Raw genomic sequence first — 72,089 nt, forward strand, 5'->3', positions numbered from 1 at the left:
CATCGTCCATTTTTCTTTTGAGATGCGATCAATCCATGTTGCTATGGCTGGACTCACTTCACGAAATTTTTCTAAATTTTGATCAAAAATGTGCTTGCAAGGAGTGTAGGCTGCATAAAATTAGTTATGAATAACAATTTAAAGTATAAATGAAAGTAAAATAAACGTGACCATCAAATATGAAATTTTACCTAATTTCTTCAACATTTCTTTTTGTTTGGCATTATTGAATTTTCGATTGAAGTTGCTTGCTATGTGTCGCACGCAGTAGACATGATAACCGTGGGGAGGTTGCCAGCCAAGTGCTTCGTTAGCGACAACGGACTTTATACTCGCGTGTCGATCAGATATCAGACAAATACCATTTTTATCAGTGACATGTTCACGCAAGTGTGCCAAAAATCATGACCACGCTGTCAACGTCTCACCTTCCACCACCGCGAATGCTAGAGGAAGGACACCACCATTTCCATCTTGGGATGTGGCCATCAAGAGGGTCCCACGGTATTTTCCGTACAAATGTGTGCCGTCAACTTGTATGATTGGCTTACAGTACTTGAAAGCCTCTTTACATTGGCCAAAAGTCCAGAAAACTCTATGAAATTGGCGGTGTTCGCGACTAACCGTATTTCCAACGATAAAATCGTCATGTAGTATTTGAAAATACGATCCAGGAGAATGATTTTGCATGTGTGTTAGCCACGACGAAAGTTTCGCATATGACTCATCCCAATCGCCATATTCAATAGCAATGGCTTTCTGTTTCGCCAACCAAGCTTTTTTGTACGACACCTTGTACGCAAATTGACTGTTAATCCTCTCTTGAATCAATGAAATTTTTATCGATGGATCTTCTCTGATCATGCCTGTCAATAGAATAACAAAATTTAAATCACAATTAAGGCTAAACAATAACATAATATGAACATAAAATACGTACCTACTACACAAGTGGCAATTAAATCTGAATCAAGTTTCTCATGATCTTGGGTCATGGTCATATTGAGACATGTGTGTGGTCCACCCCATTGAGTGACTTTCCATGAATCAGTCTTTTTAGATAGAATTGCCCTCATGTAGAAAGGGCAAGGACAATCTGCATTTCTATTCAAGCAACAAACCACATACTTGTCCCATTTGCTTTCAACCACTTTGAAACTTTGATGCACCCTCATAACATATTGTTTGACCGCATTCTTGACCGCATCTTTACTATCAAATTCCATGCCAACATATAATTCTTGGCCAACATTAAAAGTGGATGGCATCTCCAAACCACAAATGTCCTCCTCATCAGGATGGCTCCAGTTGATATTATTATAATGCAAAGCATCATTCCAGAATGGATTCTGAATTCCTTGTACACCTTACAGTCCAAAAAAAATTCAAATCATACTTATTTGGCATTAAATACAATTGTCGTGAAATAATAAATGTATTGAGTGAAGTATTTTTTAAGAGGAAATCATACCTTCTGTTGGGTGAACAATTCTTACTGGTGGAATCATCTCGGGGACTTCATTGTCTGTATCTGATATACCGTCAACACTGTCATCTTCGTCTAACGAGTCTTCAACGTATGAGTTAGACACAAGATAATCATGATCATCATCTTCGTCAAGATTTAAATTGCTCATATTTGTTGGCGGTTGTGTGTAATCATTAGATACATAATTTCCACATGATGTAAGGGAATTTGCAGAATGAAACATTGAACCACCAGCCACATCCTTTTCTATGTACAATTCTAGAACTGACATTTCTTGTTGTTGTTTAAAACTTTCCAGCATCGTTTCAACGTCTTCGTCATCGCAAATTTGTAAGGCAATATATTTTCCTGACACTAAAAATCTACAACTGATAGCAGAAATAATTTCATTATTTTCTAACTTTACCTTGTCTCCAATTTTTTTCTTCAAAGCATTGAAACTAATTCCACGTTTAATTTGAATCGCTTTTTTACTGCCTTCAAATATTACACCATCATTATCTTCATATACCCTTCCATTGAAATACAACACTGTTATAACCGAATTCATCGTGTACCTACAAAAACAATATTTTAATTAATTAATCATAAAAAATTCAAAATAGTAAAATCTAATGACAAAAGTCCATGAAGCAAATTTGAACCTTATGCGCACAAATTAAAATGTCAAGAACGCTCACACTTTTTTAAAGCTGAAATGTAGTTTTTAATATACACCAACACTGAAGAAATTTAATTAAAAATTTGATGACAACTGAAAACTACTTTTAATTAAAAATTACTTAAATAAATTATAATACAAATTATTTTACTGGAAACTAATAAATAAAATAAATTACTTTAAAAAAATTCTAATACAAATTAATTTACTGGAAACTAAGAAATAAAAAAATTACTTAAAAAAAATTACTTGAAAGCTAAAATCTACTTTTAATTAAAAATTACTTAAAAAAATATCAGAATACAAGTTATTTTACTGGAAACTAACAAATAAAAAAAATTACTTCAAAAAAATTACTTCAAAGCTAAAATCTAGTTTTACTTAAAAATTAATTTAAAAAATTATAATATAAATTATTTTACTAGAAACTAACAAATAAAAGTGTCACATTTAAGGATATAAAAGTCTCATATTTTACTACAAAATGAGAATATTTTCTTTCAAAACTTAAGGCTTTTTTGAGAATAAGGCTTTTTTGAACCGAAATATTTTTATTTTTATTGTGAGTAAAATATAATGTTTTAATTAGTAATTTTTAATAAAAAGGTTTAAAACAATTTAATTTACTTAAGTTTTTTAAGATTCTGAATAAAAGTAGCAATTTAAGAATTTTAAATAATAATTAAATAATTAATTTATTTTATTATAAAAGACAAATAAATTAATTAAAATAACAAATTTCACAAACTAAAACAACACTGAATTTAAATGAGCAAAATATGACTAAACCTAGTTAGCAAAAAAAAAAAGACTAAACCTAGTATTTATTATAATTTGAGAAAAGAACTCATAGATGAATCATGCATCATAAATTTATTGCCTTTTATAATAAATATTCTAAAAGTTATAACAATAATAATTTTTAATTGATTCATCATGTAAATTTTTTGTTTTTTACATTTCTGACCATTAAATTTTTATTACATTGCCTTATGTTTGTGGCATGAGTAACAAAATGCTATATATTTTTTTGTTACAACTACAAGTTCAAGCTTTTAACGTATCATACTTTTCATTAAATTGTAATTTTCATTTCCTCATTTCTTTAATTGTAGAATTCCACTCACAATTTTTAAAAAAAAAATTATAACAGCTCAAATCTGAGTAAAATATAGATTGAAGAAACAAATACAAAACCTTATGCGGATAAATCTGAACAAAATCTCAACAAACACAGCTCAACAAGAACATGCTTAAAAAAAAAATTATAACTTTGAAATTACAAACCTGATATATAGATTGAAGAAAGACAAACGAAAACCGCAGCTCAAATCTGAGTACACTCTCACAATTTTTTCAAAACTAAAATCTGAGTACACATGCAATTACGGTGAGTATATAAAGCCCTTAAATCGCCAGAGGGAGTTGCAACTTGCACTCAAATCGCCAGTGGCAGTTGCAACTCCCCTTTCTCTAAAAAAAAAAAAAAAGCAGCCTGTAGGCTTCTGAAAAGCCTGTGCAACGCCTGAAAATGCAGTAGCCAACCCGCCAGTCAAACTGGCGGTTTCCAAACAAGAATCGCTGGTGGTGGTGGCGATTTCAAGTTGCCACGTGGGAGTTGCAGACCAAACTCGCCACTGGTTCTGGCGAGTTGGTCATGCATGCATGCTATTCACGTAAAGAACAGCCCCATCTTGCAAAATCTTTCAAAAGGACCCCATCTGGGAAAATAGTTTATAAAACTACCCTAGATGGGGAAATTTGCCTATCAACTTGTATCAAGGACAAGACGTGTTGGTCTGTTCATGACCCCGTAATGGTGATATTTATTTTTAAAATAATAACATAATATAAAATTTAATAGATATCGCATTATGTAATTTTGACGAAAAAATACTATTCGAATTTCGAAATAACTAGTATTTTTTCATTATATATATATATATATATATATATATATATATATTAAAGCCAAGTTTGATGGCGATACCTAATTGTCAATTGATTTGATTAATCTTAAGAGTTGATTTTCGCTCCAAATTTATTTAACAACCATCAAGTTTCCCAAATTAATGAATTCATTCTATTTTCTTTTATTAGAAATTAAGGGCATCAGTGTGTAAGTTCCTTGATTGTGTGTACCATCGGGAGAGAAGATGACCAATGTACAAATTACGTATTTATTGATTCTCACGTTAAAAGAAACATACATACAAATGGGTATACTTACGATGGGAGACAACTTTTTGTATGGAGAACTGAATTACGTGTTAATATTGGAAGTAATTGGATTATTTGCTTTTTTTTTTAATATGTAGGAATTAAATATATTATTAAAGGATTTATAATAATTTATACATTTTTATTTAATTAAATGAGTAGATCTTGTTGACGTTATTTGATATTTATTGATTCTCATGTAATAAATAACTTGTAATCAAGTGGTTAGACTTTGTAATAAACAATTGTTTTGGCATTTCTGGTGCCATATATAAATATATCTTCTTTGTCTTTTTTTTAAAAAAAAATATATGTATTTAGTTTTCGTTGGTAATGAATCTTATAGAAACACGTTAAAATATTAAACTATTCTTAGTTATAATTTTAGTTTTCGTTGGTAATGAATCTTATAGAATAAATTGAATCTGTTGATTGTTGAACACTTGTAAATAACAAGCTCTGTGCTGTGCAGCATTAGTTGTATCGGTGATGCAATTAGTTCCTCCTCTGATCGGCCAAACTTATACGTGTGTTTTTATATCTGTTCGATTTGTGGAGTTATTCCTTCCATGGTATTTCTGAGTATTGATTCAAATATGGCTCGTCAATTGTTAGAACACCAGTCCCACAACTGCTTCTGCCATAATTCTCAAGACTTCAGGAGACTTTGTTTTACAGAATTGTCCTGTATTTTCAAGAATACCAAGGTAAGAATGTTTATTCTCTATTTGTTTGAAGGTTAATAGAAAATATTTTTGGATATCTTTTATTCTGATATGATCAGGGAGAAACTAGAAATTTTTTTTGGGAGATGAGATATTTAATACATGGATCAAAATCAACAATGATCTACAATTAAAACAAATGTTAACCAATGTCTCCTTAAGACAAAGGTATAAAAAGTAAAATAGAAAAGTTTCAAATAAATGCATAAAAATATGTGCTTTTATGATTTTTAAATGTACTCGTATAATTTCTACTAAAACCTTTCCCTTTTTAGTAAAGGTTTTTTTCTTTTAAATTCTTTAACCAAAGGTACTAATTAACAAGATTCTATCATTAAAATTAAATTTTCTCTTATAAATTAATTCATCAATCAAATAAAAAATAATTTAAAAACCTAACATATATATAAGAAAATCTAAAGCAATAAACGTATTTGAAATTATACCCAAAAAATTACACAACTAAAAGCAATTAAATACAGGGGGGTGTCATGGCCCCTGTGAGGAGACACATGGAGAATTGGAGATGGACCTTTAGACGCCAACGGAGCCGAATCTTCAAGGCCCATTCGCATCAAGAGCTCCACGCTGGTTGGATAATTACAAGAGGAAGTGAAGACGAGTGATTTTAATGCTTTTCATCAACTGATATTTAAATGTAAGGTAATCTTTTAAAAATATTTTGTTTCAAATGATTCCAAATTTTCTTTTTAAAATAAGAAAAATATAGGATAAATATTTTCCTGAGTCAGTACTCTACCATACCGAGATTCTTTCTATCAGAAAGTTGATGCGTAAAATATTGTAACACAAGGATATGTATATTGGTAATAATATAGTGAACCCAAAAGTTCGGAATAATCGTACCTTAGAAATTAGGTGTGTTTTTAAATAATTCAAATTATATAAATTAAATAATTTTGGGGGGTTTTAACTTGTGTTGAAAGTATTTTACCAATTATAACAAGAAATATAAATTAAGTTAAGCAACAGTTTTTGAGAAAGAGATGTATGATTAAGGACAAGTTTGGATTATCAATTCACATGTACATGTTTTTTCTCAATTCCAATTTTAATTAAGAATCCTACGTTAATGATTAATCGTTGATTGCCTCTAAAGTTAATCGATAGCCTATGGTTAAGGTTTGAAAATACTTTTTTCCTTAAATTAATTTTCAATTGGTCATTTGAGATTTAATTTAGGGTTAAGGATGAATAAAAGAGAGGTTTATAGAAAGGAGATTCATGTCACCAGTTTGATCATGTGAGTTTTATGAACCCTATTGTTTTATAAGTCAGTTAATTATGAGTAGATGATCAATAACACATAATTAACTATCAATTAGAGTGCTTAATTCCAATGTAAAAGAGAAAATAGTAAACCAACATGATTAACTGAATAACATCGAAGAACTCAATTAAAATATGGAATTAGAGTACATGAGTATAACTACATCATAATCCGAGCTCCACGGGTTTAGCTAACCATGGTCACAATATAGCCAAACATCATAAAAAATAGCATTGAAAATGAAAAAAGATCAAATTTTTTTACAGATTAGGACCCTAATTGTTTACAGTGCAACTCTAGACCTCAAAAAATCTTTGATGTTCAAAAATAAGTAAAATTTTACCTAAAAATGCCTCTCCCCTTTCTATTTATACTAATGATAATTAAACAACAATGCAGAGGTAGCATGGGCCACGCTAAATTAGCATGGCCGGTTGAGGACAACATAATCGTGCTCAAATGTGTGACATTGATTCTGATTTTTGGCTTTGGAACAACATGGGTCATGCTATTGTCAGTAGCACAACCATGCTCAAATGTGTGACACTGATGAGGAATTTTCTAGAAAAAAAAAACAGCATGGCTTGTAGGTACAACACAGAATGTGCTGCAATCAACACGAGCCACGTGCTCCTTGAAGATGCTCAAGACTTGTTCTTTTCTACTCTTTTTTAGGCTCTTTTCTCAATTTATTGGCTTCCCTGCTCAGCTGTTCACACTTAACCCATAAGCTTTGATAACAAAATGAAGTCAAAACAAGATAAAATGGGACAAAAATTAGGGTTCAAAAACAACCAAATGATGGTTTATTAAAAGTCTTCAATTTCATAAGCCATTGTTTGTCATGCTTAATTGCGCTTCTCAATTTGGTTTTCCCCGTAATGAAGAATATTTTGTTCTTAAATAAATTTTTTTTACTTTGATATTTTCTCACATTGAAAGTTCAATAGGTCTACGACGCTAGTCTAACACTGCAAAAATTTAGGACATGTAGAGTCCTTTGTCTTTTTCGTCAAGCATTCTCAAAACCGGGCACACAATCATCTATTTTGAATATTTGTTGTCTATAAACAACAATATGCTTGCACAACGTTCTTCACGCAAAACTTTCATTCTCTTCCTCTTGCTATCTGATTTTTATTAGTTAGTGCGTATTTCATTTCGATTTTTTGGTAAACAATGAGTTTAAAATGGTTGTTAACACTATTTTTTTTTCTCTTACAAAGGTACCAATTGAGTCTTGAAATGTATGATGGTAACGCTTCTGCCATCTTTGATCTATTTGATGGTGATATGGAAAAATTGATGGGCATGTCATGTAGAACTTTGTTGAATAAATTCTAGGTTTGATTATATGCTCTAATCTAAATTCATGTGTTGCACATATATTAGATTTTCAAAGAAAAAGCTTTTGATGTGTATACACTTTTTCCAGGATCCATATAGTCAAGAGTTTCCTCCAATTTTCATGACAATAATTGGAAAGCGTCTTGTATAAAAAAATTGAAAAGGATGAAAAGTTTATGTTCTATAGCAGGGTATATTGGATTTGGATCTAATTGATTTTAACAATATCTTCATGTGGGATGCATAAGTATTTTACTTGACATTGATATTACTAACTAATGAAATTTTGTGCGGATAAAAGATGTAACTGGATTTGACTTCATGCCTTTGGTGAATCCCAGGGAGATACAAGGGATAATGATACAGGGGATAATATAACTTATGTCGTTCACAATCAAGTTAGGGGTAGTGGTAGGATTATCAGGGAGGCAATTGTTGTGTTGGGAGCTTCCTTAAGTGGTGTTTCTAATGGAAGTGCGATATGTAAAATATGTTGCACAAGGGAAAGTGTACCCTACACAATAGTATCGTGGACTCAAAACTCCAAATATTGTACCCTAGAGATCGATTGTGTTCTTAAATGACTCGATTTTCACAAACTAAATAATTTTTGTAGTTTTTATCCTGTATTTGAGATTGTTTCACCAGTTGTATTGAAAAGAGTAAATCAAACTAAGCAAATAGTTTTTGAGAAAGAAGTGTATGCATGAAAACAAGTTCGGATTATGATTTTGCATGTATCCCGTTTTCCCTTGATTCTACCTATAACTAAGAATCCTAAATTAATGATTAATTGCCAATTGTCTCTTAAGTTAATTATCAAACTATGGTCAAGTTTTGAAAATTTAACTTAATTTAGAGACAATTGGGATTTAATTTAGGGTTAAGGATGACTTATAGAAGAGGTTCATAAAAAGGGGATTCATGTTACTAGTTTGACCATGTAAGTTTTATGAACCTTATCGTTCTACAAATCAATTAATTATGAGAAGATGGTCACTAACATGCAATCAAACTAGAGTGACCACACTACTATACATGTGACCTTTAGAAACATTTTTTTTGTCTAACACTTAGTAAAAATGTTGCTAAAAACTTTTGGAAACATTTAAAAAAAGTTGTCAAATATAAAAAAAAATTATCAAATATGAATAAATGTTACTAATATATTTTTGTGACATTTTATAAAATGTTGTTAAAGGTTTCAGTAACATGGACTAGACATAACATTTGATAAATGTAACCAAAAGTTTTTAGCAACATTTTTACTTAATGTTACACAACATTTTTTGGATGAGTCTTGACTATTTATTCTATAAAGCAAACTTGTTATGCAGCATATTATTGATGTATTGTCCATATTTTACCAAAAACAAGTCATTTATGGATTTTATTAGGAAAAATCATACAAGTATGGTTCAATTTTTTTTTCAATCCGAAAAGATCAAAGATCAAATGAACATTCATTATCTTTCTACTAGAGAAAGAGATATTTGTAACCTTTTAGAAAGTAATAATAAAGTAAGACAATTTTTTTCGTTTCAATCCTTTTGATAAAAAAAGAAAGAAGGATTTCAGATTATTCAATATTTAATCAAATCATATCTATAGATCATTTTCATTTTACACATCCTAAAAACTTGTTTAGATAAATTGTTTGGATGAATCTTGATTATAAATTCTATAAAACAAACTTGTCCACTATTAGGAAAATTTGCATCAATATACTAAAGTTTTAACAGATAATTTTTTTTTTGTTGTAAAAACAAATATAGGAACTAAAAAAATACTTAAATCATTGATTGGTTTAGCGATACATTTATTAAATTAGTCACTGAATTACATTATTAAATTCAATCTTCAAATCCTTAATTTGGTGAATGAATTAATCACTGATTAATAGTTGCTGAACCAGTCTCTGAAAATATGTCATCGAACTAGTCTCTAAAAAGCGATTGTTGAAAATCATTCACTAAACCAGTATTTGATTGGTAATTTTTCATAAAATAAAATCTTCATTCATCTTCATTATAAAAAGGACAATAGTTGGCACTCAAGGTCACTCGTTAGTCGTTACGATCTTTCATATTTCACAAAATACTATTCATTTTTCATCTTCACATTTTTCTTACGGTCTTCCCAGTATGTTACTTATTTAATGTTAGATATTGTAAATTATTTACATTTTGAATAATAAGTTACATTTTTATTTAGTCATAGATAGTTAGTGAAGAACCCATAATAAGAGATAATGTTAACAATTTTAGTGATGAGGACCAAGAGCACGATGTTCACGAAAATGGAGAACCAAACAATCAAAGTTAGAGTGAGTCATCTACATATTTTAAAACTATTAATAGACAACTTTCAGAAGATCTGCAATACTCAAATTCTTATCAGAACATAGAGAGTGGCAGTACGAATGACCTTTATGAAGACATGATGTTTGAATCAAAACAAGTAGTTGTGAATGCCATTAATCAATTTAATTGTCTACATTCATTTAATTTTGATGTTGTAGAGAATAAGAGTGACAAGTATGTTGTTAAGTGTAATCAATATGGTTATGAATGTTACTGAAGGGTAAGAGCATCCTTCAACAAAATACGTAGGAGGTGGAAAAGAAAGAAAATAATTGATATTCACACTTGCACAACTTCACTTATATCACAAGATAATGTTAGGTTAGACTCATATGTAATTGCTCATAATATTGTTCAATTAGTGAAAACAAATCCTGGTATCCAAATATAAACCTTGATTGCAGACATGCTACAACACTTTGGTTATACTATTTCATACAAAAAGGCGTGGACAACTAAATATAAAACACTTGAAATTGCATTTGAAAGTTGGGAAGAATCATATAGTTATATGCCTGTATGGATGATAACTGCTCAATACTTTGTACTAAGTACAATTGTTAGATACAAAACATCCACTTCAATGGAGGATGGTGATGATGAATCTTCTAAGCTGATTCTTAATCGTGTATTTTGGACTTTTAAGCCATGCATTGAAGGCTTTCAATATTGCAAACCAATTGTGCAAGTAGATGGGACATTTTTAATGGGAAAATATCGTGGTACTCTGTTGACTGTCATTGGACAAGATGGTAGTAGAAATAATTTTCCACTTGTTTTTGCAATTGTTGAGAGCAGGAGCAGAGAAGCTTGAATGTGGTTCTTGCCTTATTTTAGGAGATATGTTATACCTCAACCAAATTTGTGTATTATATCAAACAGGGGAACCAGTTTGCTAGCAACTTTGCAATCAGAACGAGTTGGGTGAACTAGAACGGATGTATCTTTTGTGTATTGCATTCGCCACATTGCATCAAATCTTAACAAACAATTTAAAAATGTTGACTTAAAAACACAAGTCATCAAGATGGGTAAGCTTCTACCCATTCTATGCATCAAATTCTTGCTTTATTACGTGTTCACCATATTTATTACTCATTGTTTTTTCTTTTGCCATAAAATGAGATGAGGAAATTGCGATTTGAGGCAAAATTGCTCGCAATGCGATTAGAGTTTCCACGAGCATCAAATTGGTTGAACCAAATTATCAAAAGTAAATGGACTCAGGCCTATGATGAAGGAAAACGATATGGTCATATGACTATCAACCTTGTCGAATATATGAATTATGTTTTGAAAGGAGCCCGAGTATTGCCTATTATTGCCTTAGTCAATGAAACATTTAATAAAATAAATGACTCATTCATTACTAATGGCTTGAAAATCATGAATATGATAAAGGCAAGACATTGGTACTCTAAAGAGATATATGTGATGATGCAAGAAAATCAACACATTGTTATCTCGCATTATGTTCGGGAAATATGGGAGTTTGAGATTCAATAAATTGCAAACATGCAACTTGGGCGACGAGCAATGACATGCATTGTCAAATTAAACGAATGGTTGTGATTGTGGAGAATTTCAAACACTTTGAATTCCTTGCTCGCATGCAATTGCAGTGTGTGTTTCTTACAATTTAAATTACGATGACTTTGTTGACCTTGTATACAAGTTGAAAAATATTTACAATGTTTATGAGCATCGTTTTCATTCCCTTGGAAGTGAAGATAAATGACTTCAATAGTTGGATCCATATTTTATGTCTGATCCTTCGAAACGATGAGAGACATCGGGAAGGTCAGCCACCACTGGTACACATAATGAGATAGACGAATCAATTCCAAATTAGGTCTAAGAAATGCTCATTGTGTAGAAGTGAAGGACATAATCGTAGTAACTGTCAATACAAACAAGTAGATGACTAATATCGTTTCTATTTTTTATGCTTTTCTTTAATTTGTATTGTTTATTTTACATTAATGTATTATATTGTTTTTATTTTAACAACTACTTTTATAATTAAATTATTTTTTAATATTAAAATAATTTATACAATAAAATTAATAAATACTATTGTATGAATTTATTAATTTACTTAATAATAATTATAAAAAATAAACATTTTTTTTAAAAAATTAATATTATTTAATAAATTATAGGTTAATATTAGTAACAAAACATATATTTTAATATTTTCATTTAAATTTAAGTCTTTTGCATTATTTTTTTTAGTTTACAAAACAAATAAATTTTTTTAACATTAGTAAAAAAATATAGAAAATATATTAAATAAAACAGTATAAAAAACATAGATTATATGAAAAAAAATTAAACATAGAGAATATATTAAATAAAATAACATACGAAAATTTTAAATAAATATAGAAAATATATTAAATAAATATAGAAAATATATTAAATAAAAATATATGAAATATATTAAATAAAACAGTATTAAAAATATATAAAATATTAAATAAAATCATATACAAAATATTAAATAAAACTAAAAAAGTAAAAATAAACATTTATTTATTAAATATTTAAATTAAAAAATTGTTTACAATTTTTTAAGAAAATATACGTAAAACAAAAATAAATTAAAAATCATAAATAAATTTACGACTTCTATATAAAAAACCTCAACGATTTTAAAGTACTAAAAAGTATAACAAAAAAAACCCAAACAATTTTAAAGTTGTAAAAGCAAAAGCAAAAAAAAAAGACTATAACTTAGAAGTCGTAAATTTTTCTTAAAAATATAATTAAAGTCCTAAAAAAAATTATGACTTCAATTTTAAAAAAAAATTACAACATCATTTAAGATTTTTAACTCACAAGTGGTAAGATATGTTATGACTTATTCTAAATAATAATTCAAAATCAACCTCAATTAATAATTAAGAAAAAAAATTACACCCAATTGGTCAATTGGCCCCAAATGTAGATTGTCTATTGGGTCTTTATTGGATCATGAAATATTCCGCAGTAGATGGTTTTCACTCATAATGATTAAACTTAAAAACTTGTTAAAATCACATACGAGGTTTAGTCATTTCACAAAGCTTTGATGTAGCTCTTTAGGTATTTTTGGTATAGTTCTTGAATCAAAATTACAGTTTTATATTGCTAATCCACCTAATAATTGAAACTCCAATTCTAATTTATAAACAACACCAAAAACACTCGTATGTAAGTTTTGTGCTTAATCATTTTCAGGACAAATCATGTTCTTTCATTATTCAATAGTCATTACAGTCATCTGATACTAATTGAGCATAGTCAGATATAAGTCTAAGTTTAATCACACACAAAATGCCAAGAAAAAAAAAAAAAGAATCAATCAGAAAACCTCAATGCACTAGTTAGAACCTTAGTGATCTGCTGAAGTTTTTCCAAGAGAGTGGATTCCTAGGATCCGGGGCATGCTTCCTCTCTCCACCACTACTCTTCCTTCCAAGAATTGGTCTAAGCAATTTCTTCAGAACCTTATTGAACCCTGACACACGACAACGCCTTTGCTTCCCTTGATTATTCAAGAGGGGTATTGTTGTTGGGGTCACATTAACGTGCCTTGGCTGTGACACTCGTCTTGGGAACCCTGGCTCTGATAGGCTCCTTTGTAGCATGGCCTTGTTGAGGTGAGTCTCAAAGGAGAGTCTCTCAAACTGGTCCAAGAGAGTGCTCTGCTCGTCACCAAACCTCTTCCGAATCTTTGCCACTTCATCCATTGCTTGCTGCTTCTGAAATTGTTGCTGCAATATCATTTTCTTTATACATGGAAATGTGGCATTGGAGGCTTAAAGGGGTGGTGGGGTTTCTTTTATATTGTGTGTTTATCTTAGCTTTTGAAGGGGTGGTTGGGTTGTATGTGCAAAATGCTTTGACTCCTTGTCAAAGCAAGGTATCGGATCCATATTAGAGACCATGACAAAGTGAAAATGGTGCTAAATGGTAATTTAACTATTCGTTTTTCAACCCAAAATAATTGATTTGGAACTTGTCATTATCCTTGGAATTATGTACTATAGTGTCACGTTAAAGACTCACATTATTTGTAACTTATAAGTAGAACCAGCTAACTTCGCTAGTAGTGACCAACACTACACAAAAAATTTGTGTAGCTATCTACAAGTTGAATAACATGTTAAAGAGTTTTGAGATTGTCATGATGTTAATTGACCAGTCACTGGATAACTTCCTTATTCATGTCATTCTTCTGCTATATATACATGCGTGTCAGTTAGACATGACAATGGGGCGGGTCGGGTACGGGTATTGTCTTCTCAATCCCTTACCTCGACTCCTAAACATATCCTCATACCCGTACCCGATATCCGACGGGTTTGAGTTTATTGTCTCATCCCCGTACTCGTCGGGTACCCATCGGGTATCGGATATCCCCAACCCCGTTCCACACACCATTTAGAAAAATATTTTTTTTTGTTAAAAAATATTAAAAATTTGATTTTAGATAAAAATAAATTGATTGTTAAACATTTATTTTTAACTATTTATATATCAATAAATTTATTATAACGCGTGTGTCTACATAAATAGTTAAGAAAATAATATTAAATTATGTAAAAATTCTAAAATAAAATTAACTAGTAATAAAAATTATATGTCTTTTGATTAAATTATGCAAAAATTCTAAAGATTTTAAGTGGCAGGCGGGTTCGGGGTCGGGACGGGTCTAGTAATCCCATACCTGTACCCGTACCCGACTTTTGGTTATTGAAGAAAATCCAAACCAGAACCCATACCCGATCAACTCAAGTATTACTCGTCAAAGTCGAGACGGATTCAGATGGGTATGAGTTTTCTTGCCATGTCTAGTTTCAGTGTGTATTTTTTCAATTACATCCTTGGTGACGCAAATGTGGTCATGTGGAGATCATTTATAATAAAGCAGCCTCGTCAAATTTGTCCGATCGATTTTGAAAACAATGAAAAAGGTTAATATTTTTTCTTTTTTACTTATTACTCGTATTAAAATTTAAACTTAGAGCAGTGACAGACTAATCATAAATCAGGTATGTTGATAAAAACCTTTCTTTCTCCTTGTAGCATAATGCTTTTATTAAAACATTTATTTTTAATCGTCGGGAATCATAAATGTGTTATCCGGCCGGAAGCTATATTATACAAAGCGTTATTCTTGCTTGAAAATTTATGTTCCATCTTCACATTCTATCCTCTTAAGTGGTAACAGCATTTGTAATGCTGAGTTGCTTAGGTTGTTTAATAAAAAAATATTATTTTAATATGTTATATGTGATTTTAAATTGTTTAAAATTAGTAAAAATACCTTATACAAATAATTATTGTTCATGAGTTCTTTAGCTTTGTATTAAATATAGGAGAAAGTAATTTAATATTTATGAGTTAAATAACTTGTTAATACAAATACTCATTAAAGAGAAAATTAATTAAATTACTTAAAATTAAAGTGACATAAATTAAATTACTTATATGAATACCATTACGGATACTTTGATAAGGTTAATGTGAGAAGAAGTTGAAAACAAAAATATTATAATTATAATGATTGATTTGATTGTATATTCCTTGTTTAATACTAAGGTTTATTTTCTGCCTTTTTAAGAAAGTAGAAGCATGGAAGCCGAAGCTTTGTCTTTGATAGCCTTAATTAGTGCCTACCATACAGGTCAGAAATGCGAGTCAAATATCGACCTTTCCCAACTACTAACTAGCAATGTTTAGCTCCATGAAAACAAAAGGCGAGTATCTTTATGTTGGGCTAGCAGATCAAATCAGTCCTAAATGCAAAATAAATAAAAAGTAAATTTAAATATGTTTAATATGAAAAATTATAATAAATATATAAATATTGAGAAAAAATTTATGCATTAGTGTAAAAAAATTTTGCATTATTATTCTATCAAATATCACCGTTTAAGATAAGTTTGCTGTCTTTAATCAAATTATTTTAAAAATTATATTAATTGTCATTTGTGATTAACGATAATGTAAACTTATTTTACACCCTCGTTGTTAAACTAATAAATATAAAATTAAGCATGATTGGATCAGGTGAAATAGCTGATTGTTATTTTATGGCTATTGCTATTTGCACTTTTCATTTCTTCTATACACTCCCCTCTTAATTGCACGGAATCGTCATGTTCCCTTTAACCAGTTTGAGTTCACCATGGTTGGCTTCATTCTATGCATCCTTCAATCTGATCTCGCCAATTCGGTCAAAAACAAAGACTCATTCCACAGCAAAACCGACACTAATCAATACAACCTCCTCTTCACCTCCAATGTCAAACCATTAAACCCAACACAAAATTCAATAGCAACCCTGACCAAGCTAGCAATCATTCACCCGTTTCAAGATGTTGTGTGCGTGTGGGCAAGCTTGTGGAGAAGGAATGGGGAATTGAAGATTGATTTTTCAATTCTCATATATGGATAAGCTTCTCAATTGTGTCTCCCTTGAGCTACTTTTTGTTTGATTTCCTGTATCCATTTGCCACTTGTGTGAGTTATGTACGTGTATATTTTCCATTTTCTTCTTTTGATCAGTACTTTTATAAACCATTTTAGCTTTTTAGTGGGAGACTCTCATGCCCGTCAAAGCTTGGCTTGGCCAAGATTCTTTCCACCCCTACTGTCCAAAATGTGTTATACGTTTAGAAAGTAATTTCCAGAAGTTGGGAGAAGGATATTGGCACTAGAAAATAGAAATATAACATGGGAGGTGCAATTAGTAATTATTGAGCTGTACTTAGTAATTATCTATACACAATTGAGCACAGGCCCATGAATGGACATTGCCATTGAAAATTTGGAAACACTCCTTGAAATAAAGTACTCACAATTGTGTATTGAACATTAAAAGAACATATTTATCTGAAGACCCAAAAATAATTACTATTTCACATTAACCCCTTAATTTATTTTAACTATGTTTTCTTTGAAAACAAAAAGTAAAAAGAAATTGAAAATCTTGTTTTTTTAGGATGACGGAAAAGGAAGCTCTTTGGATGGGAGCTAGGAATGTGTCACAAATTTTATTAGATTAGCGTGTATTTGATCGACCAACAGGGTTCAATATAATTAGTAAATAGTTAAATTTTTAATCAAGTTGCTAGGAGTTTGATTCTTAACAATGTGTGTGAAGAAGATTTTCTTAGAAGAAACAACTCAACTTTGATAATTTTTATGTCTAAAAAATAATTAGTTTTTACCTATTGATGAGAGAATACCTTGGTTAAAAGGAACAAAAAAAGAGAGAAAAAAACATGCATTTGATCGCGAGACTAATTTCGTTTTGCAAATACTCCCATAACATCGATCCAATGAATAAATACAAAGTTGTGTATTTTCTTTACATTGTTTTAGGTTATATTAAACGTGAGGGACCCCTTTTATCTAACTTGAAATTTGAAAGCATGAGATAGGTACGGGGACATCACGTCTGAAGTGGCATGATGTGTATTAATCGTGTTAGTGTTTGCTTATTGAGTTGTTTGTTATGCTTCTTTGTTTTCTTTTATTGTGCGCACAAAAAAATTTATTCCCCTTTAGTATTATTCAAGCTATAAGGACAATCATATAAAGTTCATAAGTAGGTCTCATATGTGCTGAAGTACTTTTCTCGTTGTAAATGAGTAGTATTATTAGGTTTTTGAAACTCCATGCCCCCAGCTATGCAAATGCATTGCTATAAATTGCTGAAAAAATTTGAAGGAAAATTAAGATTTTTCTGGTCGATAGAAAATCATATTCATAAATCATTTGATAGCTCATGCACATGTGTCCCTCTTTGACTTCTTTCTCTCACATATGCGTGGGCTTGCCAAGAGCATATATATATATATAGGCACCCAAGAATATTTAATTCGGTTCCATAGCATCGGAATAATTCTAGCATGATGAACATAATACTTATTAAGTATATATAGTTAATAAAAAAATCAACATAATTTTATTTTATATAAAAAAAATCAAGATAAGTTAAATCAACAATTTAAAATACACCATTTTTAAAATTATTTAAGTATTATATATTTTTCTTAAATTATGTCTAATAAACAAGCATGCGTGCTAGAATTGGTTGATGTAGGATATTCTTCTAAAGGCCAAGGCTGGCTTTCATCAATTTTTTTATACACTATATAGTTCGTACTTATTAAGGGTATGGGTTGAGTATCATTGTGTCTCCACGAAGAAACCAAAAGGTGAAAGGTCTGCGGGTAGGATCAAACTCACATTTTATTGCAATAATTTGATTATCTGGCTATAGAAACTTTTTGCATCATACTTCATATTATTTATTTCTTTCCTAAGAACTAATTAACAGAACCCAAACAGTACTTTCATTGAACAAAATTCAAAAAATTAGGCACGTTTATTTGAACATTTAGACTTAGTTAATTAGTTATATTCATCAAGTATCAGGTATGTTAGATAAAGAGGAGATAGTCTCTCTTCTTATTGCTTAAGGTAAAGATTATATAGAAGTTGTGAAATTCTAAGCATTTCAAATGGAGGCACTTTTTAGTTCAGTGCTAATAATGTTATTATGGTCTTCTATTTTTGGTCGTTTACGTATATATGCATATCATCATCTTAGCTAGATTATGATAGCGTAAATCTAAATCAATATATGCTGAACTGAACATTATATCTGATTATTATACTGTGTGCACTCTTCAATTAGAAAGCAATCAGAAACAGTGCACCCTGTTTGGAGCATGCCCATGATTACCAAGCAGTGCACAAAATGTCGCCATTTGAAAAAGCTAGTTAGTTGGTGGTACTTTTAAGGACTCTTTGTGACTCGTGCTTTGACGATGTCGAAGAAGCATATTTTATAAGGTTGTGTCGTAGTTATAGGAATCTCTTGAAAAAAGAATTTGTGTGGTTCTTTCTATAACACTCTTTTCAAATTATTCATTCCATTAATTTTTTTTTACGGAAATAACTTGAATTGTTCATACCAGGCAATAGTTAATAATATATTGTTTCCGTCGTTTCGAAATATATTTGAAAAAAGAATTTGTCCTAAAATGAAAATCATATTTAGTTTTTAATATAATATTAATTATTTTTTTCCACTAATAATCATATTAAATATCACTTTAGTTTTTTCATATGATATCAATGCTTAAATTAGTTTTATAAAATTATTATTCTCTTTTATCTATTTATTAATTGTTCTCATATATATAAAATAATCTAGCATGACACTTATTATGAAATAGATAAGAAATAAACAATAAATATGATAAATAATTTTTTTGAATTTTTTTCTCACAAGAATCAAATAGCTAAGGAAAAATTATTAGCAAATAATCTTTCTTGCGATTCTCTCTTTCCATATAATGTAATAAAAAGTCATTATTCAACTGAAGATACATTAACTAATTAATTAAGTAGAAAATTTAAGAAAATCATGTCCAAGTAACTTTAAAGATAATTCTAAAAATATAATATAAATTATTAACAAATTTAATATTACTAATTAAATTCTTTAATTTTTATAAAGTTGTTAAAGGGGTGGTCATATAAATTAAACTAGATAGTAATAGTTTTACAAGTCTTGTCAATTTTATAATTTTATTAGTTAAAAAATATTAAATATATCGTGTTAAATATTTTTATTTTAAATAAACAGTAAGGCTTATTTATGATTAAAAATATTCTATTTATATTTTCTTAACTAATGTAGAATATTAAATTATCATCCATCTATATTATATGTAGAAATAAAAAATAAGTATTAGAGAATTTATGATTCACCTATTTTAATTTCGCATCCAAACGATTATTATTAAATTAACTAGCAAAAACTGACATGCCAGCAAGGCAATTAAGTAAATAATTACTACTATGTTTTATTTAACAATGAGGAACCAAAAATTCTAGTCCTAGCTTTAACTCTTTAATTGTTAATAAAGCAAGCGAGTGCTTTTTCCCTTTACTTTATCTTTTTCTTTCACATTCCCTCTCTTCCCCACTATTTTTTGTAGTCGTGGCATATATGTTGATCTTGTTAGTTGTTACTCTGCGCTGTAAGTTGCTTTGTTCCCCATTTCATTTGGTTTTTCCTAAATCTCCATGTTCTTAGTTTCACGTGGAAAGAAAAAGCATGCTATATATCTTTTTTTCCCCTACCCCGTGTCCCATATTCATGTTAGACAGAACAAATAAGCACATAGTTTAACTATTATTTTTAAAAAATAATTACTTATTTTTTAGTGTAAATATTAATGTTTGTTTAAACTAAAAAAATAATTTTAAAAAAGTGTTTTTTATATAAGATTTTTTTTAAGAAGTAGATAAAATTTACTTCTTTAAAAAAGCAAAAAACTGATTATTTTAAGTAAAAATAATTTAGATAAACATATTAGAAATCATAAAATTGTTTATTTTATTTTAAAAACACTTATTTTAGGAAAAATAATCACTTGTTTTTAAAATCTTTTAAAAAATTTGACAAAAACAAGCAAATATTTTTAAAAATATAGTCAAATACACACTATCTATTTCTTAGGAGAATTTTAAATAATAAACAACTATTTTTCTAAATTTAAGCAATGCCCAACATGTATTAGTTATTAGATCATTAGATGCAATGCTAATTAATGATTTATGGTTTTTTTCCTATATTTTAATAATTGATATAAATACCACATGTATATAGTGAATGTGTATTAAACCTGAAATATACATTAGAATTCACTTCTAAATCAAGAATATATAATTGACTGAGACTTTTCTTACAGTAAGAAATAGTTGCCTGCATGTTGTTTAGTAGGGTGCATTAATTAGTTGTGTGGGCTTCGTACCAACATGAAGCTCAGTTTGTCCCAGAAGAACATAAACCAACAAAAATGCCACGAATATTCATGTATGTTTAGAAAATGCAATTCCTGCTTTGTAGGAAGAAAAAAAAAGTACGATTGAAACACCATTGTATTAGCTTCCAAACTGGTGAAGAAAAATCCAGTAGTACAACTTGAAATGATCAAAAGTAAAAAGAAAAAGGAAAAAAAAAATAGTGAAAACTCACAACAACTGAAACAACAAACAAAAGTTGTGAAAGAAATTGACTGAATATTCTTTGCATGGTTTATACTATTGTATAGCATTAAAGCAATCAAACTGGATTGTTCTTCACCAGGTATTGCAAAATATGTGTTATGTCTCAATCTCGATAACTTAAAATTCATTGTAATTCCTCTGAAGGACATTGGATCAGCTCTAATATGTTGATTACCTCAGCCATATCAGGACGGTTTGAGGGCACTTGTGATGCACAAACCAACCCCAATTTTATCACAGGAATTGCTTCCTCTGCAGCAAAATTACCCTTAAGCTTCTCATCAACACATTGCTCCACTTTGCCATCATCCAATGCACTCCTCACCTTGTCACAAAGAACAACCACATCATCCTCCATGTATTCCACAGGTCTTTTTCCTGTCACCACCTCCAAAATCAAAATTCCAAAACTATAAATGTCACACTTCTCGGTTATCTTGACCGTGCGGCAAGCGAACTCAGGAGCCATGTATCCAAGTGCACTTTGAATTTTGCTACTCAAAACACAATGGTCTAGCATTGGCAATAGCCTTACCAAGCCAAAGTCTCCTATCTTTGGTTCATCAGAACAATCTATGAAAACATTGGTTGATTTTAGATTATAGTGAATTAACTCCATTTGGTGCAAATAGGCCAACCCTTTTGCCATTCCAAGAATGATCTTGAACCTTTGTCTCCAAGAAAGCAAATTTTTGCTGCTATCATCATCGTGTAGAAGCTTTTGCAAACTCCCTCTGGCTAGGTACTCATAAATTAGGAGCTGCAAGGATGGAGTCCAATAATAACCTTCAAGTGCCACAAGATTTTGATGCTTGATCTTCCCAAGCATTTTAACTTCCCTCTCAAAGTCTTCTTGAGACTTGGTCAAAGTGGACACTGTAAGCTTCTTGATTGCAACACAATGACCATCTCTAAGGACAGTGCAATAAACAACTCCAAATCCTCCACGGCCTATTTCACTGTCTTTGTTAAGAATATTATGAGCACCATCAACAAATTCAGCATCGCCGGAAAACATCACAAGCTTGCCATAGTTTGGATCATTCGCGGGTGAACCGCTATAGTCCTCACCACCAGAGAACACAAATGGAGCAGCAGAAGATAACATTGAAGACCTTGCATGGATATTTAGGACAGTAACAACCACCACACCAATGACAATAAAAATAGCAGCACCAATGGCAATAATGACAGAGATGCTGAGCATCATCTTATGATGATTGTTTTGTAAGGAAGAGCCAGAGTTGGAGTAAGAAGAGTTGGGGTTTAGGACAATAGGCTTTGGATGAACAGAAGGGCAAGAGTGATTAACAACTGAACCACATAACAATGGATTACCAGAGACAGATAAAGGAGAGATTGTATTGAAGAAACCACCCACTGGTAGCTCACCTTGAAGGCGGTTGTATGAAACATTAAATGAGAAAAGGTTGGAAAGATTTGTCAGCTCCTTTGGTAAGCTTCCAGAGAGTTCATTCCATGAGAAATCTGCATACTGAAGATTGGTTAGGTTTGCAATGGCCGAAGGGATTGAACCAATAAGCTTGTTGTGAGAAAGATTCCTGTACCATTCCATTGAAATGCACAAAGAAAACAAATAATTAGAAAGTTAAATGTAGACTCTTAAACACTATGAGATTTCACTACTAAAATAGAACCAAGGAAATTTTTTTCAAACAAATTATGTTATGAAGAATAAAGCATGAAAGATGTCAGCTATGGGAGAGGAGCTTACAGAAATGTTAGCTCTGAACACTTCTCAATTTGGGCTGGAATTCTCCCTCCTAAAAAGTTCTTTTGTAGCCTCATTTCACTGAGTGAAATTGCCCCTTCTACTTCAGAAGGAATGCTTCCATTAAGCTTGTTGTCACTCAAATCAAGAATGTACAATGATTTAAGTTCTCCAATACTCATAGGAATAGACCCTGAGATATTATTGGTGGACAAATTCAAGACTTGCAAGCTACTAAGACCTCCAATTCCAGATGGAAGTTGGCCAAAAAATGCATTTGATGACAAATCCAAAACCTGGAGGCCATGAAAAGATACAGGAATGGAAGTAAGTGAGGGATAATTGCTCTCACTAAACCTATTTCCTGAAAGAGAGACACTTTGTAAGCCCATCCTGAATATCCATGAAGGAAGATGGCCTGCCAAGTGATTGTGGCTGATGTCAAGAGTCAAAAGCTTAATGCAGTTTACCATTAACTCTGGCAGGTTTCCTGTGATCTGATTCCTTGACAGATTCAACCTACTCAGCAAGTCAAGATTTCCAATTGACTTTGGAATCCAACCAGAAAATCTGTTTGCAGAAAGATCCAATACCTCTAGACTTTTCATTTCTCCAATCCAGTGTGGAATGCCACCAGTGAATGAATTTCCTTGCAAGCTAAGGAATGTGCATGAGGTGAGTTTTTGCATTGACTCAGGAAGTCTCCCAGAAATAGAATTATCACTGAAATCAACCAACTTCAAGAGCAAGCAGTCTCCAATATGCTCAGGAACCCTACCAGTGAAGTGGTTACTCCCTAGCCTCAACTCCCTCAAATCAATCAGATTCTGAATTCCTTCAGGAATCTCTCCCTCCAGAAAGTTGTTTGAAAGATCAATTGACTGTAGCCCCCTCAAAAACCACATTCCAGATGGCAATTCCCCATGTAGCTGGTTAGAGGAAAAGTTCACAACTGCCAATGAATAGCATGAGCTCAAAGAATCAGGAATCTTACCTGTGAGGTTGTTGTTGGCAAATGAAACTACTCTTAGAGACCAACATTGCTGGAAAATCCCATCAGGGATTGGTCCATAGAGGTTGTTCTCACTCAAATCAACAACTTGTAAATCACCAATGCTGAGAAGATCAGGAGCTATGGTCCCTGTGAAGTTGTTCCTTGAGAGAGACAGAATCTGAAGAAACTGCAGTCTCAAAAGGCCCCTATCAATGTGGCCAGAAAGAGAAAATCCATCAAGAACAAGAGAAGATACCCTATTGTTTGCAAGGTCACATTTGACACCAACCCAATTGCAAGGACTATAATCATCTTCATTCCACGTAGAGAGTTTTCCTTTTGGGTCTTCTAGGCCAGCCTTGAACACAATCAACCCCAACACATCATCGTTGAAAGAAGAAAGGTCTATTGAGATCACTAGGATTGGACCCAAAAGAACAAGAGACACTGATAGGAGTAGGATGAGTTGCACTTGCTTCATCAGAGTATATCTAGAATGTAGAAATGCATTCAGTGGAGCTCTTCATGAATTTTGGAAAAAAAGTTACTATTTTTCTTACAAGAACACTGAAATTCCATTTGCTTACATACGGTAGAAAAAGGTTGGCGGGTCCCAACAAAGCATAGTGCATAAACCAAAAGGAAAACAAACAACCACCTTGTCACGCACCACAAGTATAAGAAAGTTTCAAATGCAAGAAAATATAATGAGAGAGAGAGAGAGAGCGTCACAAAGGTGCTAGTGTTCTCATGCTACTGCTACAGTAGCAGTGTAGAAAGAAAGGACATAAAAAAGTGAGAGGAGTAACAATCAAATCCTCGGTGGATATAAACAAAAAGAGCAGTAAAAAACAAACAAAGGAATAGACTAGACAGTAGTAACCATGTGAGGGTGAAATAAAAAAGAGAAAGAGAACAAAACAAAGTAAAGCAACTTCAGCAAACTCACTTTCTGCTTTTCAAACTTCAGAATTTCCAAGGCTGAATGGTGATCATTGCACTCACAGAGGAGCAGAAGAAGCTTTGAATATTTATTCAAGTGGGGTGACACCACTGTTTTTAGAAAGGGGGAAAAAAGAGCTAGTAGTTTGGAGAAGAAGTGCATGCACTGAAATTACACAAGCAAATCAGAAACAAAAGACCATACTGTACTCTGTGATATGGTGAAGGAAAAACGTGGAAGCCTTCTTGAGAGTGCAAGATCCGTGTGATATGAATAAAACAGTGGTTCAGGCCTTGAGGGTGTGGTTGAGACTTGTGAACTAAAGTTGGAACATAAAAGAATTTGTTTTTGACTGTGGTTTATAGAAGATGCTAAAAAAAGAACATGGATAAGGAACAGAACTAAGAGTAAGGAACTGAGAGAAGCCAGAGAGTTTGAAAGAGAAAATGAGTATAAAAAATCATGGTTTAGTTCTTGTTCAACTACCACTTCTTCGTGTTCTTCTTGTTGTGGTTCTGAAAAAGAGAGTAAAGTGAGAGATTTTAAAGGGAAAAGAGAGAAAGAGAGAGAGAGAGAGAGGGTGACAGAAGAGAAGCTTTTTTGCTATTGTGTGCTTTGGCATGGCCTATGGGGAGAGTTGCTATGGTGTGCATGGCGTGGCAAATGGCTCTGTGGGTCAAACCGGAATCATGGGTGTGAACAAGATTGTTGCGCTTTTGTGACAACTTTTTCATCTGACGTGGTTAGGACGCATGATTATGATCCACCTTGTTCAAAACATTTTGCAAGAGGGGGTAAGGAGAAAGTTAAATTAAAGAAAAGAAAAAAATTGAAAGCATCTCCAACAGTGAACATTGGTGCAAGTTGTTAACTCTTTTTTTCTTTAGTACTACAATGTTACATCAATTTAAAGAATTTTAGCAACTTTTCAATTCAATTGTACAACTTTTTAAGAACTAAAATGAGTCTTACAATACCTCTATAATGGGTTCTAAAGAATTGTTATTTATCTTCTTTCAATCATCAACTCAGTTATTTAAGAAGCTCTACGAGAATTAGTTATATTAAGTAAATAATTAAAAATTCAATAAAATATAAAATAAATTCACATAATACTACCAAACGATTTGATTAGTTAACTATAATTTTTTCAACTTAAACAATGATGCTAAATTCAAACTTAAATATGAAGTTGTTGTAACTAAGAATTAATTTTATTGAATAAAAAAGTTAAAACATTCAATTGAAATATAAATTTCATTTGTGCAATACATGTGAATTAGTCTAACCAAACATGGATTTAGCTACACATGAATGTTCTAACATAACTAATACACTTCAGTTTGAGCCTAAAAATATTTTATCTTAATCAATAATCTTGAGTTTGAGCTCAGATATACAATTGTGTTGAAAACTTGAAATTAAAAATTTGTTACTCATAATAATCTCTTGAGAATGGTTATTTTTCATAAAAGATACATGTGATTTTTACCAAAATAATATTAAATTTAAGGAATAAATATTATAATTTTACTTATTTAAAATAACAATGATATTTTTATTTTTAACTTCTCACATTGAGAAATACTAAAACGTTCAAAACACTATGAACGAATTAAATAAGAATGATGCACTGTGTATTTCTTCAAAGACTCTTGTAGGATGTTTTTAATTCGTTACAACTCTTTACTTTTAGAAACTATGCAAGGAAGAGTTTTTGTCTGTCAACATTTATTTATCATAATTTGAGAAACTTTTATGATGAGTTCGTTGTAGTCTCTTAAGCTATTGATGGTAGCAACAAGTACTGATATTCAGAGTATGGATTCAAGGGAACTGTATCTATCAAAGTGTGTACAGTTACGGCATAATACTACTGAAGATGTTCACAAGAAGGAAACCAACAAACGAAAGTGGTTCAATGGAATCAATGCGTCATGCAATAAAGTGATAGATTCCAGATTATTGAAAGGAGGCAACCCATTGAAGGTATAAAAACAAGAGTGCAGTCTGTTGAGGTTGACCTTGAATTGTAGGTAAGATTTATCTGACGCTGAATTAGTAATAGATGGCTTTGGATCGCTAAACAAAATGAAATTTTTGCATATGCAAAAAAATGATAATAGAAGAACAATGAACAAATGATAGATGTGATAGAAAATGAAGAGAAAGATGTTTAAGATGCCAACTAAATTTATATCAGTATTTTGAAATTATGACAAATTTCCATGTTTATTTCATTACTCACTGCCACATGCATGCCATGAGTTTACAAGTTGCTTTTGCTTAGTCAGAATCTTGGGCTCTGTTCTGAGCATTAAATAAGAAATAACAAGGAAATTACGCTCCTCGTTGATTCGTGTACACGAGGAACACCTTCAGCCCTAGAGCTAGAAGAAAAGGTTGGTAAAAGCTAGTAATTCAGTTCAGCTATGCATTGATCTTGTACAAATCAAAGGAGAACAAAATATAAAAGTCAATCTGGTCGGCATATATAGTTTTTTCAAGGTCAAAAATCAATATTCCTGAAAACTAAAACTATGAATCCTAATTATTATGAGTCTCAAAAATAAATAAAATTTATTTAGTTAATCATTATAATGTTAAGATAAATTTTCTAAAAATAAAAAAATTACACAATATTTATACCACATTAAACAATTTACTCTTATACTACATTAAGCAATTTACTCCCTTGATTCCTAATTATAAAAACCTTTCAACTAATTGATATCTCTTAATGTATGTAAAAATTAGAAAAAAATTCTTATAAAAAGAAACAAATAAATCTCTAAAGAAGGTCTTATAATTAGAAACAAAGGAATTAATAGAGTAAAATATTTTACTACAGTAAAAAAAATTAATCAAAAAAATAAGATTCATACCTCTCTTAAGTTTTCTTGAAAAATTGAATAAAAAATATTTTTAGTAAACATCATTTCCTAGTTATGTAAAATCATGTTTCTTAGGAATAAATACGGTTTGTTTAATTGACTAATAGAAAATTTTAGATAAGTTTCCTAAATATAAGAGTTCCATATATTTTTAGTGATTATTTTAATTATATTTAACACTATAATTTATTAAAGAATAACATAATATTTTTACTAAAAGAAAAATTAAACTTAAAAAATAAGATTTTCAACTTACCCATGAAAAAGTTTTCATGAAAAACAAATTAAAAAATATTTTCAAAAAACATAAATCCTTTCCCATGAATGTTATTTTTTTAAAATAAATATCATAAAAATTTTCACGAATGTTATTTTTTTAAAATACACATATCATAAAAGTTTCCTAAACTATGATTCTAGAAAACCAAAAATTTCTCTTCTACCAAAATTGCCCTGTTTTCACCTTTAAGTTAAGGTACTAAAGGAAACTAAAACATATTTCACCAAGTGCAACGACAAGAGGATGCAACAGAAAGATATTTTTCAACTGTTTAACTTAAAAAAAATAGCAGAGGATTGTACCGAAAAACAAAAGCAAAGGAAGGGTTGGTTCCAGCAGCAGAAAATCTAAATTTCATATCAGAGACTGTGTATTGAAAATCCAAAAATGGACCTAACATCTTGATCTATTTCCTAAGCCTCCCTACGCACAAAGTACAGCTTGCCCATCACATGAAGGATGGCAACAAATGCTATAAAGCCAATGCTCATTACAAGAACCACATTTGGGGAGATCTTGAGTCCAGGGGCATCATCAGTGTAAAATTGGAGCATAGTTCCAGCTGCTCCTCCAGAGGCCGCACCACCGGTTGTTCTCCTTCTCCTCATGCTGGCAGTAGCTGCTGCACTTCCTCTCGGGGGAGCTGTTCCACCTAAAGCCATTTTCTGAAACACACATTTCATACATTAAGAATCTTAAATCAACACCAACATAAAAAACATCAACAGTTCAACACTACATTACACATCACCCTTCCAGAAGATAACTGGAAGGAAAAGCTCAAGTACTAAACTCTCAAATGAATGAAATAGCAATGCATAATATAGACTCATGAACAAAAGAAATCAAGAGTTGGCATGTATACATTTGATTGTAATATCTTATCCTTTTCTCTTCAAGTTCATTAATTTAAAAAAGGGAAAAACTTAGACACAATTCCATAAGTGTTTTTGGTGTTGTTCTCCAATCATAATTGGAGTTTCTATTAACAAAACAAAGGTTCGCATGAAAGGTCAACAGAGATTACTGAGGTGAAACTCCAACTCTGATTGAAAAACAGCACTACAAGCACCTATGGAACTGCATCTAAGTTTTATCCTTTAAGAAACTCCATCCATTCAGCCCCATTACATCTTCTATGAATGAATTAATGAACAAGTGCATATGCAAATCCAACCAAAACTACGGATCATGAACCTAATTACTTAACATTATCAACAAAAATTAAAATCCACGATCTGGAAACCCTAGTCTTCTCTACAGCACAACCCTACCTAGATCCAAAAACAAACAATCAATTTTGCCTAATCGGTGCACCCCTCTATTAAACAATCAAAAACCTAAAAACAAACATTTCAACTGCAACGATAGAGAAAACCTCAAGCAATAAAAAAAAAGTAAAACAAAAATTGGATCCACAACATCATAGTTCAATTACAACAAAAGCTAGCGGGATCATTCAGGATCGAAACACGGAAACCAAAATTCAAAATAAATCCAAGCAATTTAACAGAAGGAACAATTCAAATCGTAGAAACACCAAAATCACATTTCAAAAATTCAATCACATGCAAAAGAAATCATCGAAGAAAGATCGTGTATACAAATCTTCAGTTTCAGAACCCTAAAATTTTAGGGAAAAACATCAGATCTGTGATCAGCAGTTATAATAATCTAAGGCAATGAGAAGAAAGAACCTGAATGCGAAGTTCCGCTTAGTGAGATTCGTCGGTGTCGCAGATTCGAGAGAGGGAAACTCGCCGGAAATTTAGAACTCCGTTTAAACGTGTACAACTTGTTTCTTCTTATTATCGCTTTTTTATATATAATCGATAATCGAAGACGAATTTGACTTGCTTTAGTCCACGTGAAAACAACCAATCACGCTTTGCCATGTCATCATAGCTTGCAAATATCATCTTCATGTGTTGAATTGTGGTTTTGGGTCAAGTTGATGGGCCAGTAAAGTTGGATTTTTACTACTATCGTTACTTGTTGTGGCCCAATTATTTCTGCTTAAGCAATGCATTGGGTTATTTCACTCTTCAATTGCAAAGTAGAAATATGGGTGGAAATAGGCTAGGCCGGCCTATAGGGGCTTACGTCCTGGTCTATAAAGTCTGGTCTGACCTGATCTATTTAATTAAAAGGCTAGGACCAAACTTTTTTAAAAGCCTATTAAATTAAATAGACCAGTTTTAGGTTCCTTTTTCTATTCCTATTAGGTTTTCTTTTTCTTTTATTACGTTCATATATTCTAGACCAAATAAAAATCATATCCTATCATATCTTGTTACATTCCTATAAAAAATCATATCCTATTATGTTTCTATACAAAAATCATATCTTTTTTTTTATCAGGTTTCCTTTTTTTTTAACTTTCCTATTACATTCTTAAGCAAACAAAAATTATATCCTTTTCGTTTCCTTTTCCTATTACGTTTTTGTTTTTCTCTCTGTTGAAGTAAAATAGAGAACACAACAAACAAAAACTAGAGAGCAAACAAGAATCGTATCCTTTTCCAAGCTTTGATAAAGGTAAAACTTCAAAACCTTGCCATTTTTTCTTTCATCTTGTTATTTTTTTTTTTGTTGGTAAAAACAACTAGGAATATTAAAGATTTAATGTGAAGAAGGCTTTTAAATAGACTACCAGGTCAGGCTAAGCTTTTAAAAAGGTTAGGTCGAGCCAAAATAAAAGTCTTTGATAGGCTATAGGTCAGGCTCATGTCTCAAAAATTAATCGTAGGCTAGGCTCAGACCTTTTAAAGCTTAGTCTGACCTGGCCTATTCCCACCCCTAAGTAGAAGTAGGAAGTTTCTATATACAGTTCCCATGTTTACTTACGCACTCCCCCTTCCCTTCTATTTTCCTAAACTACCCTCTTAAGCACACTCCCTCTCAAATGTAGCAAGAGCGTCTCGACCTGCAAAACAAAGACGGTTGCATTATCCACAGAGACATCCATGTCTTAAATTCCTTAACACACCATAAATCTCCAATACAATAAAAGAAATTATGGGATGCATAATAATCATCATCAATTCATCATAATGATAAAAGCAAAGGACATAGACATATGATTTGTATTTTGGATCATAGACAGACACAAACAAGTTAAAGACCTATAAGAAAAGAAAGAGGGCAAAGGAAAATTGCAAACAACCCAACCCTTCCCTTCTTTTTGGAAGAAAAATGAACTACACCATCCGAGGCCAAATGCCTTGAAGGGATAGATTCAACATCTTCACCACATGTTGTTGCGTCCATGGATGCATCAAGTAGAGGAACTAGTACGGGATATGTTTACAAGGTGTTTTTATTCGGAAAAATAGACCATGGGAGTGTGTAAAGGAGGGTATTTTAGGAAAATTACAAAAACAGGGGGAAATGGGAGTGTATAAATAAAAAGAGAGTGTAAATAATAACTCCAATTAACTGCATGTTCCCATCATGTTTTTATCCATTAGCATTTTTTTATCCATACAAATCAAAAAAGACAATAGCTAATAGATTTAAAATAACTCATCCATTTTTATTTAACTAACTAAACTAGATCATCTTAATCTCACCTTAGCATGTAACTGCGATAAATAATGATTAACAAGCAACAACTATTTTGTATCTTTGTAAATTCTATACTAGATTAAATGATAAAGTTATTGACACAAGTGATTTAACACTTGAGTTCCTTAACTATGATTTGAGATTTAATTTTCAGCTTGGATATTAAGTTGCAACTAAAAATAGTACTTTACCAAAATGGATGGAAAGATATTAGTTGAATGTCAAATAAAAAACACCATATACTCCCTAGTTATATAAAAAAAGATGTCAATATTATAGTATAATTATTAGTATTTTCTATCTTTTGTAAATAAAAATCAAGCATTTTAATATTTTTGAAAAATATTACATGATGTATGAAAAAATAAAGTTAAATAATTTTGAGTTTCATTTCTGGAAAATATTAATAAATATTGATAAGTTAAAACTTTGAATATAAATATAAATGAAAAATAAAATATAAATATAAATATTCTCATACTTCACTTTTAACTCTTTTTCTTCTTTATTTATTTTCACTTTTCTAATTCACAAATCCAAAAACAAGCTTATGAATGTATACACACCAAACTAGTGAACTACTATGTTTATTTATATAAGAAAAAGTTTAATTTTCATGCAGTGTCTTTATAATATTTTTTATAGTATTAGAAACAATTTTTAACTTGACTTTTAAAGTAACTATTTAAAGTAATAAAGTTATAAAATATGACGATTTATAATTGAATATTACAATATAAAATTAATATAACATTCTAATTTCTAAAACTTAATTTTTATACTTGTGGTAGTATAATAAGTTCTACACTATTATTACATGTATAATTGAATATGACATTGTAAAAATCTAATTTATTCTAAATTAAAATATGCACTTTCACGCCTCTCCAATAATTGTGTCCCAAATAAAAACAAATGGCTCTTATATAATGAAAGCCCATCCTGCAATCATCCTACAAGTCTACAACAACACATCAACGGTTTCCTCACTCCTCTGTATCCCATTCCTCTCCAACACACTAACAAAGCACAACCCCCACCTTCGCCATATACACCACAATCAATTTCTGAAATGAGTCAACGTGTCCCTAACTGCGATGTGGACGACAGCAACATTCCCACAGCATCAAAATTCCCTCTTCCCAATTTCAATTTCATATCCCATGAAGTCCCAATGTAATCAATCTCTCTATTTGTTTCATATATTATTATTCTCTTTTAGAATACACAATTGTTTCACTGTGATATTATAGTTGCTAAGGTGAAGGTTAATTTTTGAAATTTGATCCTTATATACAGGTTGGGCTACCAAGTTGGGGAACTACCATGCAAAAAGGGACAACCTTCGACGTACGAAGGCAGCAACGGGAACCTAACTACATGGGACAAACCTCGTACAAGTGGTGGTACCTTGGAGTCCATAGTTAACCAACATGTCAGCGAAAACTGCTATAAATTGGTTGCTATGGACGCATTAGTGCCCTGTTCGAAACAGGGCACACGCAAGGCAGTGGAGTCGGGAAGGCTTGGTGCGTGCCGAGAAAGTAGTTCCACGCGCGTGGCGTCGCGTGCCAGGGTGGCGGCGCAGGAGGAAGTGGGGAAACGCGCTGGGATGGTGGCGCGTTTGCCTACAACGCTAGAATTGAGTGGCTGCAAGGATTGGAGCGTGAGTGGTAGTGAAACTTGTCGTAGGGAATTGAGTGTGACTTTCAATTCTGCCACCACGGGTTCGCCGGAAAACACCACTAGCGCCGGCAGACAGTGCACCGGGACCACTACCAACGACGACCGTGATTCCATCAGCCACCTTATATCTCAGGTAAGGCTCTTGATATAATTCTACTTTGTATTTGACTTAGTTCATAGTTTGTGAGTAAAAATCATCAATTTAACTTTTAGAATTATAAAAATATCATTTCAATACTAAAATTATACAAAAACAGTTATTTCCATGATTTTATTGATTTAAATGATATTTTTATAATTTCAAATTAGTAGTTTAATTTCACTCAAATCATTACAATTACCGCTTAATGACTTAAATATTTTTTTCATTCATGTAAATGTGTCATTTCTTTTCTTGTAGTTTTTGTGGTTTTTTTTTTAGTTCAAACTTCTCGTTTTGTTTTCCTTCTTCTAATTAGTTAACATTACAAAATTGCTTACATGGGAATCATTTTTTTTAAGGGACAACAACATAAAGGTTTAAATATTGTACATTAAAGATAGTATAATTAAATAAAGCTTCTTTCCTAATAGGTGTTCTTAATATTAAAGCATTAATTAAAAAGAAAAAATATTTATTATGAAAATCATAAAAAATATAAAAAATTATATGAACAGTCTAATTTTACATATCTCAGTGAATTTTTTTTAATTACTTAATCAATATCCTAAATAATTGATTTACAACATAAAAAAAAAACTCATGTATATGTGATAAGATATTCTATATGAATTAGTTATATATAAACCAACCATATTCATATATTATATAAAATAACTAATATTTTATATCTAAAATTGTTCTTCAATAGGGATTAAAAAGTAAGCGTACTTATTAACATTTTTCTTAAATAAACTATTGTATTTGAATGTTATTTTTTTACCTACTTTAATTTATTACCTTTTGAAAAACTATGTTTTTTCAGAATTAATCCGAAAGAATCATACACAACATCGTGAAGATACTTAAAGTAGATTTGTAACAGAATTTAAATGGGTTTTATTCAATGACACTCCTGCATTTTATGCTAATTTAATCTGGTGATTTCTTTTATGTGATGGACATTTTAGAGCGAGGTACCGGATGAGGATTACATGGCAGCAAAAGTTGAAAGATCATCTGGGTCCAACAAAAGAATCAAAGCTAATTCAGTTGTGCACAACCAATCTGAAAGGGTTACGTGACTTGTGCAAGCATCATTTCTATGTATTTTATCAAGAATTTGTAGATCATTGATTCTCTATGTCTTTGCTTTTCAGAGAAGAAGGGATAAGATCAACCAAAGAATGAAGGAATTGCAAAAGCTGGTCCCAAATTCCAGTAAGGTAAAGAAGAATATATAGTTGTAACTGAGCCAGGATTTTGGTACAAAATTATGTTCCCAGTCTTTTTTCAAATTCTCTATTATGTGAGAAATAGTGGCCATACGTAACATGATACGTAACATGATAAAGCTGCAACATTGAGATCCTCCTTAATTTCTTTCCCTGGTCACCAATTAATTAATCTGTAGTGGTCCCTGAGGATACAATGCCATGAACCCCAGATCACATCGCATCTCCTTATAATGTTTCCTTTTGTGTTTAGATAGGATTGAATTGGCCTAGCTTCTCATAAAGCAAACGCCCTTCAGAAATCAAAAGGAATCCTTTTATATCTCTTTGAAGAACTTCTTAAAGGAATATGTGCCTGAAGGAAAAAATTCAGTTTACATCTTTAATTAAGTTTTCGTGAAATAAAAAGGTTTCAATTTTTTTATCAATAAATAAATGTTAATCTGTTAACTTTGTTAAAAATATTAATTGGAGGATTCCAACTTGTGATTTTTTTTCTCTTCTCCCTTTACCCTACTCCAATAATTGGATCAATCTTATATCTCCAAAAAATAATTAGCCTCTATATCTACACTCAGCATTAGAGAGAAATTTTGCCGTCTATAATAATAGTTTTGTTTGACTTGAGTAGGATTATTTTCAACAAAGAATAAACATATGATCTATTAGAATAAAAAAAATTAATTATATATATATGCCATATATATAATTTTACCATATTGATAATGAGAGCTTTTTTATTCTCTTGTTTATGTTGCAGACCGATAAAGCTTCGATGCTAGATGAGGTGATCCAATATATGAAGCAATTGCAAGCCCAAGTGCAAATGATGAATTGGATGAAAATGTACACCACCATGATGCTGCCAATTACCATGCAGCAACAACAACAACAACTTAAAATGTCTATGATGATGGCTCAGATGGGCATGGGCATGGGGATGGGCATGGGAATGAATAAGGATATGGTTATGAATATGAACAGCATGAACATTCCCGGCATTCCCCCTATGCTCCCCTTTCCCCCCTTCATGCCTATGGTCTCATGTGGTGATCAATTACAAGGAACACCAGAGAAGGTAAATGCCCTTTAATTACAGTTTTTTTTTTTTGCATTCCAGATAGAGTGCAGGTTGTTACATTCTTTAAAAATGACTACTATATGTCATGATCTTGCTAACTATCACTGTGTCATCTTGTTAATTAGAATACTTACATTTGATTTAGGTATGATATTGTTAATAGATTATATATAATCACAGGTATTTTGGCTGCTCTTTAGAGCAATGCAATTTATTATTTAAAAATACATGTATGGTTTATTATTTAAAAATACATGTATGTTAAGAAACCTTTACAATAAAGGTATAGAATATATATTTTTTTTTTATCATTAAGGTATATATGTGTTTTAGCTTATATGATAATAGTGTAATTATTGAGTTACTTTTTACATATAATAAGTAATTCCTATGAGTTATATATAAAATTAGTGATTGCTAAAAAGGATTAACTGCATGCATGCAGTCCGTGACCATGGATGCATACAGTAAGATGGCTTCCCTGTATGATCAGCAGCTGTTTCATCCTCCAGCTTCTAGTTCCAAGAACTGAGCTCTTCGTGTTGGTCTACCTTCCTCACAATATGATAAGAAATAAATTAATTAAGAGTGTGCATGTGTGTATATTTTTGGTGAGAAAGATTGAAGTGTGGAGAGCCAACAGCTTTTTTTTTTTTTTATCAGCATAATAAAATGTAATTTCATTCAAAGAGACAAGCAAAATAAAATGTAATTTCTTTGTACCAATACAAATAAGATGTTTGGAAATGTACATTATTAGATTAGATGTGGTCACTCCCCTTCTGTTCACTGTCAGTCTTTTACCACTATAATTAATGTGCTAATGTAGGGTGTATATATAATATATATTGTTGTTCTAATCATTCAAAGTGCAAATGTTTGTGTTTCATTAAATAGCTAGCATGTGTTTTGATTCAAATTCTATCCCTTTTCTTTTTCGTTAGTATATTTTTTTCTTATTATTTTACTGCGTATCATTGGTCAAGTGCGATATCTTGGTAGTCGTCAGTCAAGATTTATTTCTTCATTCCATGTCCGGTAGACTTGGAGATTTATGCATTTGTTACCAACAACATTGTATCTCTGAACATTTGAACCTCTTGAAAATTGGAGTTTATTGGAAATAGATATTGATTTATAGGTCATTCCATTATTATACCAGAAAAAGTTATTATACTTCTAATTAATGATTTATAAGTAGATTTGACTATCAAGGGTCATCTACTTTTCATTAAGTCATTCCATTATTGTACGTCTATAGCTAGAGACAAACAACATGAAAATAAAAGTTCTAATTATCACATTTTATTATAATTATTAGACATGGAGAAAAAAATTATTTGCATCAATATGATTGACTTGTGACTTAATCAAGTTGAAACACGGACGCTGAAGAAGCTTGGAGTGAGATGACCTAAACTGTCAAAGCCAGACAATGACTAAATAATATTTCATCAGATTATCAAAAAATCAAAAAATGAAGTACTTTCTTCTTCCTTTAAAATGATGTGATTACTTGGATTTTAACATTAATTAATTCATATGTATTTCTCTTATAGCATATTATCTGTATCTTTTGTTGAGTATATGCATTCTTAAGTAATCTCTTTATTTTTCTCTTCTTCTAATATTCACAAAATCTTAATTACTTACATTTATCATCTATATATCATATCAGACTTGAACAGTCTCTTCTGTATCAACTCTAGCTATTTGTTGCATTGAATAACTTGTCTGTTATACGTACGTTTTGGTCTATTCACTAACTTGTCAGACTTTAATAATATTAATTTATCTGCCACAATATTGCAACTGATGAAAGGATAATTACCCCACGATCATCCAACAGCTAGCTAAGTTACGATATATTCGATCATCACAATGACACGTCTTATTAGAAACGTATGATTTACACATGTTATAACAAAGAAATCTAACATGCTTTGTTTGGTTAAAGTTCAACATATAAATTATTGAATACTGTATAAATAGTTGCATAAAGAGTTTCACCTCTCACCTATTTCTCAAAATAGTTTCACATCTATAACATTAGAGATTCCTATCCAACAATATACATTCAACCACTTAATTATCAGTGACAAGTAAACGTGCCGTTGGGAGATATTCATTGAGTTTAATTTTAATGCATTTTCATTATAACTTTTTTTACAATGTCAATTAATTATTAAAAAAATTCAATTATTTTTATACTATCATGATTAGATAATAATATGAAAAATATTTAGACAATCATTATATTATAACATTCGAGCACCTAGATCAATAGATACATGATTATTCTAAGATTATCATAATTTTAAGTTTAAATTATGTGTATGTAACTGCATTAAATATTTGAAAAAAGAATTTGTCACATATAATAATTTGATAAAATTTGAACTGAATTGTCATCTTCCGTAGAATATATGTGATCTATATAAAAAATTATTAAATTCTAATTACGTTTATATCAATTATTTTTACGAGGGATGGATGTAGCTTAAGGGCAATTGTCCCCAATAAGTGAATTCTTTTACTTAAATAATTTCAATAATTATTGTTTTTCCCCATAAAAATAGGTAATGTGCTTGTAAGATAATTTTTTAAAATAAAAGAAAAAATAAATTGATATTAATTTTACTCACTTTATTCTTTTAAATTTATACAAACTTTGTATTTTGATTTTTTTTATAATGATGATATATTTTGTAAAAAATTATAATATTTTTTATTAGTAAAAATACTATCAACTATTTTTTATCCTTTCTAAAGAAATTTTTTGACTTCATCACTGATTTGTATACTTGAGGCAATGAGTACCGAAGATCTAAATTGGTATTAAAATTGGGTTCGTACCGAGCCTATTTAAACATAAAATTAATGGTGTATAGATTGTTAGATTTATAATGAGATATTGAAACCTTCTAAAAGTAAGATTTAGGCTCCTAAAGAATGTGACCATATCATGGGTCCGGATTAAATATTAATTTAAAGACAGTTTCCAATTTTCTATATTACAATATATATGATGATAGATTTTAAGACAATAAAATATCTTATATATAAAGTCATGTTTTCTATGATCGATAGACACTGAACACTTGCATAATTATGATCTTTAACGATATATGCACTTTTTTTCTAAGACCCTCAGTACTTGAATCATAGCAGGCAGCTAACTAATTTAAGTCGAGTCAGATAGACTTATTTAAAATATAAAACTTACTTAATATTTATTTTCTCCATAACCTAAAATCTTATTTAAGAGAAATCAAATTATATGCTAGCTACTTTCTTTTTAGATAATTATTAGCTGCTTAATTAAACCAATAGATGTTGGTTATACGTAATTTTTATTATGACCCATATACAATTTTTCATTGATCAATTTTGTTTTTGTTTTTTTGTGATGTCATGCATCAATAATTAACAATTGTCTTTTATGATAAACAACGGACAATAAAATTCTTTTGTTTTTACTAAATAATGTTTTACAAGTAGATTTATAATAGCTTCTGCAGTTAATTTTCATGCTTCCGTATCAATCCTATATATGTGAGTGTGGCTGTCGTCTCATCTTAATATTTATTAAATATTTATTAAATTTGTCTAACAGCTTGTCACATGTTAATTGTTGGACAGTGTAATATATATACTTTTTTCACTTCTTTTTTTCTTGTTTCTTAGTTTGAATTGTTTTTTAAAAAACGTGATTTGCATGGGTCCCATGGCTAGTTTAACTATGTATCATTTTATTCAACTATTTTTTTTGTTAGTCCATTTTACTCAACTATACCAAATATATAGTTGCTAAGATGAAAAATCCTTTTCAAGAGTTATTCTATATCACGCACGATTACCGAACGTTGACGTTTCTCCAAAAATAATCACAGAGCTTTCAAGATGATCGAGGATCATCCAATTATTTGTACTGAACCTTATCAACTTGGTCCTTATCAAGAAAATCAACAAATAAAACCTTCCATTGTCGATCTCTTTTACAAAAGCCTAAAAAACCTTGGTTGGGTGTTTTGTCTTTGTTTGATTTAGACAAATAATTGGAGACATTTCGATCCTTTCCAACGTATGACCAATATTCGTTCTTATAATCTTGTACACATGACCTCTAGTTTTCTTTGGGGTGTTTTTTTAGTTTACCATGTTGTTTGGAAGTCTTGGTTTTATTATTTATTTATATTCTATCAATGAGAGCAGATGAATGTTTTGATTGAATGATAGAAAAAGTGAATTATATATGGCTGTTCATCATCGAGTTAGAGGATCTTCAACAGTTGGTACGAAAATTTTATGACATTGATGATGCAGTCCAGTTCAATATGTGCATTTTGATATTTTTGTGTTGTTAACATCTAGCTGGAGTCATCAAGCTAGGGATGCCGACCATTTGCACTTGTTAGGCTTACATAAACAACAACAACAATAAAATTATTAAAGTCATGCAGACATTTTTTTTTGTACAGATAACACATTGAATTTGTAAATATAAAAGGTAAATAAAATTACAAAATTAAAATAACAATATGATAGTGGGATGAATTTACTACTAGAGATTATTTTCCTCCAAATGTAACTGGTCCTAACGCATTCATCTCAATGATACATGCAACATGATGAAAAACTCTGAATATGTATGTCATCATCAGTTATAAGTATCCATAGAAAGAAATTTCTTTAAATACCAATAAAGGGATTGTTTTATTACTCTCAATATACACCGATCTGTAGACGGAAATATATAGTCCTATAAAGTTAATATAAACAAGATTTTTCTCCTTATTATTTGCATCAGCTAATCTATAATCTTCTCAAAGCCAGAAAACTTCAACAATTAACGATTTGGTCCCTCTTTCCTTCACTAAAATAGAAACAATTTAGATAAATTAATTTCTTCCATGCACCCAACGCATTTACTATTTCTGAACATTATATTATGTTTTTCTAAGAAGCTTATGATCTTATGCAGTTATGGGCGTTAAAAAACTATACATAAGTAATTAAACAAGACATAAATTCAATAAAATATTTTTAAAATTGTGATAATTCAGCACGTTAAAGTTGCATCGCTAAGAATTCTTTTTGAGCTTAACAATGTCAAAATGTAAACTTATATAGCTAGGTTGCATATTATTATCATAAACTAGATTTTAAACCTTATAATGCATGGGTTCATTTAAATTGCATATTTTTAATATATTTATATTTATTATTTATTTAATATATAAAAAATTTATGCAGATACATAAATAAAATGAATTTTTAAAGTATTTAGTAGCATACTAAATATAATTATATGAAAATTTAGAAATATGATTAATTATATTTATATTTTTTAATTAAGTCGATGTTGCAAAAAATAATCTTAAGTATAATAAAATTTATTATGATTTTTTTAAATAATAATAGTGATGCAATACTTATAATAAAAATAAATTTATAATTAATTTAATTTAAATATTTATTTTTAATATTGTGATATATATATATATACACATGTGCGTATGTTTATTTAAAATAATTTATTTTAAAAATATTATAGTAATTTAATACTTAATTTGAAAAAACATAAAAATCTATTTTCTATCTCCTCTTTTTTTATAATTTTTGCTGAGAGAAGATGATGGATTGTTACTTATAAAAAATGAATGTGCAGTTAATCAAAATAGAAGTAATATTAAGTTGTGATAGGAGAAAGAATGGTTTATTTTTTAATTAAATAGTAAATTATTAAAATATTCTTATGATAAATGAACAAAAACAAAAGATGTGGGAAATATTTTTACCCTAAATATTTTAATGTTAGTCAACTCAACCTATAAAATAATGTATGTATGAGATTTTTAAATAGTTATAGTTATATTTCGTGATGCACTGTTTTTTTTCACATGCTAGACCATGTGTATTAGGAGGGGGGCAAATTTTTTTTATTTATATATCTTTATCAACTTTCTACAATAACTTCTTTGAAGTTTTATTAAATTTTTAAAATGCAAAAAGTTACCCCTTATTTTCTACACTTTAATAACACAAAGTTTTATTTTAATAATTTCTTGATCACGTGGATTGAAAAATACATGACTTGAAGGTTTGATTTGGTGGAGAAATGAAAATTAATTTCATGTAGAGTTCGAGGAAAAAGGAAACAACTTGAGGGTAAAAATAAATTAATCTTAATTTTTTTACTTCATTACATTTATTAACACCTATGCTTCACACTTTCATGAATTTTACCATTAAAAGATAAATTTTGTACATTTTGTCACCTAATTTTTATATTTTTGTGAATTTTCACCTTGTTAGTTAATTGTACCACCTCATTAGTCATTGTAACTCCTAACTCGAACGTTGACCAGTAATATTGATTAATAACATGACATACGGATGGTGACATGACAATATTGACTTGGTAGCTTATGTGATAGAAATTAAATTATACATTTTGTCACTGAATTTTTAAACTTCACACATTTTGCTATGAATCTTTCAAAATTTTACACATTTTGTTACTCAAATTTCTGTTTGCATATTTTTCCATTTGACTTTCATTTTTTTCACATTTTGCCTCTTAATTGACATGACAATAAAAATATAATAACTAATGTTAACTTTAACTTATAAATAAATATATAATAAAATATTTAAAAACATGGCATAGAAAAAACAAAAAGAATGCTTTCTTAATTATGGCCTATTAATTTGGTTCTCTCTAAGACCATCTCTAGCATTATTGCTTACAAGGGTTCCTTTAAGTTAAGCAATATTATTTAACAAAATTTATCATCAAGAGTATATGACTTGGCATTGCTTGTACAAACACCGTTGCTTATGTAAGTAACATTGCTTAAAAATTTGTTAAGATAATAAAACGAATTTTCAAGCTTCGAATAAGAGAAATTATGGATTGTAGGATCCATAAAATTAAGTTAAACATTTACTTTAACAATCTAATTCATTAGAGTGATTTTTTGTGTAGAGTGTTTAAATCCATGACATTGTAAGATCCACAAAATTAACTCAATAGGTGTAACTCAATTAACAATACACATTGAGTTTGTAGGGAAAACCTAAGTTCAATTCTCGTAGAACATACTCCTGAGAAGAGACGATGAACTATAAGTTTGACTAAGTCTCAGATTGAGGATTAGTTTCATAATTAACTCAAAAGACTGAAGTTTGTGGAAATATCTTGAGGTTCCATTGAGGAGCCAAGTGTCCTAATTAAGGTGGTTAAAAACTAAAAAAAAATCCACAAAATTAAGACAAACTACACATATAAGCAACTATGCATTAATTAATGTGGATGTTCAAATTTGTCATTAATTAAGTTTCAAAATCATTAAAAATATAATCAATTTAGTTGATTAATTACACAAACATTATGAATTAGTTTTCAAGTGCCATGATTTGTATACAAAATGATAATTCCCGTAGAATCTTTTATAATTGATTAACTAAATTTATCAATATTACTTGAAATATTAAATATGTACTGCTTGTCTTATTGACAATACTAAACAATAGGTTATTTGAGAAGAAAAAAAATACTTATTTAAGTATGAATTGTCAAAATAGTGTACTACAAGCTAATGAACTAGCTAGCTTTTTAAACTGAAAATAAGGTGTTTGGTTACATAGTTTTTTTTTAATAATACCAATTTAAAAGTTTAAATTTGATAACTAGTAGTAGAAACAAATAATCATTTATAAGTTAAGAGTTTCATTTTTCTTCAGTTTTACCCTTGATATTTATAAAAGTAAATGTTTACATTCTCCTAATTAATATTATTGTTTTTAATAAGTTATATGTGCATGCTTGGTTACTTTTAATACAAAAATGTTTAATTACATTGCTTATTAAATAAATGCTGAATTAAAATGTAGGGAATAAAATATGCAAAAATTTAAAAGTTGGTGATAAAATATAAAAAATAAAAAATTAAGTTGTAAAATGTGTAAAAATTTAAAAGTTGAATGATATAATGTGTAATTTAATTTCGCTATTGCATAAATTATCAAGTTAGTATTATCACATCATCATCCATATGTCATGTATGTTATCCTAAAATAAAACAAAGCAATAAATATTAACAATATAGTTGCAAATATTATTTTGTTATTTCTATTAATTTTTTTTAAAAAAATCAATGCATATTTGAAAACTTAGTTCCTTTTCAATAAAAATTTAAATAGCATTCTAGAAAACATTAAAAAGTTTGTGTATGTCATTTAGCGGTAGTAAACGCGAAGTTAGCTAATGTTAGTGGATATAAAAAATATGGAATTAAGGACGTAAGATAGTACAAGTCAACAACAAAAAAATGGAAATTGATAAGAATTAGGGATGAAAATAAACTTTTGATCCATTCCTCTTCATAATATTCTTGGTTTCAAGCTAAGTTTGTTTAGGAGGTGGAGGCCCATCATGCCTATTAACCAATTTAGGAAAAGATCAAGTCTACTTATAAAATTTATTATGAAAGGCTTTTTAAATGGGCTAAATACTCAAGCTTTTGAAAAAGTTAAATTAGAAAAAATAACCTAATAGACCACACTTGAACTTTAATGCATAAAATATGTTTTTAATTTCTCAACTATTCAAGATTTTTGTTTCATTACTAGAAATTTTAAGATGTTAGTAATTTTGGGTCATATATATATATATCACATAATTGAATGAGTTAGGACCATTATATAATTCGCCTAAAGTGGTCTAATCAATATAAAAGTATGGCTAAGGGCATATATGTCATGAAATGATAATTGTGTAGATACCAGTGATATTATAATTTGTGAGGGAGTAAATTATAATTATCAAATTTTGGGTAACTAATGACATTTTACCAATATAAGGGGTTATGGTGCCATTTGTAGAGAGCAATGCTAACTCGTACGGTTTCTCCTTAGCCCCGTCAGAATAAAAAATCAAGAGAAGAAAAGATAAGAACTCTCTACAATTGGAAGGTCATAAAAAAAATCAAGAGAAGGAAAGATAAGAACTCTTTACAATTGGAAGGTCATAAAACCAATCTTCTGATCAACCTTTCATCATCATTCCATTATGGCTAATCAGGTACGCTTCCGCGCATCTAGTTTTCATCATGATTTTGAGTATGAGATTCTATTTATCTTTGTACAATACTTTCTCTCTACATGAATAGAAAACATGTGGTTAAGATTGAGGATTGTCTATTAGAATAAAATTGGGGTGATTGATTGAATCCCTATATTTGGAATTAAATCCCAACATTTGGTATCAAAGCTTCTCCCATACTGGATTGATTCATGTATGATGTTTGGACAAAATACACACAATAGATAGAATATTCTGAGGAAACAAAATAGATTATCAGATTACTGTGGAATGAACAATGATATAAAGGGGTGGTTGATAACATCAAATTAATATAACAATTGTAACACATGTAGAGTAACAGTAGGGTGCAGGCATAACAGTTTGACGTGTTAATGGATTATGCATTTTATGAGTACCATGCACATATTTCATGTGGGATAATAGGTATAAATTTAAATGCATCATTTATATGTTTGTTGTTACTTTTAGAGGCCACTGTAGTATATTAAAATAATAATCATGGGCTTCTAAAATTTAAAATAAATAAATAAATAAAGTTAAAATAATTTACTCAAGAAACATTTTAATTTTGAATTTGGTGCATCAATGTTCAAAATTCAGTTATGGTATATCATTTTAATTATTTAGCATTTAAATGAGCTAATTGAATCAAGATATCACCAAAGTGATCTCTCTTGTGTAAATTGTTCATAAAAAATGTTAATTGTTAACGTGTGGGATTATTTATATGAATGGTGATTGGCCTAAAAAAGTTATCATTTAACTAAGTTACTTACACACCTGTGATATGTGATATATTAAACATGTGGTAATCATGAGGTTTTACACATCAATGATAAGTCACATCAAAAGATGGGTTTGTTATTTGACATGCTTTTATCATCAATGTTTGAACATTACAACAAGGATATCACTAACAATTAATACCACTGTCCAAAGACTTGATATTAACGGTGCTCTAGATATCTTGAGATGAGATATATTATTATTTAAATGCATTGATGAATGTTATGTGAGTGTATTATTTACTTTGATCTTTTCAGTTGTTGCTTCTATTTATGCTAATATGAATTCGGTTTCGGTTCTTAATGGTACAAATTTTAAGGATTGGAAAGAGAACATGCAAATTGATGCAAATTGTTCTTGGCTGCATGGATCTAGACCTCACATTAAGGATTGAGAAATTCTTTCTCTTACAAATTCTAGTACCTCTGAACAGAGGAAACTTCATGAGAAGTGGGATCACTCAAATCGCACGAGTCGTATGATCATTAAGCGTGGCATTCCTAAGGTCTTTCGGGGCACTGTTTTAGATGATATAACTAGTGCCAAAGAATTCCTTGCTGAAATTGAAAAGCGCTTTGCAAAAAAGCGATAAGGCGGAAACAAGTACTCTCCTTCAGAACTTGATTTCCATGAAGTATCAAGGTAAAGGAAATGTCAGGGAATACATCATGCGAATGTCAAATATTGCTTCAAAATTAAGGGCACTAAAGCTTGAGCTATCAGAAGACTTGCTTATTCATTTAGTGTTAATTTCTCTACCTTCACAATTTAGTCAGCTTAAGATCTCTTACAACTGTCAAAAGGAGAAATGGTTTCTTAATGAGCTCATTTCATATGTGTGCAAGAAGAGGAAAGACTGAAGCAAGAAAGGATTGAAAGTGCTTATGTTGTGAGTACCTCTAAAGCCAAGGGCAAAAGAAAAGAGTGACAATTATTTCTTTTGTAGTAAGCCTAGACATGTAAAGAAGAAATGTACCAAATATCATGCTTGGCGTGTAAAGAAGGGTATGTTTCTTACTTTGGTCTGTTCTGAGGTCAATTTAGCTTCAATACCTAGAAACACTTGGTAGTTAGATTTTGGTGCCACTATTAACATCAGTGTTTCAATGAAGGGTTACCTAAGCTATCGGAAGCCAATTGATTCTAAAAGATGGATCTATGTTGGAGATCGTAAATCGGTGAAAGTGAAAGCCATAGGGCACTTTAGATTATTATTATGTATTGGTTTTTGTTTGGATTTGAAAGACACTTTTGTTGTATCGTCATTTAGACGGAATTTGGTTTCAATTTCTTATTTGGACAAATTGGGTTATTTGTGTTCATTTGGAAACAATGTGTTCTGGTTGTCTTTTAATTCAGATATTGTTGGAACTGGTTCACTCTTGGTTAATGATAATCTATATTTACTTGATACTATAGTTTCCTATAATGAATCCTTTAATGCAGAATTGTGTGGTACTAAGCGTAGAATTGATAATACAAACTCAGGAGCATTATGACATAAGTGCTTAGGTCATATTTCTAAGAACATAATTGAACGACTTGTGTCAAACGAAATCTTGAATTCCATTGATTTCACAAACTTTGATGTTTGTGTTGAATGCATTAAAGGTAAAAAGACCAAAAACATGAAATTAGGTGCATATAAAGCTACAGACGTCTTGGAATTGATACATACAGACATTTGTGGGCCATTTCATACACCTTCATGGAATGGTCAACAATATTTTATATCATTCATAGACAATTACTCCAGATATGCATACTTGTTTCTTATACATGAAAAGTCACAATCTCTAGATGTGTTCAAAACATTTAAAGTTGAAGTTGAAAATCAACTTAATAAAAGAATAAAGTGTGTTAGATCTGACCATGGTGGTGAATATTATGACAGATATGACGGTTCAGGTGAACAACGTCCGGGGCATTTTGCCAGGTACTTAGAGGAATGTGGAATCGTCCCACAATACACCATATCGGGGTCACCTAGCATGAATGGTGTGGCTGAAAGACGAAACAAAACCCTTAAGGATATGGTAAGAAGCATGATTTGTCATTCTAACTTACCAGAGTCACTCTGGGGAGTGGCACTAAAGACTACAGCTTATATTCTAAATAGAGTGCCAACCAAGGCAGTTGCCAAAACACCTTATGAGCTTTGGGTTGGGCGAAAGCCTAGCCTGAAACATTTTCATGTATGGGGATGTCTAGCTGAGGTAAGGCCTTATAAGCCAAATGAAAGGAAATTGGACTCTCGAACAGTGAGCATCTACTTTATTGGTTATTCTGAAAGATCCAGGGACTATAAATTTTATTATCCCAAATTAAAGACAATTTTTGAGACGGGAACTGCCACATTCTTTGAGGATATTAAGTTTAGGCAGAAGAATAAGGTTAGAGACTTTGTCTTAGAGGAAGAATCAGTAACAATTTCAGAACCGATTCATACAATTGCTTTTGATAAAGGAAATTCAGAACCTCTACAAGATATTGTTATTGAATCCCTCACTCAAGATAATTTGGTCGTTCATGAAGAACAAACTCAAGATCCTCAAGAACCTATGCTTCATGAGCCAGTACCTTTGCGGAGATCTACAAGAGAAAGGAGAAATGCTATTTCAGATGATTATGTAGTATTTCTCCAGGAACATGAGGAAAATAATGGTATGATGGAAGATGACCCAGTCAACTTCCATCAAGCCATGCAAGATTCAAACTCAGAAAAGTGGATTGAAGTAATGAATGAGGAGTATAAGTCCATGCAAGACAACAAAGTTTAGGAACTTGTCCCATTACCAGAAGGTGTAAAACCCATTGGTTGCAAATGGATATTTAAGACCAAGCGAAGTTCCAATGGTAATGTGGAGAGGTATAAGGCTTATCTTGTGGCGAAGGGCTATACCCAAAAGGAAGGGATTGACTTTAAAGAGACTTTCTCTCCAGTTTCATCGAAAAACTCTTTTAGGACAATCATGGCTCTTGTTGCCCATTATGATTTGGAGCTTCATCAAATAGATGTTAAGACGATGTTTCTCAATGGCAACATTAATGAGACAATTTATATGGTGCAACCAGAAAACTTTATGTTAGGAGACCCAAAGAATATGGTTTGCAAACTAACAAAATCCATTTATGGGCTAAAATAGGCATCTCGTCAATGGTACCACAAATTTCATCAAGTAATTCTCTCATTTGGTTTCGAGATGAATCTTGTTGATGATTGCGTGTATCACAAATTCAGTGGGAGCAAGTACATTTTCTTGGTCTTATATGTTGATGACATACTGTTTGCCACTAATGATATAGGCATGTTGCACAAAACCAAGAGATTTCTATCAAGAAACTTCGAAATGAAAGATCTTGGTGACGCCTCCTTTGTATTAGGGATTCAGATACACCAGGATCGATCTCGGGGTATTCTAAGATTATCACAAAAGAGCTATATCGAAAAGGTACTTAAAAGGTTTGGCATGCATAAATGTAAATACGGGGATACTCTAGTTGCTAAGGGAGACAAGTTTAGTCTCAAACAGTGCCTTAAAGGAAATTTGGAAATTCAGGAAATGCAGAAGATTCTCTATGCATTAGCTGTAGAGAGTTTGATGTTGGATCAAGTGGCCTCAGAATAATTAAGAAGGGGGGTTGAAATAATTATTACTGAACCTTTACTAATTAAAAATCTAATCCTTCTTAGGCTTTTACTATGTTGTTAAGAAAGTAAAGAATAGAAATAGAAACTTAATCAAAAGTAAAAGCGCTAATTAAAGTGCACAACAGAAAATAAAGTGTGTAGGGAAGAAGAAGACAAACACAAGAGTTTTATACTGGTTCGGCAACAACCCATGCCTACATCCAGTCCCCAAGCGACCTGCGGTCCTTGAGATTTCTTTTCAACCTTGTAAAGTCCTTTGCAAGCAAAGATCCACACGGGATGTACCTTCCCTTGTTCTTTTTGAACAACCTAGTGGATGTACCCTCCACTAGAACTGATCCACAAGAGATGTACCCTCTCTTGTTCTCAGTCACAACAACCCAAGTAGATGTACCCTCTACTTGTACCACAAAGGATGTACCCTCCAATGTGTTAAGACAAAGTTCTTAGGCGGTTAGTCCTTTGAAACTTTGTGAATGGGGAAACAAAAGAATTCTCAGGCGATTAGTCCTTTGAAATATTTTGTTTACGGGAAAGGGAAGAATCAAAAGAATTCTCAGACTATGTCATTTTGAATTCTTTGACAAGGGAGAAGGGAGACACAAAAGAATTCAGGCGGTTAGTCCTTCGTTCTTTTGAAAAAGGGAGAAGAGAGACACAAAAAGAATTCAGGCGGTTAGTCCTTGGCGAATTCTTTTTGGCAAAGAGAGAAGGGAATGAAAAATATAGCACACTTTTGTTTTCAAGGTTTAGAAAACCAGAAAACTTTAGAAAGCTTTTGGCAAAGGAAGAAGAAGAAGAAATTCAAGAAGATGTTCAAAGAGATACAAAGGTTGTAAAGGATTGTAATAATTGTTCAAAAGTTATAGAAATGCAAGTCAAGGTCTTGCTTTTATAGACTCTTCAAGTCTGGTCAAGAAAACCATTAGAATAGTTATAACCTTTAGAAAGACTTGAAAACCATTGGAAGAGTTACATCTTTTGATTTTTATTCAAAACTTATCACTGGTAATCGATTACCAAATCATTGTAATCGATTACACAAAGCATTTTTGTGAAAGGATGTGACTCTTCACAATTGAATTTGAATTTCAACGTTCAAACACACTGGTAATCGATTACACCATTTTGAAATTAATTAGAACATTGTAAATTCAGTTGAAAGCTTTTGAAAACAAACTTTGTCACTGGTAATCGATTACAGTAAACTGGTAATCGATTACCAGAGAGTAAAAACTCTTTGGTAAAAGATTTTGTGAAAACTTCATGTCCTACTCAATGTTTTGAAAAACTTTTTAGTACTTATCTTGATTGAGTCTTTTCTTGATTCTTGAATCTTGTGTCTTGAATCTTGATCTTGATTATTCTTGATTCTTGATTCTTGAAATCAAATTTCTCTTGATTATTGAATTGTTCTTGACTTAATCTTGAAATCATTCTCTTGGGAATTGTTCTTGACTCAATCTTGAAATCATTCTCTTGAGCTTTTTGTCATCATCTTTGTTATCATCAAAACAACTTGAATCAATCTTGATTCATCATCATGAAGCTTGCTTCTACATTTGATGTATGCCCAAGTATGTATGCGTTCGGATATAGCATACATAGTTGGGGTATTAGGCAGATATTTAAGCAATCCAGGAATGGATCATTGGAAAGCAGCCAAAAGGGTTATGAGGTATTTGAAGAGAACAAAGTACTATATGCTCACATACAAGAGGTCAGATCAGTTGGAGATCACTGGGTATTTTGACTCAGATTTTGCAGGATGCCTAGATAGTTTGAGATCCACTTTAGGTTACATTTTCATGTTAGCCGGTGGTGCAGTTTCTTGGCGCAGTGCCAAGCAAACCCTTACTACTTCATCCATTATGGGGGCATAATTTGTGGCATGCTATAAGGCATCAAATCATGGAATATGGCTGAAAAATTTTGTCACAGGGCCGCAAATTGTGGAAGGAATTGAAAGACCACTTAAGTTATATTGTGACAACAAATCAGCTGTATTGTATTCTAACAACAATAAGAGCTCGACCAAGTCGAAGCATATTGACATCAAGTTCCTCGTTGTTAAGGAAATGGTATAAAGTGGACAGATTTCCATAGAACACTTAGGGACAAACTCCATGATAGCAGATCCTCTTACCAAGGGACTTCCACCCAAGGTCTTTCATGAGCATGTTGCTCATATAGGTGTTTTACAGTTCGAGAAATCTTTGGTTTAGTGGGAGTTAGTCACTTTTATGTATTTTATGTTCTATGTTTGATTTTATGTATGCATACATTAACTTTTGGATATATTTGGTTATATATATGTGGTTTATTATTCAGTTATTACACTTTGTACATTAAGGTTATTAAATGATCTCATTGAGGTAAAGTAGGACCAGTTGAAAATAGACGTGTACAGACCACCTTCACGTAATTTTCATGCTACACATTTCATGATGAGTCTATGTCATTTGATTTTGTCAGCATTAGTGATCATTGATGAGTTTAGTTGTGATTGATACAATGAAAACTGCTTTGGTTCTACATGCGGATGTAATCAATGGACAAGATTTTTGGAATATGCTCAAGGCATGTAATGACAAATTTTGAGCTCATAAAGTCTAACACATTCATAAGGATTGTAAGGATATATATATATATGACCAGTGGGAGATTGTTAGCAATTAGTTAGAGCCATTATATAATTAGCCAGAATATTAGAGTGGTCTAATTAATATAAAAGTATAGCTAAGGGCATATATATCATGAAATGATAATTGTGTAGATACCGGTTATATTATAATTTGATGAGAGATCAAATTATAATTATCAAATTTGGGGTAACTGATGACAGTTACCAATACAAGGGGTTATGGTCCCCATCTGCAGAGAGCAACGCAAACGCGTACGGTTTCTCTTTATTCAGACAAGGAAAGATAAAGGCTCTCTACAATTGGAAGGTTATAAAACCAATCTTCTGATCAACTTTTCATCATCATCATTTCATTATGGCTAATTCAGGTACGTTTCCGCATCTAGTATTTAATTTTCATTATGATTTTCACAAAGGGGTTCTATTTATATATGTACAATACTTTCTCTCTCTACATGAATAGCATGAATAGAAAGCTTGTGGTTAAGATTGACGATTAGAATGAAATTAGGCTGATTGATTGAATCCCTATATTTGAAATTAAATCCCAACATAAGTGCAGGTAAACTTCCTTGATTTTTTTAAAATATTTTTTATTTTTAATTTTGTAATGCATTACTCGTGAATTTTAATTTTAGTATTTTTATATTTTTATTAAACTGATGAAATATTAATAAAATTATAAAATTTATTATATATAATTTATATAAATAACTAATTTGTTCTTCATCAATATATAATATAAAGTAATAGTATATTTATGCGTGAGTGCTTCAAAGTTATATGTATAATCGTAAGGTAAGTCAAATAAGAAAATGAAAAGTTGTTTAATTCTGGAAAAAATAAAAGTGATGAAAGAGAAATTGTGAGAATAGATTAACGAGAGATGAAAATATAAAATGTGAGGTATTCGTGTTATCAAATTATTAGAAAAATGAGAAAATCAATAATAGAAATTAATTAAGCATTAATTTCACGGTGATATTTGATGGTGAGTACTAAAAGTATTAACGGAACAAAAATTCAGGAAGTAAGAATCATCAAAAATTTATTCAATGGTTAAAAGTAAAAATTCGAAAAAATTCATGGACCAAAAATAAAATTAATCCTTTTAAATGCGCTGAATCATTTTATAAAGTAGACTTGCTCTTTTCCTAAATTGGTTAATAGGCATGATGAGCCTCCACCTGGACCACCTCCATAAAGAAACTTTGCTTGAAATCAAGAATATTACGCAAAGGACTTGACACTTCTTGGATTCACACATCTAGGGAGAATAATGAAGTAGCTGATCTTCTGACCTGCTGGGGTTCTCATAACTATCAATGGAATAAGTCTCATTTTAATTAGTCTCTTCTGGATTGAATTTCCCATTGTACCAAAAAAATTGATAAATAGGATAATGCAAAAAAAAGAACTCAATTCAAAACAAATTAAAATTAAACTATGAAAATTAAAACAATTGTTACTCAAGACATATATAGGACAAGAAAGAAAATAGCATGCTAAACTTTGTAAGAGTGAAATTTAACTAATTTATACGATATAAACTTATTCTTAATATCTGACTGACCTTTGTGATAATTTATTTAAAAGTCTAGATCTACTTTACAAAATGGTTTGTAAATAAGACATAAATGCTAATATGGTTGGGAAAGGAGGTCAAAAGAAAAGGAAAACGTTTTGCACCCGTTGATATTAACGCTAACCAGTACAAGTCAACAAAATATATAAGAAACAATATGAAATTGGGAATGAAGTGTCAAAGAAACTTCCCTTTAACAATAGTATACAAGAAGCATCTTGGTTGCATGCATGAGTTTATATTGTGCAGAGTCTAAGGTTGCTATATATATACATCTTCTCGTTATTGAGACTAGCTAGCTCGTGAATTAATATGGCAGAGGCTATGCTCGTAGAATTGGTTGTTTCAGGAACAATAAGCAGAGCCACACTCTTTAAACAAAACTTGGTCTGCCTCCAAAATATCCTGAAAGCAATAGCTCCGAAAATCGAAGAGATGAAACGGAACAACAATGCGTTGGGCCGTTCAAACGACGAACTCAAGTCACTGATACAAGAAATGGAGAAGGGCATGCACGAAGCTTGTTAACAAATGTTCAGAAATCAAGAATTCCAATATTGTGGACAAGGTTCGTTACCAGAAAAAACTAAAGTCACTTAATTCAGGAGATTTTCAATATTAATATTCAAGCTGACATCGCACAAGATGTAAAGGAGAACTTGCTCATGTCTAAAAGAATTGAATTCAAGCAATCCCTTATTATTTATGTTGAGGCAACAGTTTCTGTTGTTTGTAGTTTATTCCTTCTTAAATGATTCCGTAAAAAAAAAAAAAAAAAAAACAAGTCAATAATTAAGTTTTTAGTCTTTATTTATCATTATTTTGTTGTCCTCTGAGTTTTTGCTTTGTTTTCATCTGTATTATTATTATTTTTTATTTCAGTTTTTACCGTATTACTTCAGTTCTTGTAAAATTGTATCCTCATGTGGAAGATTAAGAATTGTCACTTTGCACATTATATCAATACCAGTGTTTCTTTTCCTCTGAGTATCAGCATAAGCACTGCGCAGTCACCACTAGAATGCACGCTCGAATATTAGGGAATATGCCACTCTCACAACCAGTTATTTTACTAACTTGTAGCTAGATATATTAAGATAGATGTTTCTCATGCAAAAATAGTTAACTTTCTTTAAACATAAATGCTGGTGAAAAATTTTGGTGCAATTAATGCTTATTAAAAAGAATTTTTGGCGAATGAATTTGCATATATTTAATGAAATATAGAATCCATTCCTTCTTAAATGAATACCTGTGGCCTTCTTTCAAAAAATAAAATAAAATAATACCTGTGGCCTTCCAAGCAGTTGTGAATCATGCCAAAATATTTTGAGGGCCCAATTAGTAAAATAAATATACTTAATATATTTATAGTTAAAAGCATCACTTGACTTATTAAATTATTTAAAAGTCTATTTTATATTATAATTTTTAAACAGACTTGATCTATATATCCCTAGATTGGTTAATGCAGTATGTAAAAAAAATAGTTAATACAGGATTGGTCTTCAGATTTTATGGTAAACAATTATCTTATATTTAAAATAAAATATATTATTATATAATAAAATAGACATATAATTTCATTAAAATTTATATATTTTATTACATTAAAAGAATAACATATCATATATAAAAAAGAAGAACATGACAATATGAAAATATAAAGATATGTTTGACTTTTTTCATTCTTATTTTCGCTAAAGGTGAAACCAGTTCAAGTTTAAAAGAAATAGATTTATATTTTTTTAAACTCATCCATCCTTATTGAATTTTATCAAACTTGGATAAACATACAAGAAACCGGTACCAGTTCTTTAAAATATTTTTAAATATTAATTTTATACTTAGTCCCTCAAAGAAAATGTTCTAACTTCACCTCTTTAAAATATGATTTTACTAACTTTTAATTTTATATATTTTCTTTATAATTCAACATTTTGTTTGTGTTTATTATGTTGTTTAAAAAGAAAAACATTAACTCTACTATTATATATCCATTATGATATATCACAATGAACATAAAATTCATTTAATATGAATTTATGAATGTAACACATAAGAAAAAAAGTAAAACTATAACAAATAAAAAGTGATACTTTTTAAATTACATTTCACATTTTAAATTGAATAAAAAATGAGACATGAAATAAAATAATAATTTCAATCGATTTTTCAAAAATAACACAAAATAATATTTTTAAAAACTTTGTTTGAAATAAAATAATGTCAATTAGCAAGGCTATTGGCACATTTCCTGGATTCACACGTCCAGAGAGAATACTGAAGCAACAATTCTTCGTTGATTCATTTTATTTTTTCTGAAAAATAACGGATGTATATGAAATGAATCATCCATTAATAGCTTTGATTAGTGCAAGGCAGTCCGAGCTATCAACTGCTATATTCCTAATAAAATATAATCTTGTTCCTTAAGTTTCAGATACATCAGGTAGTAACATGCCAGACTGAATAAACTTCATTTTTGCCTTGATTAAAAAAAATAGTAGCATGTCATACAAATTTTTTAGTCTTTTTGCTCTTCTTCCCTAACACACTAGTCCATCTGGGAGTACAAGAATATAATATCTTGAGGTAAAGATATAGAAACTACAAGCCAGGGAAACACAACATAGCATGTCTGAGACTAAACACTACATGAGGAAATGATGTGTTGCAGTCCTCGTTACACAAGACACACGAATGATCCAATTGCTGATAATCTCAATGCCTCTTTTTATGTAGCTGCAGCGCGTAGGGAGTCAATCCACTAATAATCTCCAGGACAAAACCAAGACCTTTCTATGGTACATCAGAAAACCCGGCCCAAAACTTGTATATTTCAAAACGTTACTATTTGTTATTTTAATTTAAAATATTTTTCAGTATAATGACATTTTATGTATACTTTATTATCATTTTAATTAATCATAACTCCTATTTTAATTAATTATCTTTATTGCACATTATTTTTATTATAAGGACAACAAAACTTGTGCAGGCATGGGGCAAAGAATCTTGATGTTGTCTGGGAAGTTGGTTGTGTCATTATAGTGTGATATGCTGAAGCAATTGAGAAACCTTTTTCAGATGATTTCCATAACCACAAATCATGCACGTTCGCCACCAACTGAGTGTTTTGCAAATCATATTGCAGTAAATAGCCAGCAACTCATACCCTGCACAGTATTCTAGAAATTAAATAAGTGTTGCTTTGTATTCTGTAACCTGATAAAGTCGATCGAGGATAAGTATCCTTGATGGAATTATTGCTCAACCGGGTTAGTTTCCCATTTCCAATCTTCCTAGCAATTGATGATTCGAACCAGCCATGGGATTAGCCATGGGATTGTGAATTTATGTGAGATATGTCTTGCTAAGTTTACCATTTCCAATCTTCTAAGGATCTTAAAATAGAGTGATAAGTATTGAAAAATATCTAAGTCTCACATCACTGTCTCACTTTTTGAAATATAGCTTATATATTTGTTGAACAACAAAATTTAATATTAATTTTTGAGATGAAATTTAACATAATATCATAATATAAGAGTTATTTTATTTGTACGTTTTTTTTTCTTTTTTATATATTTGTTGGACAATAAAATTTAATATTAATTTTTGAGATGAAATTTAACATAATATCATAGTATAAGAGTTATTTTATTTGTACGTTTTTTTTTCTTTTTTCTATTTGCAATTATTTTTCTATTTATTTTACATAAAAATGCCCTCTTCAAAAACTAATTTTTAGAATGTATTGTTAGTAGAGAAATGCTAATGTATTCCTTAAAAAATAATTTCATATATGCTTTATTTTTTTCAGAAATATCTTCCTCAAAAGAGTGTTAGAGAATGTTTTTGGTAGGTACTCAAAAGATTATATTTTAGAAATTTGTTTCTGGCATGGTTTTTAACTAAGAGAACTGATCATGTTACCGGTCCAAAAATTCTAAAAAATCAAAGCATTTCAGAACTAGTGAGAACTGGTCAAATCAATATAAAATGAATCAAAATCGGTGTTGAACTGACATAAAGAATTGGGTTTGAACCAATTTTTTTTAATTTTTTAATTTAATCTAAAATATTTTTAAGATAAATAAAAATACATTCTTAAATATTTCACATAAATATCAACTATTATTAATTTTTATCCTATAAAACATATAATTTCGTCATTTATACTAATTTATAACTATTTTATATCCTAATTTTTAATTATATATTATCTTATTACTTAAAATTGATATCAAATCTTATTATTTAAAATATTATGTAATATTAAAAAATATAAAATTGATTTAACCATAGTTTAAGGTTCAACTATTGTACCTTAAATCAATGTCTTCATCGGTTGAATGACAGGTTGAATTTTAAAAATATTGATTTTTGAAAGAGAAATGCTAGTAATAAATTTTAAAAATATACTCTTGAATATTAATTAAAATTTATTAGAAATTATAAATATTATTTAGAAACCAATAGTCCAACACCAATTTACAACAAAAAAAATAAAACCCTTTCATCTTATCTTCATGTGCAGTTGTTCATTTTCATTTGCCGTCGGGGTCTTTTTCTCATCTCATTCATCAAGTTTCAGAAGGAGATGTTGCTTCTGCACTAGCCCTCAACCAATTGTGGAAAAGTTGAGCTTGTTTCAAGGTATCTCTTTAAAGCTTGGTTGTTGTTGATGATTTTTCTGACTGCAATATTTCATCTTCCATGGTTCTACCCTTTCAAGGTTCTACTTGACGAATTTTCACGAACGGTATTGCAAATTGATGCATATGCAGTTCTCTTATGTTCAAGCGAATTATGTAACTGTGAAATAAAATTTGTGAACTTGCATATCCGGATACAACTTCAATAAGTCCTCATTAGAAAATATCATAACAAAGGGAGGACTAAAATTTGGGGTTTGGTACACAACCAAAACTTGTTTTCACTGTGTATTATCAGTTGACTCTCAATCTTACAAAATGGAAACAAGTTTTTGCTATCTATTAAAGGACCCTAAATGCACAACAAAAGGTTATTTCCATTGTGTAATTGACTCATATACTTAACGAAAACATATGTCTGTTGTGTACACGGAATCAATGGAAATATGTTTTTTTCAAAGGAATTTTTGTAAATAAATAAATAAAATTAAGAGCAAAACACGAAAGGTGAAAGAGTAAATTTGGGAGGTGCCAATAAGTGTTTTAAGAAAATAAAATTTAGTTGATTTTGGGCTTAGCTATGACATCAATTAGGTTAGGAGCGAGATACCTTTGTGTTGGACCTTAGAATGGGCTTTTTCCTCCAATGGGTCATTGTTTGGCAATAAAGCGTACAATCGGCTGCAAGAAAGTTCAGAAAAATTATAAATTAGACCTATCACATTAAATTGTCAGAATAAAATTAAAGAGAATGAAAATATATTTGTTACCCCTTTAATTGGGGGATCAATTTCATTGTGAAAACATGAGTTTAATTACTGGTATTATTTGTGAAGAAGAAAATGTTATCTAGATGCGAGCTAGGTTTTAAACTGTATATTAGTGTAGTAAAACGCAAATTTATGTGCTTGTGTTAGAAACATAACCATGAAAATAGATACATTACTTCCCCACAATTAAGCTTCCTCTGCAGTAATGTGGTTGAAAGGAGGGCGTAGGGAGGGTTTACTGTAATTGATTATCCCTTTTATTATGTCTTAAATGGTGTAATTTGGGTCGAGTAACCCTTGTAATCACCATGTAAATAAAAAAAAAATGTATAAAATTTAAGACAAGCCCATGAACCTATAATGTGAAACTGCCAAATGTGTGATTTCTATTCTCCACAATTTCAATTCTGCATTTCAGGCTTACCTTATTTCCTGCAATCATTGTTCTGTTTTTGCTCATGTTAGCTCATTCTTGTTAACTCTTCCAGCACTAATTGTTTCACTTTGTTTACAACACTATTAGGCATTTCTTTTATTTTTTTTTAACCTACTTTTGCTAGTTCTCCCGTGATGTTTTCAATCAATTGGATGCAATGTGTATGACTCTATTTGCAATATGATGGTTAGTGTTTCCTTCAATTATTCACATAAGCTTGAAGTTAGATCATAGATGGGAGAGATGTTGGGTACATATATGCCTTGCTTTTGGTCATCTATTAACAACAGTAAACTTTAAAAGAATTCAAACGCAGGATTTTTCACTTTTCAACAGCCATTTCAAATTATTTAATTTTTTTTTAAATTTAACCCCGACCACTAGAAACCGCCAGGGAACCTAATGGAAGATACATCCGTCATAACAATGTTAAGAATAAAAGATGGATTGATAGAACTACATCAAACATATTCCCTTCTCTTTTATAAAAAAAAAAAAAAAAAACTTATTTCATACTTATTAAAAACGTTAGTTTGTTTTATTAAATTTTTATTTCAATTAAAAAATAAACATTTTTTTAAAATTATCCTACATCAGAACTTAAATATATTAAGTACAAATTCCCTAAATTCCCTATTAAATGAAGAATATTTTAACTATAATTTTATTAAATAAAACAGAGTAATTAGATTTTACTTATATTTTAAAAAAAAATGTTTACATAAGAGAAAGAAAGGAGTACGAAACTGTCCTTGTAAAGAAAGACCAAAATTGATCCTGAAGAAGAGTATGAGACCATAGAACATCTCCCCCATCCGAGACAAACTCGAAAATACTGTGGATCAAGACTTGAAGGGCAGCTACGATCCAGCTGAGAAATAGCTGCTAAAGAGCCTGATTCGACAATTAAGGGAGATGCTAGGTGCACCCAGCATTATTGCTGGTGCACCCAGCACTTAAGTGGAAAAGACTTTTATACCCTTGCCAAATTTATTTAAAAACTCTACACCCAGCACCCAGCCGTTTCTTCTTCCTTCTACCGTGACCAGACTTCTTCTTCTGCGCGATTCCGCGACCTCGAGTGGACTGTTGGTGCCGGTGACGTGAGTTGCTTCTTCACCATTGTTGGCGGCGTGGTGGTGGTGCTGTTGTGCTGCTCTGCTCTGCTTCTTCCTCGCGCGTTCTTCTCAACTGGTGTTTGGCGGTGTGGTGGTGGTGCTTTACGGATCAATAATGCATACCTTGTATGCCGCTGCCGACGACCACCGCAATACTGAACACCGCTATCTTCACCTTCATCGAACCTAACCGTTGCCAAGGAACCGAAGAAAATATGACACCGAAGAGAGAAGTGAGAAGAAGAGTGCACAACAATGGCTGCTCTGATTTTTTTAATAAAAACACAGCTTTTAAAAGGAGAAAGAAGGCAGGGGCAATTTTGTCATTTTAAAAAATGCTGGGTGCACCTAGCAACTCCCGACAATTAAACACTTAAACCTGCGACTCCAAGATTCGACAATTTAAATACCAGTCAGAATGGCCCAAATTTCCGCAGCAATAACTGAGCAGAAACCAATGTCTGCAGTATGCGAAAACACCACCTGACCACGGTGGTCTCTGAACAAAAAAAAAATCTATTTATTGGAGAACTAATAATTTCAAATTTTAAAGCTTAGACTTTAAAGTAATGTGAGAAAATCTACCCGAAAAAAAAATCACAATGTGGGGAAAAGAAAATTAAAGGCTCAAAGGAGTCAACGTGCACTTTGTTACAAATTACTCCGCCTCTTCTGTATTAAAATAATTGTCATTTAAGATTATGTTTAAAAATTAAAATAAGCTAGCTGTTGAATAAAATAATTAATGTTATTTCATTTCACTCACTAAAAGACAAATTTAGTCAAGTAGAAAAAAAGCAATATATTCTTGATGTTTCAAAGAAGTGATTTTTTAAAAAAATAATTTTTCTCACTCGTGAAATGTGAGATGTGCGTAAGAAAGAGACGGAAACAAAGAGAGAGAAAAAAACAAATAAGATAGGAAGAAAAAGAAGAATAAAAGATGTGACTGGAGACATAAAAAGAAAAGGTGAGTATAATGAAGAAAAAAAAGAACAAGACAAGAAGTAAAAGAAAAAGAAAAATAAAAGACGTGGCAGGAGATATAAAAAGAAAAAGTGTGTGCAAATGAAATGTAAAAGACAAAGATGTGAGAAAATTTGGGTTTTTTTTTTTTTTTTATAAAAAAACTATAACCTTTAAAATAATAATTATTTTAAAATAAAAAGCTCTTTTATAGTGACATGCCCTTTTCAAAGTTCTCCATTCAGACTTTGATTTTCTCTTCATATACTTCCACGCCCAATTCTTATTCCCAAAGTTTTAAATTGTAATTGTGGTAGCAATTTACGATAATAAAATTAATAATTTAATAAAACAATAAATATGATAATAAAATAAAAAATAATTTTTTATTAAAATTAATAACATAATAAATTGAATTTTGAGTATACATATTTATTTTTAATAATTTAGTAGTGTTTTTTTATATTACAAGACAAAAGTGAATGATGCAGCTTCAATTACAATCGAGGACATGAAACTAAAAAAAATCTTAATATTGCAGTCAAAATTATAGTCATAAACTCTATTGATTTTTTAAAATCTTGCTGATTTCTACAAAACAAATATTATGAAACTAAACATACTTTCAAGTTTTCAGCTTGTGGCACTCTGCCTCCACACTCACTGTGTCAAAAGACATACGAATTGAAGAGCCAAAGTTATCAATAGATCTTTCTTTTTGTTCTTTTTGGTGTGAAATTATCAATAGATCTGTTTCGGAGCAATCCTACAGAAGTACATTTTGTTGTGACATGGTTACCTTAATTTGCATACTCTAGCTAATTGTACCAATCATTCAAATCCAATATAATAAGGTCAATATTTGTCTCATTTATTCAGGTCCTTGGAAGATGCAATAGAATATGTCCAAGCCTAGTTTTCTGTGACTGGTGCAAGATTATGTCGCCTTGTGAACGAAACTATATAGACATCCCAATATACCCATGTAATATGCTTGATCTTCTGGCAACGAAAATCCTGCAAAAATATATACATCAATCTGGGTAGATTCACGCCTCTACTTTTCCTACGTTTTTTTTTCTTTTAATTTGCTGCATTAAATAATTTGTAAATACTTTATTTATAAATCAATTATGCATGTCGGTTCCTAATTTTGTACTTGATATACGAATAGATACTGCAGGAGACAATGAAATCGAAGTCTCAATTATTGTAATGGAAAGACGCCCATTGGTCAATGTCCCGGTGCTTTATTAAGGGCACCTTATAATCTTTCAAATCAATTGGAAATTATATTTTTTTTATCAATCATTTTATTCCAAAGTATCCCGTACAATTATATACAATTGTATAATTTGAACAAATATATATATATATATATATATATATATATATATATATATATATATTATATGAAATTCTAATTTTCTTTTAAGAAACCAAATTGCATTAATTAAGCTAAAATGTTGTTCATACAAGGATGGATAAATTTGAACAGAAGAAAAAGAAACACAGATGAAATTTAATATTTCAAGTAATATTTAATTTTTATATTTATAAAATCATTTACAATTTTCATTTCAATCAATAAATCATAAAATTAATTTCATGTTTTTAAAGAAATTATATAAACATGTATGTGGACTTCCTCATAGGTGCTAGTGGCCAATATTTTAACTAACCCTATTTTCGAGACTCAACCTGTGAAGGATGAATATAATGGTAAAGAATATAACTAAATGCACCAGCTTAACGAGTCCGAGTTAGGTTCTATAAAGGAATTAGTCTCTCATGACATAATAAATTAAGTTTTGAATTTCCATTTGAGAGAGATGTTAATATTTATTGTTCTACCATACTTTGAACAATATTACTTCTTAATAACATTTTCTGTTAAAAGTAATCGATCGATTCAAAAAACAAAGTTTTCCAAACTTATCAAAATCACTATATATGGTGATATAAAAGAAACATTTTCTTGGACTTGTAGAGTTATTGTGCTAATTTTTTTCCTTATTTTTTTTATAATCCTAATTATATCACTGGAAAATAATGAAACTTTCATTTGATTTTTAATCAATGTTGTAAAATTTGTGGCATGCTAGATTCTAAATCTGACTTACTATGATTAGTCTAGTGGTGACGAGTTTAGATAATTTGCACAAGATCTCATGTCTAAACTTTGTTGCTACTAATGTACAAAAAATATTAAACTAATAATTGAATTATGATTTATCAAATAATGTAACAAAAGGTATCAAAACGAAAAGCCTACTTTTGTTTTGGGGGAGTGTTGAGTGAGAATTTTGGTATTAGATTCGAAAAACAATAAATTAACAAATAAGAGTTTGATTTGGCACTAAATTCACTAAACCAAAATACTTTACGGGTTCTTTGTATTCAAACAAATAATTTATTGATTTTCAATTTGATGAAATGCTTGTTTTTAGGATTTCACAATTATAACAATTTTAATTTTAAGTATAAAACAAGTAAGTGGGTTCTGGTATAATACTCGAATGAAAGTAATTAATTTTTGTGGTGAAATGAAAAACAATATTGGAATTAATAACATTTACGAATATAAGAACATACACATAATAATTCAAAAACATAAGTTGAATCTGTAAAGAAAGAGTCATCGATAGGAGAGTGAGTTATAGATAGTAGAATGAGTTATCAAAAGTAGAATGAAGACAAAGATCAGAATTGAATGTAAAAGCAATATACAACATACATGTTTCCACAAAACCGAAAAAGCATGTGCCGCAAAGTAGATCGACTGCGATGAGAGGGGGGAGAGGAGCGAGATCTCGGAGAGTGAAGGAAAACACTATGCTAAGAGGGACGGTGAGGCCACTAGGTCATGTAATCACCTATTTTTTTCTCAAACTTTCTAGATGGGTGTGAGTATGAAGATCTCTAGAAGGTATTGTTAAAGAGGGGGAAGGTGTGGGAAATATATATTCCAAATAGAAAGGATAAGTGGAGGTATATATATGGTTTTATATGATTCCTAAATGCTCAGAATGAGAGGTGGATGGAACATGAGTTGAACAACATTTACATAAGAAATGCACAAATGAGGGTCAATCTCCCAAGGTTCGACAAAGGGGTGGTTAAAGACAATCGAACTGATACAACAAATAACAAAGACAGTGAATGAAATAGTAAGGTAATTATGGAAAATGACAAAGAAAGGGTGGGTTGGAAGAGGAAGGGGAGTACTTCGAATCACAATCAAAACTATGCCCAAGCAGTTAGACAAGGGGATGGGACAAAGAAGCATAAATGGAAAGCTAAAGGGGTAAACCAAGTGGGAAAGCATGAAGAACTGTGGTGGGGTCAGGACATACATACACATGGTGAGATACAAGAGTGGTTAAAACAAAGTTCTGTGGGTAAACTAAAATATTTGTCTTGGTTCAATAGGCTAGATGAAGTGTATCTTGTAGGTGGTATAGGGAATCTGAAACTGAACTATATTGGAGATCTGACGGTGCTGATCTTCGATATTAAAGATGTAGAGGTTATTAATAGAGCCAAAGAGGAGGATTAAGGGTTATTTGCGATGTTCCACTCAATACAAAAATGGGACCCAAGCTTAAAAATAAAGAATAAGATCATATGGCTCTCAAGATGGGGGGTTCCATTACACGTGTGAGGTGAGGACTGTATATCCTAACTAGTAGCTCCCATCAGCAAGTTCATCATGGTGGAAGAAGACATAGAAGAAAAATAGAGACTCGATCAAATCAAAGTGTTAGTCAAAGTGGCATTACCACGACCTATTTTAATACATAAGAGAATAAGATTCAATGGATCTATTCACCTTGTAAGAATAATTGAAGAAGGTCTCTGGGATAGTGGAAGCTACATATGTAGACAAAAGGGATGGAAGAACTCAAGTGATGGGGAGTTATCTAAAAGAAGCGTGTATGGATGGGACTTTAGTTCCTTGATAGATGAGTGTTATGATAACTGTGGCGAAGATGGTGTTAAGTTGCAAGGAGATGGTGGTGGGAAAGGTGGGAGACATGACGGGAATCTCTAGTGAGATGAAGATCCAATAGTCTTTTACCCAACGCTCAATAGGATGACTACACAAGGTGACAAAAAAGCTAAAAGAGTCGATAGTGGAGTCAGTACAAAAGGGACTGAAGCTAAAATAGTGTGGGGGTGGGTAAAGAAGATCTTGGGTAAAGAAGATCATAGAAGGGGAAAGAGGACAAAAGATATTGACAAAGAAAGTATTGATCTCAAGTAAGTTTGTAAGGTGGTGAACTTAAAGGCGTCAATTCCCTGCATAGTTGAGGAGAACACAAAAATGATTAAGCGTGAAAAGGGGGATGAAGATACTCAAAAGGTAACAACTCATGAGACCAAGATAAAGGAGAAGAAGAGTAATGTGCCCAAAGACCAAAGGGAGGTACACAAAATTTAAAGTTGGACGAGCAAAGAGGGGGGTGGCCATTAAGAAAAGATAGTGGTAATATTGAGGTAGAGTGGAGATAGCAAGGTAGAAAATAAAAGAGTTAGGTCAAGTGAACATACGGGCTCAATAGTAGGAAGAAAAGAAAGGAAGAATGAATAATACATAATTGAACCAAGTGACCAGAATAATACACGGGGAGAAAGCAAAACTTTGAAGGAAGAGTTTGAACTAAGGGACACTTGTGTGGTCGAAACTCATACTTGCTCAAGCTAGAAGTCCACACAAGGTGGTGAAGGTGGGACACTCCAGATAAGATTGGTGGAGAATGCAGTAGTCTAAGGACGTGCAAATGCAATCGCTTAGTAACTTCTTGCCTGGCAACAACATTATAAATTATAATTGGATTTTCTAGTTGCGAAATGATCCAGCGGAGTCCCACAAATTATGGGAAATTGGAGAGGCCATGGGAATGACTTATGGGGGACAACAGGAACAATTATTGGATAGAATTGAGGATTTAGAGGTAAGAGACAAGAAAAAGGCATATAGGAAGGTTGCAAGTTTAGGAGGGTTGCTTGTATAGTGGATTTATGAAGATTTATGGGGTTAGGGGGGGGGGGGGGGGGGGAGGACAAAGTGGAAAATGGTAAGGCACCTGGTGTTGAAGGAAGATAATCAATTTATATGTATCCATGAGACTAAGAGGGAGCATATTAGCTTGGAGTTATGTGTTGCTCTTTAGGGGGCAAAGAGATTGAATTCATTCATAGTCCAACAACTAATATAAGTGGTGGACTACTCTGTATGTGGTGTAAAAGGAAGTTTGGGGGTGTCTAATGTGCGCATGGGATTTAGATTTATTTTAGTAGAAGGTATTTGGAAGGAAGAAGTGTGTCAGGTTGCAATTGCAAACGTATACTCTCCATGTGACTTAGTAAAAAAGATGAGGGTGTAGGAGGAACTAAAAGAGAAGAAAAGTACTAGCAATTAAAGTATGCGGTGTGTAATAGATGACTTCAATAATGTGAGAAGAGCAAGTGAAAGAATAAGAGTGGTAGAGGCAAATGTAGGTAGCGGTGAGAGAAGAGAATTTAACCAATTCATTAGTGATATGGGAGTGGATGGCATCCCTATTAATGGAAGAAGATTTACATGCTGTCGTCTAAATGGGAAAGCTATAAGTAGATTGGATAGGATGTTGGTGAGTAGAGAGTGGATTGCAAAGTGGTCAGGATGCTCACAATATGTTGGGGAGTGGGACATATCTAACAATTGTCCTTTGGTGATGAAGAATGTTGTGGTTGATTAGGGACCTAAGCCATTTAGAATCTTGAATTGTTGGTTTGAAGATTCAAGATTTGATAATTTTGTGGAGAAGGCATGGAAGTCAATGGAAATCTAAGGGTGGGGTGCATATGTATTGAAGGAAAAATTTAAGGGGATGAAGAGGGTTAAAGAAGTGGAATAATGATATATTTGGGCATTTGGAGAGGAGACAAAAAGAGATAGAATTGGAGTTGAATGACATTGACCTATAAGAGAGAATAACAGTTTGAATGAAGAGGAAATTAAAAAAGGCGAGAATTACAAGAAGAGTTTTGCAAAGTAATGAATTACAGTGAAATGGAATTTAGAAGGGGATTTTAATTCTAGATATTTCCATAATATGGTGAATTGGAGGAGAAAGAAGAACTTGATTAAAATAATCAATGTGGATGGAGGATGAGTGGACGATCCTAATCGAGTAAAGGAAAAGGCAAAAAATATATTTGAAGCAAGATTGTCGGAGGTAAGTTGGGAAAGACCAAAGCTTGATGGTGTACACTTTAAAAGTATTGTAGATCAAGATAATGACATGTTGTTGGCTAACTTTTTGGAGGTGGAACTTTGAGAAACAAAATAGGATTATGGAAGCTTGAAGTATCCCAGACCTAATGGCCTTTGTGGAAGCAATGACTTCCAAGATTATTTTGATGATGCCAAAGAATCAAGAAAGAATCAGGAGTCAAAAAGCTTTAAGAATCAAGTTTCAAAGAATCAAGATTCAAGAACAATCAAGTTTCAAAGAATCAAGATTCAAGAACAATCAAGATTCAAGATTCAAGAACAATCAAGTTTCAAGAATCAAGATTCAAGAACAATCAAGATCAAGATTCAAGACTCAAGATTCAAAAATCAAGAGAAGACTCAATCAAGATAAGTACTAAAAAAGTTTTTCAAAACATTGAGTAGCACAAGAATTTTTCACAAAATCTTTTACCAAAGAGTTTTACTCTCTGGTAATCGATTACCAGTAGCCAGCATTGTTTTCAAAACTGATTTACAAAGTTGTAATCGATTACCATAATCATGTAATCGACTACCAATGTTTTAAAACGTTAGATTTCGAATTTCAAGAGTCACAACTAGTGATAAAACATTTTCAAATCATTTTAAACTTGTGTAATCGATTACACAATACTTATAATCGATTACCAGTGTTTCTAAACGTTTTAATTTTCAAATTTAAACATGAAGAGTCACATCTTTTGATGTGTAATCGATTACACTATAATGGTAATCGATTACCAGTGACTGATTTCGAAAAATAAATTTCCAAAAGTCACAATTCTTAAAGTGACTTGTTTCTGAAGATTTTTTCAAAAGTCACAACTTTTTAAGTGATCAGTTTTCACAAAATTCACAACTTTTAAAGTGACTAGTTTTAAAGAAATTGTCAAAAGTCACAAACTTTAATTTGAGTCATCAAATGATTATAAATATGTGACCATGACATGAATTTCAAAAACAACTAAGACTGATTTCTTTCATTCATTTCTCTTCATCTTGCTAAGAGTTTTTGTTCAATACTTTATCTTTCAAGAAAAGTTCATTGACCAAAAACTTGTACTACTCTTCTTCTTCATTAACTTCTTTCTCTTGTCAAAAGATTCAAAGGACTAACCGCCCGAGAATTCTTTTGTTTCTTCCCTTCTCCCTCTTGACAAAAGATTTCAAAGGACTAACCGCCTGAGATATCTTCTGTTTCTTACAAAAGATTTCAAAGGACTAACCACCTGAGATATCTTTTTCCCTTCCCCTTTATACAAAAGATTTCAAAGGACTAACCTCTTGAGATATCTTTTGTATCCCCCTCACAGAGAATTCAAGGGATTAACCGCCTAAGAATTCTTTGTCCTAACACATTGGAGGGTACATCCTTTGTGGCACAAGTAGAGGGTACATCTACTTGGGTTGTTATACTGAGAACAAGAGAGGGTACATCTCTTGTGAATCAGTTCAAGTGGAGGATACATCCACTTGGTTGTTCAAAGAGAACAAGGGAGGGTACATCCCTTGTGGATCTTTGGCTTGTAAAGGATTTTACAAGGTTGAAAGAAATCTCAAGAACCGTTGGTTGCTTGGGGACTGGATGTAGGCACGGGTTGTTGCCGAACCAGTATAAATCTTGTGTTTGTCTTCTTCTTCCCTACACTCTTTACATTTCCGCTGTGTACTTTTAATTGCCGCTTTTACTTTTGGTTAAGTTATTGTTTCTGTTCTTTACTTTCTTAACTTAGTAGTAAAAGCCTAGTTGAATCTAGTAACATTAAGAAGGATAATTTTTTAATTAGTCAAGACACATTAATAATTAATTCAACCCCCCTTCTTAATTATTCTGAGGCCACTTGATCCAACAGTCTTAACTTCAAATTCATAAAGAAGTTTTGGCACTTGCTCAAAGATGATGTCAAGAGTTAGTTGGATGAGTTTCATCAAAATGGCATCCTTTCAAGAGGTACTAATGCTTCTTCCATTACCTTAATTCCAAAGATTTATGAGCCACAATAATTAGGGAGTTTTAGGCCAATCTCACTTGTAGGATGCAGGTATAAGATTCTAGCAAAAGTCTTAGTCAATAGATTGAAGTAAGTGCTTGAGGAGGTTATTGATAAAAGGCAAAGCACATTTGTAGGTGGTAGGAATTTATTGCATAGTGAGGCAGTGGCCAATGAAGTTATTGATGAGGCAAAAATGAAGGAAAAGAAATGTCTAATTTTCAAAAGTGGATTAAAAAAGAGTCTGACTCTGTATGTTGGGAGTTAAAGAAAAATGGATTGGGTGGATGAAGAGTTGCCTTTCTTCTAGTATAGCTTCTGTACTTATAAATGAAGGCCCTTCTAATTAATTTGAGTTGCAAAAGGGGTTGAGACAAGGTGATCCCTTAATCTCTCTTTCTCTTTGTTATTATGGTGAAAGGTCTTAGTGGATTGGTGAGGGAAGCTTGTGGGAAAGAATAATGGTAGGTTAATTTTCTATAGTTAGCGAATGATACCATCTTTGTTGGTGAGGCATCATTGAAGAATGTAGTGGTCATCAAAAGTATCATGAGATGCTATGAATTGGCTTCTGGTCTAAAAGTCAATTTCTCAAAAAGTAGCTTTTGTGTGGTGATGCAATCCTACCCCGCAAGGGCATTGGATAGAAGACTCCAAGTAGATTGGACCAGAGATCCCAGGAAAGGCCTTAGGGTTCTCATGAGCCTTAGGGTAGATTTCGAGCCCATGGACTAAGTATGAGCTCGCTTATCTTTGTAAATATTAGAATAGGTTTTTCCTTCATTTGGGCCTTGTATTTTGGCCATTCTAGTAGTATAGGGTTTTAGCCTTGTATTTCGAGGCATTTTGAGTAGTCTTTATAGTAGGGATTTTTTTTTTTTGTATTTTCATGTATTTTGTCATGGGGGTGAGCTTAACTATTATAGGGGGTGTGTAGCTAAGCTCTAGCTTCTCACTTCAAGGAGGTGACTTTAGCTATTAGAGAGGTATGCATAGCTAAGCTCTAACTTCTTTAGGAATCTTCTTAAGGAAGCTTCTCAAGGAGGTGAGCTTAGTTATGAGAGGGGTGTGTGTAGCTAAGCTCTAGCTTCTCAAGGAAGTTTTCTCAAAGAAGCTTCTCAAGGAAGTTTTCTCAAGAAAGCTTCTCAAGGAAGCTACCTAGTCTATAAATAGAAGCATGTGTAACACTTGTTGTAACTTTGATGAATGAGAGTCTTGTGAGACACAACTCAAAGTTCAACTTCTCTCCCTTTTTCTTCAATTTCGTGCACCCCCCTCTCTCTTTCTCTCCCTCTTTCTTTTCCTCCATTGAAGCATCCTCTCCAAGCTTCTTATCCAAGGCTCATCTTGGTGGTGAAACTCATTCTTCCATGGCTTATTCCCTAGTGGATGACACCTCTTCTCACCTCTTCTCCTTTGTCTTTCGCTGCATCTCCATGGTGGAAAATCACCATTAAAGGACCTCATTGAAGCTCAAAGATCTAGCCTCCATAGAAGCCCCACAAGCAAGCTTCCATCAAGTGGTGGGGGATGGAAGAGAGCAATGCATTAAATTTGCAAAGTTTTTGAATTACAATATTTTTTCTTTTCCTTTCACTTACATGAGGGTTCCCATTAGGGCCAATGTAAGAAGGGTATAATTGGAAGGTGGGTGAAGGAGATCAAGCATGCTTTTGGATTGATAGCTGGGTTTATGAGGAGAAGTTACCATAAAATTTCTAGATTATACCTTTTATCCTATCAAAAAGAGGAAAATGTCAATTGAATGGAAAGGTGGGAAGAAGGCATATGGGAATGGGATCTTATTTGGAGGAGAAATCTCTGTAAGTAGAAGGCTACTCAAGTGCTGGAAATAAAACATATTTTAGCTGGGAGTGAAATCCTTTATGGTGAGCATGATGAATGGGTGTGGAAGGATGATATCTTAGGTGGGTTTCTGGTGAACTCGACATATACTGCCTCACACTTAGAATTGGTAGGCTCTTTAAGCATAGAAATCATACAAAGTGTATGGAGCATGAATGTACAACTAAAAGTTTAATTTCTCATATAGAGAATGATGCTTAACAAGTTATCTACTAGAGAAAAATTTAGAGAAATATTTTGACCAACCTTGAAGATTGTAAATGTGTTTTCTGCATAAAGGAAGAAGAAACACTTAACCATTGCTTCTTTACTTGTGGAAAGGTGATCAAAATTTGGAAGCATAGTTATAAGTGGTTTCAGTTATCAACAACATTGCCATGCTCTCCAGAAGCACACTATTGGCAATGCACATAGTGCACTTGGTCAAAAAAGGAACAACAAATGTAGAGGGTTGTATGTGCATTGATAGTCTGGTGTATCTGGACAACAAGGAATGATTGTGTGCATA

The 72,089-nt window shown here is 31.3% G+C and overlaps 3 protein-coding genes and 1 long non-coding RNA gene across 5 annotated transcripts; 1 reads left to right on the forward strand and 3 right to left on the reverse strand.

Moving 5' to 3' along the window:
- Window positions 1-21,013: 21,013 nt before the first annotated feature.
- Window positions 21,014-25,558, reverse strand: LOC114416950 (leucine-rich repeat receptor-like protein kinase PXC2). Of its 2 annotated transcripts, XM_028382011.1 has the most exons (3): window positions 24,857-25,558; window positions 22,917-24,398; window positions 21,014-22,743 (listed from the first exon to the last, which is right to left on the reverse strand). In XM_028382011.1, the coding sequence occupies exons 2-3, from the start codon at window positions 24,386-24,388 to the stop codon at window positions 21,306-21,308; spliced, it is 2,910 nt and encodes a 969-aa protein (XP_028237812.1). In that variant the 5' UTR covers window positions 24,389-24,398; window positions 24,857-25,558; the 3' UTR covers window positions 21,014-21,305. The 2 variants fall into 2 exon arrangements, with proteins under 2 accessions (XP_028237812.1, XP_028237804.1); XM_028382003.1 differs by having other exon boundaries at window positions 22,917-25,557.
- A 2,710-nt stretch (window positions 25,559-28,268) lies between these two features.
- Window positions 28,269-29,867, reverse strand: LOC114416962 (protein transport protein Sec61 subunit beta-like). Its single transcript, XM_028382022.1, has 2 exons — window positions 29,722-29,867; window positions 28,269-28,689 (listed from the first exon to the last, which is right to left on the reverse strand). Exon 2 carries the CDS (start codon window positions 28,684-28,686, stop codon window positions 28,438-28,440), a length of 249 nt encoding a protein of 82 aa, XP_028237823.1. The 5' UTR covers window positions 28,687-28,689; window positions 29,722-29,867; the 3' UTR covers window positions 28,269-28,437.
- Window positions 29,868-32,549: 2,682 nt separating this feature from the next.
- LOC114416971 (transcription factor UNE10-like) lies at window positions 32,550-36,506 on the forward strand. The gene is made up of 6 exons (XM_028382027.1): window positions 32,550-32,767; window positions 32,891-33,410; window positions 34,388-34,492; window positions 34,577-34,642; window positions 35,412-35,729; window positions 36,178-36,506. Exons 1-6 carry the CDS (start codon window positions 32,664-32,666, stop codon window positions 36,262-36,264), a joined length of 1,200 nt encoding a protein of 399 aa, XP_028237828.1. The 5' UTR covers window positions 32,550-32,663; the 3' UTR covers window positions 36,265-36,506.
- A 25,491-nt stretch (window positions 36,507-61,997) lies between these two features.
- LOC114416981 lies at window positions 61,998-65,588 on the reverse strand. Its single transcript, XR_003667680.1, has 2 exons — window positions 64,200-65,588; window positions 61,998-62,479 (listed from the first exon to the last, which is right to left on the reverse strand). It is a non-coding gene; the product is annotated as an uncharacterized LOC114416981 (long non-coding RNA).
- Window positions 65,589-72,089: the final 6,501 nt, after the last annotated feature.

Source organism: Glycine soja, chromosome 1 (genome assembly GCF_004193775.1).
Source record: "Glycine soja cultivar W05 chromosome 1, ASM419377v2, whole genome shotgun sequence".
In the NCBI taxonomy this organism is placed as follows: domain Eukaryota; kingdom Viridiplantae; phylum Streptophyta; class Magnoliopsida; order Fabales; family Fabaceae; genus Glycine; species Glycine soja.

Excerpts from the sequence above, each read along its gene's own strand:
- LOC114416962 (XM_028382022.1), bottom strand. The coding sequence starts at position 28,686 with ATGGCTTTAGGTGGAACAGCTCCCCCGAGAGGAAGTGCAGCAGCTACT.
- LOC114416971 (XM_028382027.1), top strand. The coding sequence starts at position 32,664 with ATGAGTCAACGTGTCCCTAACTGCGATGTGGACGACAGCAACATTCCC. Across the intron at positions 32,768-32,890 it reads ATATCCCATGAAGTCCCAAT|GTTGGGCTACCAAGTTGGGG; the intron begins GTAATCAATCTC and ends CCTTATATACAG. Across the intron at positions 33,411-34,387 it reads TCAGCCACCTTATATCTCAG|AGCGAGGTACCGGATGAGGA; the intron begins GTAAGGCTCTTG and ends TGGACATTTTAG.
- LOC114416950 (XM_028382011.1), bottom strand. The coding sequence starts at position 24,388 with ATGAAGCAAGTGCAACTCATCCTACTCCTATCAGTGTCTCTTGTTCTT. Across the intron at positions 22,744-22,916 it reads TGTTCAGAGCTAACATTTCT|GAATCTTTCTCACAACAAGC; the intron begins GTAAGCTCCTCT and ends GGAATGGTACAG.